At 37.8% G+C, this 72089-nt stretch overlaps 1 protein-coding gene and 1 long non-coding RNA gene across 2 annotated transcripts; one reads left to right on the top strand and one right to left on the bottom strand.

Moving 5' to 3' along the window:
- Positions 1–7918: 7918 nt before the first annotated feature.
- On the bottom strand, positions 7919–25720 carry LOC131329180 (uncharacterized). Its single transcript, XR_009200664.1, has 3 exons — positions 25620–25720; positions 25176–25289; positions 7919–8343 (listed from the first exon to the last, which is right to left on the bottom strand). It is a non-coding gene; the product is annotated as an uncharacterized LOC131329180 (long non-coding RNA).
- A 20420-nt stretch (positions 25721–46140) lies between these two features.
- LOC131329179 (uncharacterized) lies at positions 46141–47988 on the top strand. The gene has a single exon (XM_058362262.1). The coding sequence runs from the start codon at positions 46454–46456 to the stop codon at positions 47696–47698; it is 1245 nt and encodes a 414-aa protein (XP_058218245.1). The 5' UTR covers positions 46141–46453; the 3' UTR covers positions 47699–47988.
- The last annotated feature ends 24101 nt before the right edge of the window (positions 47989–72089 follow it).

Raw genomic sequence — 72089 nt, 5'->3', positions numbered from 1 at the left:
GAATTCTATCGTATTGTTCTTTTGACTGTTATAAACCCAAAAAAAGGACTTGACATAAGGATTATAAGTTTGTGGATGAATGATATGCTTTTCAGAAAAAGAATGCATGGGATATATGGATTGCTTTTCGTAGAGATAACTGATTATTAATTCATACAAAAAAATAATAATGAAAAGCTAAACAAAAGATAAAGTTGTAACGCCCCGAATTTTGGGTACGTTAAATGAGACAATTTCATTGAAAACCTCAAAATAGAGTCTGGCTCTTTATTACAACAAACTCCCACAAGAGTTCAATATTTACACAAATAAAGGGAGTTCTAGGGTTCCTAACTACAGCTCCTCCTGCTCCTCCATCCTAGCCAGCTCTTCAGCTCCAAAGGCATCCACAGTGAACTGTTCGTCTTGAGCATCTACAAGGTCTGACACATTATACCGGCGTCACCACCAATATAATATGTCAGGGTCACCGAAAAGGCAACACCGTGAGCTACAACGCTCAATAGGGAAATCCTTACCCACCAACCTTAACTTACAAACAAGACTATAATAAAACATCAATTTCCACATGATACGTATATACACAGTTAACAATGACACATCCACATTCATTAATCATCTATCGTTGGTGTCCAAGATTTCCGGGTTTCTCCTACGCGACTTATCGTAGACCGTGTCAACATTTTCATATTTCAAATCAACCTTTCAAAATCATTTGCATTGGCTTCGTACCGCGGATAACCAAGCTACACACCCAACCTTTCAAAATCATTTGCATTGGCTCTGTACCGCGGATAACCAAGCTACACACCCAACCTCGGTTCCGCCGCGCCGGGTTCCCGAGTATCCTCACAATGGTTCCGCCGCGCCGGGTTCCCATTGGCACACAAAAACATTTGTATTGACTCCGTACCGCGGATAACCAAGCTGCACACCCAACCTCGGTTCCGCCGCGCCGGGTTCCCATTGGCACACAATTGCATTGGCTCCGTACCGCGGATAACCAAGCCATACCTCACCATGGTTCCGCTGCTCCGGATTCCCATGGGAACGCACACATCCTCACAATGGTTCCGTTTTTCCCGGATCCCATTGGAACACACACCACACAATGGGCTATCACGTCCGGCCACATTGCGGTTTCCAAAACATTTCAAAAATCATTCGTTTAACTCACCCAACCTCGGTTCCGCCGCGCCGGTCTGCCGAGTATCCTCACAATCGTTCCGCCGCGCCGGGTTTCCATTGGCACACACAACCTCACAATGGTTCCGTTTTTCCCGAATTTTCATTGGAACACACAAAAAAAACACACACCACACAATGGGCTACTACGTCCGGCCACATTGCGGTTTCCAAAACATTTCACCCTTTTTCAAACCAAAACTTATTTTTAACACACCCAACCTCGGTTCCGCCGCGCCGGTCTCCCAAGTATCCTCACAATGGTTCCGCCGCGCCGGGTTCCCATTGGCATACACACACACAACTCCATAATGCCACCCGAAACCGGTCATTATGTACTTTCAAAATATTTTCTTCCTCGAAAAATATTTCCTTTCATTAACCACACCCTAGGTGTCATGTTTCTACTTTCTCGGTTCTCGTGTCTCGTTACATGTATAGACTCCGCGGTAAGCATGAAACATACTAACAAGATCATCCAATTCTATACTACTTATCATGCTAAATCATCACTTATAGCATAACGCCACATGTACGGATGCCCTTGGAGTGTATCACTTATGCTTTATTCAAAGCACAACGCCACATATGCGGACGCCTTTGGAGTGAAATCACTTATGCTTTATCACACCACAAGTAATACAAGCAATTCATATATGCATACTCATAATCATCTTAAAGATCAAAATACAAATACTTCTAAACAAACGATAAGTAAGTAAATAGGAATAACCTACTTTATACTTGGGGTGAACGATAAGGATAACTACATATACGTAGAGTTAGGAGACAAGGAATCCTACCTTACTTCTTGGCGGTAGTCGGCTACAGAAAGTTAGTCGGTGGTCGGACGAAGTAACTTCCTACGGTGGTCTCCGGTAGCTTCGAAAGAGAAAGGTTTCTCTCGAAACTTCTACTTGACTAACACTACTCTACTTTATGGATCAAAGGGTGGTCGGGTGGCGGTTTAGTGGCGGCTTAGGTTGAGTTTCTTGAAGAACTCAAGAACAACTCAAGAACATGAAGAACAAATGAAGAACAAATGAAGAACAAAGGAATTCTAGAGAGAAGGAAGAGCAAAGCTTGAAGGTGTGAGTTCAATGCTTGGAATGGGGTCCTATTTATAGAAAAACCTTGGCTCTCTCTCCTCTCTTGATGGCCGCCCCCCCCCCCCCCCCCCCCCCCTCATTCTTCAATTTTTGACACTTGTCAAGCACTCATGGAAGGTCAAAGGCTAACCCTAGGCTTGCATGGCTAAATGGTGTACCTTGGATGGATTATGGAAGATTTGGAGACAATGGTACAAGATTTTGTCTAAAACAAATATAGAAGTACAATGGAGGTTAATGGAGGGCTAGTTTCTTAGCTAGGAAGGAAGATTCACCCATGGATTTGAAAGGATGAGGAAGGTCAAGTCAAGGTACCACAAAATTTCCTCTCTCTTTCCTCCTCTCTCTCTCTCCTCTCTCCCTCCTCTCTCTCGGCACCTCTCTCTCTCTCTCTCTCTCTCTCTCTCTCTCTCTCCCTAGTACACTTATATATATATATATATATATATATATATATATACATATATATATAACAAGAAAGAATAATAAAGTACCAAGGTATAAGATTTTTCAAATCACAAAATCCTATTAAAGAAATCCAATAAGGCACATGTTGGACTAAACTAATAAACTAGTGTACTAATATACTCTAGGAAGATCAACTCCCCAATAAATTAATCCAATTGGGTACAAAACCCCATTATAAAATAATAAAGGAGTACTTAGGAAAATCTTAGGCTTTAAAGGCTATTAAGGCTAATAAGGACTTTCAAAATAAAATATTGGTACTTCATTACATGGGTAATTAGGAAAAATGACTAGTTTAATAAGTTCATGTACTTGGTTGAAAGACCAAACTATTACCCAATGGATAATAAATATCCTAACTTTTATTATCCAATAGACAATAATAACTAGGAAACTTTTTATAATAAAATAATCAAAAAGTACTTTAAAGCAATTATAAAAGTCTATTCAAGTACTTTGCTCAAATTTTTTATTAAACCCTTTTAATATAAAGAATTGGGTTTCTATCATCCAATGGATAATAGTTCCCCTAACTTTTATTGTCCAAAGGACAAAGAATAAAACCAAATTAATAAAATGAAATAAATAAGTAATTTCTAGGGTTGAAAAGGTTGACTAGTCAAATCAACTTTATTGGAAGGATCCCTAGTCACATCGGTACTTTATTTGGTCAAAAGACTCTATTACCCAAGGGTTACTAACTTCCCTAACGGTTATTACCCAATGGATAATAATTTCCCTTGCGGTTAATAACCAATGGATAAAAGAGTACAAGTACCTTTATCTTTAAAATAAGATTTTGAAAAGACTACATGTACTTTTAGTCAAAAGCTTATTGTCCAATGGACAAAAATTACCCTAACCATTATGGACCAATGGGTAAAGGCAAAAGTTCAAAATGTCCAAAAGGTTCATCTAGTAACTAGGTGAGTTGGTTGCTCGGTTCCTCCAACTAGTCAGTTGGAATCTAACTAAATTGGTCAAGTAGGGTTTCTAGTCGAGAGTTAACCAATGACCAAAATCTAACTACGACGGAATTTAACAAGAAATTATATAGCCACTCAAGAGAAAATAAGTAATTCAAATAAAATTCAAATATTTAACGAAATTTTTATTGACCAAAATTCAGGGGCGTTACAAAAGTACTTAATAATTGCGAAATGTATTTTCAAAATATCTCAAAGTTAGATCGTCACTAATCTATTTTCAAAATATGTAAGGTTAACCCCATTTAAAAAGAAACATAACAAATTATTACTATTTTAATATTGTAGTTGAGTTAAAATTGTTATGGATGCATATACACAGTAAGAACAGATTAACCCACCAAAAAAAATATCGTATTTGCAGAAATTTAAAGTGCTCAAACTAATTTATGCACTACAAAAGGTTACTAAACTTAAAGAGAATTAAAACGAAGTATAAAATAAGCAAATTTAGAAAGATATAAAGATTTATTAAAGATATATAACAAAACATTAAATTATAAAAAAATTCAATAAAACCGAATAATGTTAATGATTTAAAAAATAAGTTTAAGGAAACACTACGAAGGGACTAAAATTAAGAGAAAGGTTTAAAGAAACAAATTTAGAGAGGTGAAAGGATGTACAAAAGGTTTATATATAAAAAAGGCAAAGGTTTGAACTGGATAGGAAGTTGGTGTGATGAATGGAGTGAATGCCTCCATACAGGAGGCCACGGTTCGAATTTGCGCAAAAGCAAAGGAGCTGGAGAATTATCTGTTTTTAGTTTCAAGAGTTTTAGCGAGGAAAAATTTTCTCACCTAAACTATAATTGGCGAGGAAAAAATTAGTTTAGCGAGGAAAAATTTCCTCCCCTATTTTGTAAACATTGCATTAGTCTAGTGAGAAAAAACTATAGAGAGGAAAAAATTCCTCACTAATTGTGTCAAAATAGGTGAGGAAGTTTTTTTTTCCTGACAAATTCTTTTTGCGACAAGCTTTTGGCGAGGAAAGCGGGTGAGAAAAAATTTCCTCGCAAATAAATTTTGCGAGGAAATCAACTGTTTTGGCGAGGAAACTAAATCCTCGCTACAAGCCTTTAGTGTTCTAGTGTTTTATGGTCTTCGGATTCACATAAACGTAGATATTGTGCCTGCAAAAAAACCAAAACCAAAAAATATAAATCAGTTAGGAATGACCACAACCCCTATTGTAATGCCCCGTTATTTTCTAAAAATAAACTCCAAAATACATTTTATATTTCAAACACTTTTAGGCCCCTATTCTCTCCATAAATAAATTACATCACCAAAATAACTTAAGCCGCCTTCTTAATAATCTTCTAGATGCTCCAAAATTGTTAACTCTTCCAAGAGCTCTCCAAATTAATCCTTATATGCTCCAATTCAATTTCCACTAATCCGGCTTCACACCTGAAAAAAAAATTATCCAGAAAGTATACAATACAACAGAATAACAAAAAACGATAATCGACCATCAAGTCGAAGCAACAATCACAAGGAACCTCATACCATGTCCTTCTCAGTACATGACCAGTGACACTCCCCCAATACCTTTCTCACTGAGTCATTCTCGACCCATTCTGGCTATTGGATAGGCTATTGGTGCATGAGTTCACTCGATCCCTGTACTAAATAATTTTATAGTACTCAATCAACAACATCATATTCGATACCAATTATTCCACGTTCCAATGATATCTACAAGATTGAACAAATATCACAAGATAATCAAAAGGAGTACAAAAATGAGATTGAAGAAAGGATTCTGGAAGTAGGAAGCATATCGTATACTCCCCGGATTACCTCAAATATGACCGGCCGTTTCGTCCACGAATCAATGCCTTAAAAAAAATATTTTTCCATACATACACCCTTCAAAACATCACTAACTATTTATAAACTAAAACTCTCAAATTTTTTTTCTCTTTTATCTCTCTCTCTCTTTCTCTCTCTCTAAGCTAACAATTGGAATCAGAAGTGAGGTGTGGTGTGTGGAATGGAGGGGAAGAGTGAAGCCTATTTATACTAGAAGAAAGAAGATTCTAGATTATATCTAGATCAAATCAAATCTAATCATATCTTATATAATCATAACCATATCTTATAAAATCTAATAATATCTAAATCAAATCTAAGAAAATCCAACTATATCTAATAATATCTAATCAAATCTTATATAATCTAACAATATCTTATAAAATCTTATAACATCCAATAAAATCTATATAATATCTAACAAAATCTTTATAATATCTAATAAAATCCAATCAAATCTTAATATATCTTAGAATATCCAATCATATCTTATCCTAATCATATCATATCTAATAAAATCCAATGAAATCTTATCCTAGATTTTTAGGATTACGGACCGAAGGCTAGGGTTCTATAATAGTTGAGTATAAGGATATCATGGTTCAAGATATGAAAAAAAATCCTATAATATCAAAGGGTTTTTAATGGCTAGCTCCTAGAGTTAAATAATAATAATACAATCACTTTAATAAATGATAAAATGATTTTTAGTAAAAGAATTATAATAAAATGTTTAAAAAAAATTGACGTGAAAATTCGGGTTATTACACCTTTACTTGACCACCTCCCTCAAAGTATTATACTTATTGATCTTGTGCATTTAAAAAAATCCTATAATATCAAAGGGTTTTTAATGGCTCGGAGACGGCCGGAGACGGCTCGGCGCAGCCGGTCGGTACGTTTTCCCTACAAAACTATGGGTACTGATAGCAGTACTCTTTAGTTTAGCAGGGACAAAAATGAAAGAATTTTTTCTTTATATAAAATCAACATATATAACTATTATGGCTGACATTATATTAGGCTTAGTTTACTTTGTTTTATTGAGCTATATATTATGTAATAATTACTCACAAACTCAAAATGAAATTTCATTTGCTGGAGCTATGTAAGAATAACTTAGTGCCAACAATGCTAAAGGAAAATCTAATTTGATGTAAAAAAAAAATACAAAATTTTAGGACATTTATTGATCCTATAGGGTTTGCTTGAACCCCCGAGATAACATGTTTACCATTCTAGAATAAATCCTCATCTGATTGGTACATGTATGTCAAAGTACATGGTATCCAGACTGATACATGTTTCATGCTTGTAGACGTGTCGATCTAGGGCTTCGATTGTGTTTTTCCTCTTTTCCTTCTCAGGCATCGACAGAATGATTCATTCGTCTGGGTTGACCATGTACACCAACTTAGGGAAAATTTTAGCCAGAATACATAAACAAAATCATTTTAGCTATTCATTTTTCAGTAGGAACTACAGTAACACTAGGTATTTCCCACACTAGGTATTTCCCTTATTCGTCTTTAAACAATTAATTTGCCCATTGTTTCTTGGAGGAGAGAGAAGAGCATTTACTTGTTTTGGTTTGCCGGAGGAGAAAGAAGAGAGGGATGTATGAGAGAGAAAGTATTTCTTTATGTTTACCTTTGCTACAGTCATTAGGTGCTTTTAGAGAAGTATTGTAGATAAATGTAGAATACCTACCTTAATAGCTAGGCTACTAAACCTTGGTTTTTTGAGGTTTCACTAGGTAAAATACCTAAAAAATCCTGTATTGCTAAGCTGCTGCTGATGCTCTTATGTATTTTGTAGAAGTGGTTTGGTTGCATAAGCGTACAAACATAGGAATTAGTTTCGACTAGCGCACGACATGTTTCAGTATCAATTGTCTGCTGCAACTAATAGAGTTCAGCAATCCCCTTAGAAGTGTGTTTTGTTTCATAAGCGTACAAATTATAAGATTAGTTTCAACTAGCTCACGACATGTTTTAGAATAGTTGTCTACTACAGCTAATGGAGTTCCTTTATGAATCTTTTACGTTGCAGATCACTGGATCTTGCAGCAAGTAAGATCAGCAATCTCCTTATACTCCATGGATGTCAAATATTGGAAGGAGATTAGAAGATTGCATTGAACAAATATTGGAATGAAGACAGATTTGGAATTCCCTTTGGGTCCCATGTTAGAGATGAAGATGGATTCATAGTAAAAAAACAAGCAAGGATAGTATTTAAGAAAAAAATCATACTTGCATATTGGAATGAAGATAGGTTTGGAATTCCCTTTGGGTCCCATATTAGAGATGAAGATGGATTCATAGTAAATTTCAAGCAAGGATAGTATCTACGAAAAAAAATCATACTTGCATATTGGAATGAAGATAGGTTTGGAATTCCCTTTGCGTTCCATATTTAAATTCCAATCGCCTTTTGGTCCAGGAAGAACTACTCTGGTTTCAAAAGGCTCGCCAAAATTGGATCTTGTTCGGGGATCAAAACACTACATTTTTCCATACATCAACTTTGGTTCGCAGGAAAAGAAACAGAATTATTACTTTCAAATTGAAAGACGGCTCTTGGATTATTGACCCAGCTGTGCAGTACATAAAAAGTCACAGCTGTGAACTGAAAAGTCAATAAACAAATGCCATTAATCTTTGACAGTATTATCCAACTAGACAGTTAAGAAAGATTGTCAAACAAACCTTTTTCACTTCCTCAGCCGGAGCACCTTGGCTGGCTATTTTCGCTCCAACAGCTTTGCCAGGGAAGCTAAAAAAATTAACAAAAAGATGAAAATAAAATTGAAGGACAGGAACATCCCAATACTGTGGCGACAAAAATAAAAGCATACAAGTGCATGTCCAATAAAAAAAAAAAGTAAAGTGCAGGGGACATGGGAAACCATGATCCAATTTGAACAAGCATGCAAGAAAAACAAATTCAGGCAACCATGAAGACTACAGATTCAAGTCAGTGGAAATTCATCCAAAGCAGGTCTAGTACATCACCCGAACCAGGAGAACAAATGCGAAGCAAGACCATGCGAAGGGAAACAATGCATTTGTAAAGCAGGGAGGTAAATCAAAATAGAACAAAAAATAAACTGCAAAGATCTGCTAAAATTGGCACAGGAAGACCAAGACCCCAGTCCTTACAACCTTTTTGCTGCTATACGCTACTCCCTCCATCCCAAATTGCCCGTCCCCAACGAAAAGTCGTGCAATTTTCGGATTGAAAAATAAAATACTTCCAAGCGTACTACTATACTATAAACAGGCAAATCATTTAGGTTTCGTGCATTCACCTTAAATTGACATTCTTTGGCCTTCATTTAAAATAGTTTTTTTTTATGTAAACATCCCTCAAACTAGGCACCGATTGTCTATTTAGTCCTAAAACTATCAATTTCACCTATTTCATCCTTAAACTATCACATTGCACTCTATTTGGTCAAATTCCTAACACCATCCACCAATTTGGATGGCAAAGTGCCCAATGACATATTGCCCCACCAATGTAAGGGCAGAATAGGAATTTCACCCCTCACAACCCATCTGGCGCCAAAGCAGATGGGTTTCCCTCCAATTTGTGCTATATTACTCACACATAGGGTTAAAAACAGAATACTCCACTGCCTCTTCCTCCTCCCCCCAAATTGCATCTCCTACCCTTGGAGACTTGCAATTCCTAAGCTCAAAGAGCTGCATTTTCACAAGTTCAGAGAGCAAACCAGTCACAAAACAGAGTGCATCTTCACAAAACCAGTCACAAACAAAGTGCAAAAACCAGTCACAAACAAAGGGCAAAAACCAATCACAAACAGAGTGCAAAAAACCAGTCACAAATTGTTATATAAAATCTGAAGATTATGCATGAGAGTCAGGTTGTGAAGTGATGATGATGATGAACACCCTTATAAAAAAAAAATGCTAAAACTATGAAGATTCTTAAAAAATTAGTTGAGTAAGTAAAAACATTAGAATACAGATATCAAGGGAGTGGGGAAGTCGGCAAATAAAATCTGCTAATCCTCACGCAATAAAAAAATAATTTGTTTACTTACATTAGGGTATATGCCGTCCCTTGTCCTCAGGTGATCCATCCCAGAGAATAATAAAATAATCTCCTTGCAATTTCTACCCTAGATGCTGCCGAAACCCTACCCATCTGATTCCATTTGATCTTTGTTTGAGATTAAACCCTAATGAAGGAGAAGGGGGAGGGGGGAAGAAGTCGTGGGAAATTTCTGGTGGGGAGAGAGAGGTGCTGCTTTGCCCCTCAGGACTGGGAAATATTCGCACGTGGGATGTTTTCCATCCAAATTTGTTGGGTTTGTTAGACCAAATAGAGTGAAATGTGATAGTTTAAGGACGAAACAGGTGAAATTGATAGTTTTAGAACTAAGTAGACAATTGGTGCATAGTTTGAGGAATATTTACATAAAAACTCCATTTAAAATGATGCAGAAAAATAAAAATAAGACAACTTCTAGCAAACTCTATTGCAAAAATTCATGTTGAGACCATAAACCAGCAGAAATTCATGTTGATTGGATATCAATCAACATATTATGTCATTATCAGAATAGATCAGTGTGACAAAGTGTCTTTTTTTAGGATATTCATTACTATCATATTGCTGGGAAAAATATGCAAAATTTTCCACAAGTAAAGCACGAAGAAAATAAATATAATTGCAGCGAATAACCGTCCAAAATGTGCAAATCACAAACTAAACGAACACAAGAAATTTTTACGTGGTTCCCCAAAAATTTGAGGTACGTCCACGGAACCGAAATCCGATTCTACTATCAACAAATGGGTTTACAAAGAGATACAAAATCTCACAAACACCCTAAAACACCCTAAAGTGTATCCAACTATCACCAATACAAAAAAGGAAAGACCTCAGCCAAATGGATGAACCAAAACCCTCCAAAAACAGCCGGAATGGAGAGCCACAAACTGGAGCGAATTTGCCACAAAGATCCGAAGAAGCTGTTGTAGAATAGGAGAACAAAATCTGCACTTGGCCTTTTTCTTTTCCATCGAACACACGAACACACACAGAACCCTACCCTTTTTTTTTCTATTCTGCCATATATTCCCACACCAGACAAAGCTCTCCTTTTTGGCTTCCAAGCGAAGCTAATGAGTTACCCACACACATGTGCAAGTCATGTGCCAAAAAGGTGTGTAGAATATTCCATAAAAATTAGTCCACACAAATTAATACTTTTGGGCCAAGCAAAGTTGTTATTGGGCTAACAAAAAATATTGGGCTTTCCATTAAGGAATGAAACGAACATTCTCCCCCTTCCCGATTTTATGGAAGGATCGACAAAACCCAACAAAGTTCAAAATTTCTCATGCTTGTCCTTAGACAAAACCTTAGTCATCATATCCGAAGGATTATCATCCGTGTGAATCTTCTCAAGTTGCAACAATTTCATGTCAAGCGTATCTCACATCCAATGATATCCAACATCAATATGCTTTGATCTAGAATGGAAAATGAAATTTTTGCTTAAATGAATTGCACTTTGGCTATTACAAAAGAGAACATATCTCTCTTGATTCAAACCCAACTCTTGCAAGAATTTTTTCAACCATAACAACTCCTTGCAAGCTTCGGTAATTGCAATGAACTCTGCTTCCGTAGTTGATAGAGCAATTCATTTTTGCAACCTTGATTGCCAATTGACAGCTCCCCTGCAAAGGTCATCAAGTACCTCGAAGTGAACTTCCGATAATCAACATCCCACGCCATGTCGGCATTCGTGAATCCATCCAACATAGCTTTTCTATTTTCAAAACACAAACAAACTCTAGAAGTGCCTGTGAGATACCTAAGAATCCATTTCACAGCTGCCCAATGTTCTTTGCCCGATTTTGAAAGAAACCGACTAACAACTCTAACCGCGTGAGCTAAATCCGGCCTAGTACAAACCATGGCATACATCAAAGAACCAACCGCTGAAGCATATGGAAAATTTTTCATCTCTGCCTGGTCTTTTTCACTTGTAGGACATTGTTTCGAACTAAGCTCTAAATGGTTCGCAAGCGGACAACTAACGGACTTTGCTTTATCCATCTTGAACCTCTTAAGAATCTTTTCAATATAGCTTTCTTGAGACAACCAAATCAGCCCCTTCTTTCGATCATGAGTAATTTTCATACCCAAAATTTGCCTTGCCGGTCCCAAATTTTTCATAGCAAAGGATTTGCTCAATTCCAACTTCAACTCGTTGATCTTCGTAGAATCTTGTCCACGATCAACATATCATCAACATAGAGTAAGAGAATAATGGCTTTGTTCAGTTTGTATTTTTGGTTTTGGTTTTGGTTTTGGGTAATGATTATGAAGAGAAATAGGGATAATAATTGGGAGATAGAGATAATGATTTGAGAGATATAAAGAGAAAAAGTTAAAATAATAATTGAAAATATGAGTAATGATTGGGGAGAGATAGAAGTAATGATTGAAAACAAAAATAAAAATGAAAGTGAAAAAGGAAATCGAACAAAGGCAATAAAGTTCCCATCCGGAAACATTTTCACAAACACACAATGACCCGAAGTGGTTCTTGAATAACCATGATCCACCATAAAAGAATCAAATTTCTTGTACCATTGCCTTGGAACTTGTTTTAAGCCATACAAGCTCTTCTTCAATTTGTAAACCAAGTGCTCTTTTCCTTTTTCTTTGAAGCTTTCAGGTTGTTCCATATAAATCTCATCGTCTAAATCACCGTGAAGAAATGAGGTCTTCATATCAAGTTGTTCAATCTTAAAGTTCAAACTTGCGGCAATACCAAGAACAACACGAATGGAGGACATTTTCACAAAGGGCGAAAAATTTCATCAAAATCAATAGCCTTTTTCTGCCCACACCCTTTCACCATGAGGCGTGCCTTGCATGTAACACAAATTTTTTCCATCATGCTTCAATCTATAAACCCATTTGTTTTCAACGGTTTCTTACCCTTAGGTAATTTCACCAAATTATAAGTGCAGTTTTCAAGCAAGGACTTCATTTCCTCTTGCATAGTCTTAGCCCACTCACCTTTCTTATCATGCTCCACGGCTTCTTGGTAGCTCTTGGGCTACCCATATTCCGTTACCGTCACAAATTTATTAGGAGAGTATTTTCTTGATGGTTGCTTGTCTCTAACGGATCTCCTCAACTACGGTTGCGGTGGTGGCTCTTGAATTGCTTGCTCTCCCTCATTTTCCAACTCAACTTCATTCGGAACATCAACATTTTCACCAACTTCAAGAGGTGGCTGCACATCCTATTCATTTTTAACATGTGTCGAAAGTGAAGGAGTTGGCTCCAAGTCAATGAGATCACTAGCAATTTCCTCTGGTTGCTCATCCTTGTCAAAATGTTGGGTTCCCTCCTTAGTGGAAGCCCAATATTTTTTGTTAGCCTAATAACAATTTTGTTTGGCCCAAAAGTATTAATTTGTATGGGCTAATTTTTATGAAATATTCTACACACCTCTTTGGCACATGACTTGCACATGTGTGTGGGTAGGAAGCAAAAAAGAAGAGTTTTGTCTGGTGTAGGAATATATGGCAGAATTGAAAAAAGGGAAAAACGCGGTAGTGCTCTATGTGTGTTCGTGTGTTCGGTAGAAAAGAAAAAAGCCAAGTACAGATTTTGTTCTCCTATTCTATAGGAGCTTCTTCGGATCTTTGTGGCAGATTTGCTCCAATTTGTGGCTCTCCATTCCGGCTATTTTTGGGGGTTTTTGTTTATCCATTTGGTGAGGTCTTTCCTCTTTTATATTGGTGATTGTTGGATACACCTAGGGTGTTTATGAGATATTGTATCGCTTTGTAAACTCATTTGTAAGACATTTGTTGATAGTGGAATCAGACTCTCGTCTTGTAGACATACGTCACATTTTTGGGGGAACCACTTAAAAATTTCTTGTGTTCATTTGGATTGTGGTTTACGCATTTTGGACAGTTATTTGGTACAATTATATTTATTTCCCTTGTGATTTACTTGTGAAAAATTCCGCATATTTTTTCCAACAATTGGTATTAGAGCTAAAAGTTGGCTAAGGTTTATTATTTTGGTGTAAATCATGGAAAGAAATGGTGGTAGAATGATTAGTTTCAATGGAAGATGACTTGAAAAATTAAAATGGAAGACCTCTTGTATTTGTAAAGATTTACATGGGCCTGTAGAAGTGATACGGCTAAACCTATTGATATGAAATGTGAGGATTGGCCCACATTGAATTGAAAAGCCGCTGGGCTCATTCGTCAATGGATAAACGATAGTGTCTTTCATCATGTCTCATGTAGACATCCCAATCTGGATCTCAAAAGGTCTTTGAAACGTCCCGATGATGAAATAAAGAAAATTATACCTTCGAGAGCTTGGATAAAGGACCCCTTCAGCCCAAAACCCCAAAGCCTAAACCAAAAGCCCTGAACTGGACCTATAATACCGCACGGAACACTTTTACACCGCACGGCATAATAGAATTCATTATGCCGCACGCGGTCATGAGGTTAACTGCACGGTATTTCATGTAAAGTTCTAACTGGCTCAGCTAGTTGTCGGCCAGGCCCACTTGAGCCACAGTTACAAGTTGGCAAAGCTGAAAAGACACTTCTGACCCGCCCAGATAATACCTCCACCATTTGAATTCAAAATCATTGGCTCTTGCCTATAAATACACCCCTCCACTCAAGAGAAAGGACCTAGAACTCTCTTTCTCTCTCATCATGCTTTCACACCCACTCCTCACTTCCAATACGTGAGAAAGTTTACTCTAAAAAAACATTCTCTAGGCTTTTCTTTTTCTCAAAGTCCCCCATTTTTCTCCTCGTCATTAAAAGTGAGTCATTTTATTCACTTTAAGATCTCAACTACCTAATATACCCATCTATTACACATATCCGCACCTCTCTTTCCTCAACCGATCTCACCAACGATCGCTCATTGTCACCCATCCTTATCCAACCTCAAGATCGGAGGTAAAAACCAAGTTTCCTTGGGTTAAGCTCAGTCTTGACTCTGATGGAGCTCTTTTCTTTTCTATTGTCAGGCTTACTCTCCTTGGGTTAAGTTTTGACTTAAAAATCATTTTTGAAAAACAAAACAGCCACTGACCTGAAGGCACCATGCCGCGCGGCGTTTCAATAAGTCGCGCGGCATAGTGTGTTCAAACGCATGACGTTTCATCAGCTACTGTTTTTCCTTGTTCAAACTGTCTGCATCAAAGTTATCTTTCATAAGGCCTGTTTTTGTTGTTAAGAAACCAGTTATCAACGTTCTCAGAATGAGACCATATCTACAAGCCATGTTCTGTTCATAAACAAAGTTTTCTTGATCATCTCAAGCGATTAAACATACTAAAAGTTGTTTTATGTCCATGGCTTGATGAAATGGTACTGTCCTAGAGTGATCCAATGACTAAGCATCTCTGGATGCCTGTCAAAAGTGTTGAAAGTTATATTCTGAGAGCTGATAACAGTCTGATAACAGAATAGATACCCCGCACGGCACATTGTAAAGCCGTGCGTGACATTACAGTATGTCGTGAAGGAGATCACAGTGGTCCAGACAGTTTGTTCAGAAGCTTCTCTTTTCTTTTATGTACTGCATCACCTTTATCACCTCTGTACTGACAGCACCACATGCACGTCAACATGATATATTTTCCCATGTCCCTTCCCCTCTTACTTGCTTATTAAAGAGCTTTATTTTCCAAAAGATTTATAAAGATTTTTCCTTTTGAAAATGTTTAGTAGAGACGGGTTTCACCGGGCGAGTGGGGTGTTTTTTTAACAAAACCTTTCTCATTCATAACGTGGTTCCCGGACCCAAAGTCTCAACGTTTTTCACTAGACCAAAAGCCTTTTTCAAAACAAGGTCTCGATTTTTCGGATCATCCATCTCCAAAATCCTGGTGGCGATTCTCTCATGCGCGCGCCGGTCGGGGAGCCCACATCCTCACCAAAACTTCAGCTTGCAATTTGTGGAAGAAATTGGAAAGTCTCTATGATAGAAAATCGGCTACTAACAAAGCATTCTTGTTCAAGAAATTGGTGAATTTGAAATATAAAGAGGGCAAGTCTATTGCAGAACATTTGAATGTAATAAATAGTATTGTGATAAGTGCCAAAATATACATATTTTGGCCCTCTAATCTATATTTACTAGTCTTTTATATTTGTTAATTGGTATTTATTTTGCGTTTTTTATGTTTACAGGTTAATCGAGCTCGATTTTCATGATTTTTGGGTAAAGATGGAAGTTAACAAAAGCTTTGAATTGAAGTGCGAAGTGCATTAGGATTTTGGTGGTCAATTTAATAGTAGACAAAAGCTTAAGGGACTACCATGTAATTATTGCATGTAATTCCTATAAAATAAACCTAATGCCTACTGACGGCAGGAGCAGCTTTTGAGAGGATTTTTTCCCACGGACGATTCTTTTATTTCCCACGCACAGTAAAACGAAGAACAGTGGCGGAGATTAATAGGAACGAGGCTGCCGTTCTTTAATTAGGTTTGAATATTGTTTAGTTTTCTGTGTGCTCTCTTTCCTTTATGTTATTTAATATTTTGTTCAATTACGCACTTCGGTAACTCGGTTTAATTTCTGTTCTTCATAAAAGTTTTTCGTTGATTCTTGTTTAACTTAGATTTTCTGTTTATTTTCTATCTCGCGTAATAGAAGCATGTTTCAATCTAGGGTTTATTTTGTTTCTTGCTTAATAATGAGTGAGTAGTTTGTATAGGTAGGGTCGCAGGGTGATTAGTACACCGTGACCGGTTCGGATACGTTCTGCTCATATCTTGAAATAAAAAATGTAAAAATTAACTTTAGATTGGTAAAATACTTCCCGCAGACAAACCCGGGCATTGTCGGAGCCCATGTGAACGGGAGAATGGGGGTCCAAAACTCATTCTCCGCTGCGCATGGGTAAACGGCGACCCTAAGGTTTCGCATCTTGCGGGGTATCTTTTTCAATGTAAAATTGAACGTTTTTAAGAACACTGAATGGAGCAGGTAAATCCAGACTGGTTGCGAGTGCTATGAATCCTACGACCATACCTCCTTTAATTATTTGAAAAGTACAATCAATTTCTAGGTTTTAATCAAATCTCAATCAAACGACAAGGGGTGGCTACCTAAGAGCCCATTTAAATTATAACAACCCGAGTTTTTAGTCAGCACACATCACCGTCTTTGTGGATTCGACTCCGGTCTTACCGGATATTGTGCTACGTCGGTCCCCGCCCTACGCTTGGGGCAACCCATTATTTTAGGTCTAGGAATCGGTCAAGCATTTTTGGCGCCGTTGCCGGGGACGGTAACGTGTGTTAAGAATTCGGGTAGTTATTTTTTTTTATTATTTCATTTTTTTTTATTTTTTTTATCGTTGAAAAGCAAAAAAAAAAAAAATGGCCCATTTTGCGGGGAGGTATGGAGGTTATGCAAAACAATTTGATTGTTCAGTGTCGCTTCCTATATTTTACGGTTTTGCATCAGAAAATCATTTTTCGCATGTTCATAAACTTGAGGAAGCTTTTGCTAGTGATGAAGTGGCTCTTTTACATGTATTCCCAGCATCTTTGCGTGATAGTGCTCTAGATTGGTTTAATTGTTTGAGTCCAAGATTGACATGGGGTGAGATTGTAATACAATTTTTCAATCATTTCAATCCCTCATATGAGACTCACATGCTTTTACAAGAACTATCAGATTTCTCTCAACATGACGATGAGTCTTTGTCACAGTGTTGGGAGCGATTTAAATTTGTTGTATTCTCTTGGTCGTATAATTGTGAGCTTGGCAGTCTTCTGGTTATCTTTTGCCGTGGTTTAAACCTTAAGTCATGCGAGGTGGATTTTAGGTCCACTGACGAATTTCTGGATAAAACCCCTGAAGACGCTTGGGATTTCTTAGATGAATTAACCCAAAAGCTCCAATTTTGTGAGTTGACTGAAAGTTATGAGGATACCAGTTTTGATGGGAGGGAAAAAGAGGAAATAGAGCCACCTTATTTTGATCAATTAGCTGATTCTCTTTCTTGCAATCAAGTTGAAATTTTTCAAGTGATTAATTCTTGTGTATTGGAAGATGAAACAACAGAGTCACTTGGAACTAACGAAATAGTTAGTTCACCTGAAGTGCAACAGCATTCTAGTATACTTGAGATGGATTTTCATGACACGACTCCTGAGGAGTCATTGCCAATAATTGTGCAAAATCCACTTGTTCTTGATGATCAAATACCCCCAGCCATAGATATTGATGTCATCACTCCTATTGAGCATCCACTATTGCAAGAGATTGTCACGTTAGAACAAATTGACTTTCTTGGTGTTGATAATTTTAATATGGTTTACCATTCATTTTTTCTGACACTCATCAACAACTTGAAAGTTAATTTAGTTCGAAATATGCAATTGGTGGAATTTAAATTTCAAATGCGGCTAAGGCCATTAAGATATTCTAAGTATTTGGTTTTGTGGCATGGTCGCATACAATTTTTAACGGAGTGCTTGAAGTGGGTTGAGATGTTGATTTTGATTGCTCTTCGTAGTGTGATGAATGGTTGGATTTCACGTGATGGGAGTACTGAATGTCATTAACTTTTTTGTATAGTTTTTTCTTTTCTTTTCTCTTTCTTAGATTAGTTACTTTTATTTATTATTATTATTTTTTTTGTGAGGACTAACATTGCAGGATGCTTTGTTCAAGTTGGGGGGTCTTCTTCCCACTATGTTATTTCTTGCGTAGTTCTCCGTTCCGAGGTGATGCATTTTCTTTCTTTTTCTTTCATGTCCTATATTTTTATTCTTTTGTATTCAATGAGGACATCGAATGGTTTAAGTTGGGGGGATGGATTACTTTGGTAAGTTTTTCATTCTTTTAATTCTTAAAAATTCAAAAAAAAAAAATTGAAAAAATTGAAAATTTTCCTTTTCGCATGTGATTTGGCACTTGTTGTGATTACTTGTTGAATAATTGAGTTGAGGTGTGTTGCCTACCATAGTTTTTTTTTTTTTTTTTTGGCTTGGTAGTTTTACTTGCTAGCTTGTCTTAAGAAGTTGATCATGGCACTTTTGTATAGCACTATTGCATGTCACGTTTATTTGGGCCTTGACCACTTGTGAGTTGTGACTTAACCAATCTTGATGGCTAGATTAGTGGAGACTTATGCCCTAGTGAGCTTTTGGGCCCTATCTTTTATTGGAGTGGTGTCATTTTAACTCTTAGTTTGTCATGGAAATAATCTATTTGCTGTGGTCTCATTATTCTTGATTGTCGAGTATTGGAACTTGAATGCATAACAATATCTCTTGGGTTTTGGTTCGTCACATGAATGTTACACCCCTTGGAGAGGATTATAGGCATTTTCTTGATGTTTGGGCCAGTTCGTTCCTTTTCACATTTATCCCTTGCAAGCCACTTTGAACCTTATATATTTAGCTTTTTCTTGGTTAGCTCCACCTTCCATATTGTTTTGGAGAAAGACAAAAATACAAAGGTGTAATTTTTGGATGGATTGTGAACTTTTGTGCTTGAATTGGTAGTGCCCCTTAAAAAAAAGAAAACAAAATAGAAAAAACAAAAACAAAAGAAAGAGAAAAATAAAAGGGGCGCCGATATAGATGAAAAGGAGGAATCGTGCTTTTATTGCTGAAAAATGTTAAAAGGTTAGAAGGAGAGATAAGGTGGAGTTGAAAAGAATGGAAAAAATGGGCACGCATTGCTAAATTAGCCCCAAGTTGTTTGCCTATTCTCGGACATATGATATTTTACCCTAGCCTTTACACACTTTCAATTACCCAACGTTACAACCAAAATTAAAGTCCTATTTGATCCTAGGGGTGATGGAAAGTGGATTGATGGATGTGAGAGAGAGTTCCAATACTTCTATTCATGGGACCGTGTGTTCACCATACAAAGCGTTCTTTTCGTGTCATAGTGTGCGAGTGTTTTGATTTCATTTATATAACTTCTAACCGCACACTTGAGAGTTCATACTATGCACCTTGTTTCGAGTGATTTTAGTTGTGAGTGCAAGACACAGTGAGAATTGAAGTCAAGACTCGGTCCGGAGAGCACGGTTAGTCATTGCACACTTTTGGTTAAGGCCCATGTCACACACACATGCTAAGCCTAGGTGCCATGGTTTATTTCTTGACTTGATAGCGTTTGGAACTATTTGCGTCGTCTTATATCTTTGTGGTAGCTGCGCATTCTTTACTTAATGGACCAATGAGTTGTATGACAATTTTTGGATTCCATGTGAAAAGGTTCAATGTGTTTTGTGGGTGATCACTGCTGAAAACCCTCACGAGACTTCACTCGTCCTACTAGGGCCGCCTGGGGGTTTAAAAGAACTATCGGTTTTAATTTGTTTTCTTTAGTTGCATTTTGTTTTCTTTGCTCGGGACTAGCAAATTGTAAGTTGGGGGGTGTGATAAGTGCCAATATATACATATTTTGGCCCTCTAATCTATATTTACTAGTCTTTTATATTTGTTAATTGGTATTTATTTTGCGTTTTTTATGTTTACAGGTTACTCGAGCTCGATTTTCATGATTTTTGGGTAAAGATGGAAGTTAACAAAAGCTTTGAATTGAAGTGCGAAGTGCATTAGGATTTTGGTGGTCAATTTAATAGTAGACAAAAGCTTAAGGGACTACCATGTAATTATTGCATGTAATTCCTATAAAATAAACCTAATGCCTACTGACGGCAGGAGCAGCTTTTGAGAGGATTTTTTCCCACGGACGATTCTTTTATTTCCCACGCACAGTAAAACGAAGAACAGTGGCGGAGATTAATAGGAACGAGGCTGCCGTTCTTTAATTAGGTTTGAATATTGTTTAGTTTTCTGTGTGCTCTCTTTCCTTTATGTTATTTAATATTTTGTTCAATTACGCACTTCGGTAACTCGGTTTAATTTCTGTTCTTCATAAAAGTTTTTTGTTGATTCTTGTTTAACTTAGATTTTCTGTTTATTTTCTATCTCGCGTAATAGAAGCATGTTTCAATCTAGGGTTTATTTTGTTTCTTGCTTAATAATGAGTGAGTAGTTTGTATAGGTAGGGTCGCAGGGTGATTAGTACACCGTGACCGGTTCGGATACGTTCTGCTCATATCTTGAAATAAAAAATGTAAAAATTAACTTTAGATTGGTAAAATACTTCCCGCAGACAAACCCGGGCATTGTCGGAGCCCATGTGAACGGGAGAATGGGGGTCCAAAACTCATTCTCCGCTGCGCATGGGTAAACGGCGACCCTAAGGTTTCGCATCTTGCGGGGTATCTTTTTCAATGTAAAATTGAACGTTTTTAAGAACACTGAATGGAGCAGGTAAATCCAGACTGGTTGCGAGTGCTATGAACCCTACGACCATACCTCCTTTAATTATTTGAAAAGTACAATCAATTTCTAGGTTTTAATCAAATCTCAATCAAACGACAAGGGGTGGCTACCTAAGAGCCCATTTAAATTATAACAACCCGAGTTTTTAGTCAGCACACATCACCGTCTTTGTGGATTCGACTCCGGTCTTACCGGATATTGTGCTACGTCGGTCCCCGCCCTACGCTTGGGGCAACCCATTATTTTAGGTCTAGGAATCGGTCAAGCATATTGTTAATCAACTTGTTTCTATGAAGATTGTGTTTGATAATAAGTTGCAGGATAATAAGTTGCAGGCTTTGATGCTTCTTAGTTCTCTACCTGAGAGTTGGAAAACTTTGGTTGGGATGGTTAGTAACTCGGCACTGGATGAAGTTGTTTCTATAAACCAAGTTACTAGTAGTTTGTTGAATGAAGAGACGAGAAGGAAATCCACCGGTTCTTTTCATTCGGAGGCACTTGTTGTTAAACCTAGATGGAGATTTGGAGGTAGAAGTACGTAGCACCCCTCACAATCGTGATCAAAGCCGTGGGAGTTCGAGGGGAAGATCACCTTTAAGTCAAGAGATATAAAGTGCCACTATTGTAAAAAGAAAGAACACATGAAGCGGGACTACATAAAACTCAAATTCAAAGAGGAAAATCGTGCGAAACAAGGTGAAATGAAGCAAGAAAACACAACAGCGGTCTCTTCCGATATAGTGAACTTATGGTTGTATGTGATGAAAGTTGTGTCAATTTGGTTAGTCAAGATACCAATTGGGTGATTGATTCCGGTGCTTCATTCCATGTCACTTTAAGAGACAATTTCTTCACTTGATGAAGGAGATTTAGGGTGTGTTCGTATGGAAAATGAAGGTTTGTCAAAAATTGTTGGCATGAGAAATATTTTCTTGGAAACAAGTCTTGGGTGCAAGTTGATGCTTAAAGATGTGAGACATGTGCCCTAAAAAGTTTGGTCGGGCAAGGATGTCACTTATGATCATTTGAGGATTTTCGGTTGCCGGGCATTTGTTCGCATTCTGAAAAATAAAAGGTCCAAACTTGATGACAAGGCAAAACAATGCATTTTTCTTGGCTAGGGGCATGAGAAATTTGGCTATAGATTGTGGGATCCGGTTGACAAGAAAATCATTCAGAGTAGAGATGTTGTCTTTCTTGAAGATCAAACAATTAAATATTTTCTACCATAGTGTGGTTCATCCTCTTGATGACACATATTAATCAATATCCTATCAACATAATTTGCGACATGAATGGTTGGTAATCTCAATGAGGACTACAATATGAATGGTCCGCTCATTGAGGTAGACCCAGAAAGGGCCCACAGGCAAACTGGACAGTCCAGTGTAGGGACTAGAGAGAAACTCAGTTTAATATAATTTTGACCCTCTTTTTCGACATAGAAAACCAGGAACACAAAGCAGAAGAAACATTACATGTAGAGACCCGTAAACTTCTTTTATATAATTTTAATGTTTATAAAGGGATAAATGATGATTTAATGTGGAAATTATGGTTGGGGGTTAATGTGCAAGGATTTGGGAGATGTGGGTGTTGGTGTAATATGGTGTATATATGTGTGTGGTGTGTGGCAGGGGATTTATTTTCCCCTCTCCATCACTCGGTCTCTCACTCTCTCTCCCAACTCTTTCTCACTCCTTCACCCAAAAACTCACCTCCAAACTCAAAACCCACAACAATCAATCTCAACTCCATCTTCTACTTGTGTATTGGGGCTCTTATCGCATTGGATAGAGCTCAGTTCGGTGTATTTAGCTCGGTTTGGATTCCGGAAGCTAAGGTTTGCTAAATCTCTTCGATTTTGGTTTGGATACTCGAGGTAGAAAATTCTACCTTTCTTTATATGTTATTTGAGTGTTCCATGTCTCTTTCGAGCTTGTAGTGGTTGTTATTGAGATTGTATCAAAATCTGAATATTCTGTCAAAATCGCCAGAAAGACATTCTCCCTACCGGTAGAAACTTTTCACCTACTGGTTGGACAAGCGAGAAATTGTTTCATAACCAGCTCAAACATACTCTAGCTGCTCAAAGATACTCATTTCCTACCGGTAGGCATTTTTCTTCGACCGGTATGCCAAGTACAAGATTGTTTCATGCAAAATGTTGGCCTTTCTGTTTCCAATTTCTATCGGTATGTTAAGTGCAGAATTTTCCTCTTCTACCGGTAGAACTTGTTCACCTACCGGTAGGCACAGTATCGAGGAGCTAATTTTCCTTCATCTTCAAAATCACTTTTTGGAGCTTCTCATCGACTGTAATGGATTTGTTTATGCATTGTTTCAAGTGTTTGGGGAACGTTACCTATATTCATAGTTAGAGTGGTATTGGGTGGACTTGAATGAATTCGTTGAGTTAAAAAATGAGAATTGTAAATCATTGCACATTGAAATACGAACAATACATTTGAGCATGAGAACGACGCGTGAACACTCGGGGTCCATCGACGGGTGGGGTGCCTAGCAGGGGATATCGGGGTCCCATAATTGGCCCGGCAGGAGCTAATGCTCATATTGAACACTCAAGACCTAACCTACAAGGTGGGCGCTTGGCAGGGGATATCGGGGTCCCATAATTGGCCCGACAGGAGTTTCGGCTCAGACACACAAAGGATAAGAGTTATTGAGACACGAATGAAATGAACAAGACATAATAGTATGTCAAGAAGAAGGATTAATGATAGTTGGACACTTTAACCATGATAAGTTGTGCTTACATCCATTGTCGTTTGATTTTCATCATTTGTTCTTTCGTATATCTCATTTGCATATAGAGTTTGCGTAGATTTTTTTACTGGGTTAGTGTAACTCAAATCTTATATCATTTTCAGGTGCTAACCCGGATCCATAGCTTGCATGCTTGGAGTGTGGACATTATTTTGAAAGCTAACCAAAGGAGTTACTCATTTATCTTTGTAAATTTCTCTTTGAAAGATGTATTTGTAACTTAGGCTTCGTTCAGTTGCCAGGAATGTTGTACAAGAAAGTTATTCTTAGGAAAAGTCAAGTAAATTGAAGTAAAGGAAAAAGAAATTTATTTTCCTATGAGTGTTCATTTGACAAATTTTTTTTGCAGGAAAACTAAAGTTTAGTGGTTCATTTGTCAGAAAAAAGACACTTATGAGAAACTTCTTTATTTCCCATGGCAAAAAGTAACTTTGAGAGCTAACACATATCGGAAAATGTATTTTATCTAATGCAAAGCCTTAACATGAATCTTTAAAAATGAAGCTTAAAAAATAAGTAGATGATAACTAAATAAACAAATGTTAAATAACTATGCTTGATTAGTTGCCGATACAAAAACTCATTGATAAACTGATGATTAGTAAGTACAAAACAAAACTGAAGACTAATGACAAGATAAATAAATACTTTCAAAAAAAATCAATTACTAATTTTTTCTACAATAATTATCTTAGAAAGCATCACAGTAGTCGAAATTATTGTTGCTCACGTAAATTTTAAAGCGTTTTTCTAAGAACCTAATTCGTATTTTTTTGGTATTGGCGTCATTCGTTTTTTTTCTTACCTTCCAATTATTTTGGCCCCACAATGGAGAAAACTTTTCCGCAAAATCCTATGCTTTTGGCCGGATCACTTTTGCAAGAAAGTAAATCTTGCAGGAAAATTTAAGAACATTTTTCCCACTACTTTCCTGACAACTAAACACTACAAAAGTTATGAGAAAGTTGATTTTCCCATCCTTTCCTGGCAACTGAACGGAGCCTTAAGTTATAATTCTTTTGATTAAGGAATATTTGTAAACCCTTAACTCTCTTGGGACTTAAAACTTATGTTAATTTGGGACCGTTGAGCCAATGATGTAATATTTAGAAATTTAATGGACTTGGAAGCATAATTATGGGAATGGAAGTACAGTAATCTTTTGGGTTTCGTATGGAGTATTGTGAGGGTTTATTGGTGGAAATTCTCTTATATTTATGTTTAAAAATCGAGGGCGTGACATTACATGCCCCACTCCTAGGCCTCCGATAATTATCTAGTGTTGTGGTAAATACAAGTGCCAAGTAAAGGGCGAGCATAATCCAAGGATAAATTATTCATAAAAATAAAACCATTAAAAGGCATAGCGCGCAGTGGAAACCAACGTGAACACAAAAATTACTGAAACGAAAAAAGAGGGAAAAATAGACAAACCTAGCAGTGAGTTGCGAGGAGACGCAGTGGTACCACTTGCTAACATTAGGGAAGGCATCGACCTTATGTGTCACTGCAACGTATATCTTAATGTCATCTTTAGTAAGTTGGTCCCTGCTCATATACACATAAAATTACCACAATTTCGCTATGAAAGATATGCAAAATTCTAAACTTTCCGAGGTCGAGTTACATAAGACAGCAACTAAGGGCATGCGCCCATGACTATGAGGAGCATATCGAATCTCACGGAGGCTAAACATTTCAAATCTTGTAGATTGTTAATCTTTGGGCAATTGATTAGTTGAGATACACCCAAATTAGCCCGGACACTTGCCTATCCAAAAATATCTAAACTTTTTTACTTTTATTGTGCAATTCTTGATTAGGATCAAACCGAGCAAATCAAACATACAGATAATAGTAAGTAGAATTAGAACTGACCCAGAAATTAGGTTTTTCCGGAGAGGAACTTGTCGAATGACTTGAGACTAGATTCTGTGTCCAGATCTGAAATGGTAACAGCCATTTGTATGCTTTTCTAAGAGCATCTCCAACCCATCTCCATTTGGGCACCAAAACTCCATTTTGGAGAATCCATGTCTTCCAACCCATCTCCATTTAGGGTCTTCATTTTAGAGACTCAATTCTCATTCTCTATATTTGGAGGATCACCTCCCAAATGGAGATCTATCTCCATTTTTTTCATTCACTAATATTCTATTTACTTTTTTGCTAGAATTTCGTCAATTACATATAACTTTTACATTACGCATATTTTTTCTACAAAATTGGTATTATTGGAAAGACAATTATACCTTCAAAATGAGTCTAATATTAAGTATATGTAAATGCATTTTGAAATAACATCAAATGTAAATTCAAACCATTTGAACTTATAATATTATTTTTTTCTCATTTACACTATCCTATCATTATATTGGTTTGAATAATGAGTTGAATGAGAAAAAAAAAACATGCATCTAATGAAAGGAGGAAAAAAAAAAACAATATCGAACAATAAATGGAGGAAGAATCAGGAGGAGTTTTGGAGTTGAAAAATAGATAATTGGGTTGGAGTTATTAATTCTCCGAAATTACCTTTTGAATATAAAATTTTTTTGAGTCTCCGAAATGGAGATAGAGTGAGAGATGGGTTGGAGATGCTCTAATAGGACGACGAGGAGAGGCTGGGAAATAGTTGACCAGGGGAGTACAGCACTGACGAGAGGACTAGGGGAGTGGAGAAAAATGTATTTATATGAGATACTATCAGAAATGATACTCACACGACAAAAATGCACATATTCTATGCACAGATTCTTGTGTGGGACCCACTATGGGTTCACACAAATAATTCAAGCCGTTCATTAAATGTAAAACATTTTTTCAAGAGCCCCGATATAAATCAGCTCAATCCGATAGCTATACTTGTTTGATCCAATCATATTTCTTTTCATTTTACTGAAATCTGAAAGGAAAATTAGATCGGACCCTTATAGGTATTAGATTGAGCTGATTTTTAGCAGAAACCCTTAAAAAAATGTTTTATAGTTACTGGATGGTTTGGATCATTTGTGTGAACTTGTAATGGGCCCCACAACACAATTTATGCACAGTATCTATGTATTTCTATTGTGTGAGAAACAGCGTTGAGATACTATTTTATATTTTATCTAGAAACCCTAGATAGATGGTATATTCACTTTCTCATGGAAAAAAAAAAAAGAGAAAAGGAAAGGAAAAAAATTAAAACCCTCTTTGTCTAAAAAAAAGAGAAGAAACTAAACAAACAAAGGCTTATGAATAGTAAATTTTTCTCAAACTTTCCTTCTTTTTTTCTTTCTTTTTCATAGGTACCAAACAGGCGGAAACCTCTAATTAGAGGCAAACGTTTTGTCCAATTTAGATCTTTTTTCAAAGTGAATTGGACATGTTGATATTTGCGCATTTTCCATACCAAATATTACTTAGCAAACCGGTTGGTTCAATTTGACCGGTATGATCCGATTTACCGAATTAATTCGAATGTGTAAATTTGTCGTGAGAGCATCTCTAACCCACTCATCAAACATTATATTTTATATTTTTTGAGGAGCAATGTTAAAAAAAAAATTCTCCATCCCACATATCAAAAGAGAGCATCAAAATTGGTGATATATATTTTCTCTCTTTTCTAATGTATTGACTCCTCAAATGATCAATTTAAGAGTACAATAGCAAAAAGATTTAAAAAAATGAATGAATCATCAAAATGCTACATAGGTCCAACAAAAAAGGCATATATGGTAAACAAAAAAAACTAGATGAGTGAGTTGGAAATGCTCTAAAAGCTAAGCAACATTATTTGTTTTTATTTTTTTGATAGGCAAAAAGTTTATTTAAAAAACTTGACAAATGATACATCAAGTTGAGGGTAGGAGAAGAGAATCTAATCAAATATCGAATAAAAAAACACCAAGTGAGCTGAGACCCAAACACTTTTGGGGTAAAGCCTGAAAACACTCTAAGGGCCTCAACACGCCTAGATAAAACATATACAGCACAAAACACCCAAGTGGCCTAAAGAACCCATATATGCAAATTCAGCTCAAACCCATAAAAGGTGAGGCCCATAAAAACCATAGGCCAAGCCCAGCCCTATAAGCCCAAATCCAGCTCGAAACCTAACAGGCCACCATCGTTGCCCTACCATGACGCTGGCCACCGCTCCAGCAGGCACCACCCCTGCCACAAGTCGTCGAACAACAAACCCAATCAGCCATGAAATCTAACCTCCAAACTTCGCCGACGAGCCTTGTACGCATCCGAACCCCAGTAAAATCCGCTGAGAAATCGCCAATCCGGTCCTCACCAACGACATGAGAACCTGAAGGCGAGGTACCAAGTCGCTGCCATCCGACGCTGCATCGCAACCCAAAACACAGCAGCTCTCCAAGCAAATACAGAAACCTCCTATGCCGCCACTAGCCGCCATCAAATCTGCATCAGCCAGCGTCGCCGACGAGTCCCGCCCTCCAAACACTTGCTGTGTGGTCCACCACGCTGTTTGGCAGAACGAAAACCCCTAGGGATGGTAATCGTCGGGCACCACACTAGCCTCACAACCTCAAGACGCCAAGAACACGCATCACCATTAAGCCAAACTAGCTACACCCAGCAGAGATAGCCGGCAGTGAATTGGCAATCCAGAGGGATGAGGACCAAGAGAAGAGGAACGACGTCACCAGAGAACAGTGGAAAGAAAACTTGCAAGAAGGTTAGGGGAGGAAGAGACGGGGATAGGGAGGAGGAGACGAGAATAGAGAGGAGAAGCCGGGGGAGGAGGGAAGGAGGTGGCCCCCCCCCCCCCCCCCAGCAGCGGCAAAACCCTAGACTGTGTGTTTAGGAGAAGGTTGAAGTGGCGTCATTCTCTAGGGTTTATCATCCCAAAACAACGTGGTAGTGTTCGGTTGCTAATTTAGTTTTGTTTTTGTTTTGTTTTTTAATTTTTATTCTACTTTTTTTTCTAATCATTATCTTATTTTTTCAATTATTACTTTTTCATCTTTATATCTCTCTCAAATCATTACATACTCTCTAATTATTACCATATTTCTCTCTCCACCTACTATCAAAACTAAACTAAACTAAACTGCCAACCAAACAAAGACATTTGTTAAAATCCGAAACATCAATTTGCACAGAGCAACAACATTTTTATCGAGGCTAACTAGCTTTAAGCCACTTAATATGAAGCAAATAACAAAAAATTTCACCAACAATGCATGCGAAAAGTTATTCAGTCACAAAATATTAGAGAAAAATTTTGAAAAGTTAGAAGATGAAAAATCAAGTACTGAAAAGTTGGGAGTTTTGATTGACGAATTTTATCGACGGCGAGTTCATTGATGAGTTCCTCGGACAGCTACCATTTGGATAGAAGATTGGGTTTTGGGTATAGACATGTGGGTGTACTGATAGTTATACAAATATATGTATATATACAAAAGATTTGGGTGTCATTTAAAAAAAATAATAATATTTTAATAAAAAATAGGTAAAATAAATAGTATTGTTAGAGTGTTGAAAGAAATGTAGTTAGGTAAACAAGGTCGAGGAAATACAATTTTTTTTTTTTTTTTTTTGTGTACATGGGAAATATATTGCTTTCCGTGACTATTGCTAGAGCCTAGAGGTAACCTTAATAATTAGCCCATGCGAGGATCTAGAAGATAACGGCTATTAGGTCCAGTGGGCTACAGATTATAGAGGCCTTGATGGAGAACAGTCCTGTGTGAAAACGGGCTTAAGGGGTTTTTTTTTTTTTTTTTTTTTTTAAAATTGGCTTAAGTTGGGGAGGAATTATTTAGGGAAAATGCCTTACAGAAAAAACGGCCTTATTTCCCCTCCTCGGCCCAAATTTTGCATATTATCCTGGGAAAATGACGGCTCAGGACGTGTTTTGATATTTAATACTCTCCAAGGGCATGCTAAGAACAATTGTTAATGCCGAAAATGCCCTTGACGGATATTAATTATCAAAACATGTCATTGGCCGTCATTTTCCCTATCCTTTATCCACATGGAGTGCAAACTTCATTTTATGAAACTATCTTGGGGAGGATAAAAAAAAAACTATCTTGGGAATGATTTTCACATTTCTTTTTTTACAATTCATACTCTCTTTTTTTTCTTTATCCACATGAATTTTCAATGTTGTCCTTGAATGTGTGAAAATGTGTATTAAAAAAAGGTGAGATAGTAAATTCAAATAGAGAAAGACATGCAAACAAATAAGTGTGAATGATAAAAAGGGGAGTATGAAGATCACTTTCCAACTATCTTTAGTCTTTACTAAGAAATTTCAAGTTCAAAAATATTGAGGAATTGCAGGGTGAAATTTGTCATTATATATGGTTAATTTCTATCATTGCCATTTCTAAATCCACAAAAATCTTAATTTCAAGGACAGAAATATAATTTTTGTAACTTACACCACATAAATATTTTTTGAAGATATAAATACATAAGTGGTGGAAGTTGCAAAATTTTTATTGTTTATAGGAATTATATAAAAATATTTTTACAACTTAATGAGAATTAATTCCCCAAACATCTATGCACTTCAAGTATTTTCCCACTTCTCATAAAAAATAAAAAATAAAAGAGTTTACACCCAAAGTTTTTGGGGATGTTGTGAGGCCGAGATAGGGAATATTTGGGGTTGTTTTTTGGGGCAGATTTAGGGGATTTAGTTAGGCTGATTCGGGGTTTGTTATTTGGGGTTATTGTGAGGCTGACTTTTGGGTATCTGGGGCTGATATTTTGGGGTTATTTTTGAGGTATTTGTTAGGCTGATTTTGGGGATTATTGTGAGGCTGATTTATGGGTTATGTGGGCTGATTTAGGGGTTATTTGGGCTGATTGAGTGGTTTTCTTGAGGCTTATTTGCGGTTTGATTAGGGGGTTATTAGGGACGGTACTTTGGGCGGATTCAGGGGCAATTTGGGGCTGATTTGAGTGCCGCTGTGGGGACCGATTAGGTGATGTTTTGGGATGCTTAGAGTATCCACAGTGGAATAATCAAAAGTTATCACATTATATTTTGGTTATTCATTTAAGGGGTTGTTAAGATTAGTAATGTAGAAGTCCACAATAATACAATCAAAATTGAATAACCAAAACTTGTCACATCACATTTTCAACGTATAAAAATCTAGAAATTGAAATGGAAAATAATTTTTTTTAATAGTTTCCAAACTAATAAAAATAGGTTATTAGAAAAAGAGAAAATAGTTTTTTGAAAATTTTGATTTAAAAAAAAAGTTTTTCTGGAAAGAGTAAAAAAAAAAAAAAAAACAGTTTTTGAATTTTTTTTTTTTTTTCAAAAGAACTGTTTTTGCAAAATAATGAAAACTGTTTTTAAAAGTATTTTTCTTATAATCATGTTAAAAATGGAAGAGAGAAGATTTTTGAGTAATGATAGTGTACTTGATTTAGAAAATGTGGAGACAACTAAATTTGATTATTGATAAAAGGTTGCTAGTTTTGGTTATCCAATGGTCAAAATTCGACGAGTTGCTAAAAGATTGTTAAGTTTGGTTATTCCAATGTGAGTTCTTTTTTGAACAAATGTTTTTAACTTTAGTAACTTTTTAATTTTGATTATACCACTGTAGATGCTTTTAGTGCTCAAGAGTGTTTGGTTGAGGCATCAGCAATGGACAGTAAGAGCATCCACAGTGGAATAAGCAAAATAAAAAATTCTTAAAGATAGCAATGTTGGATTAAAAAAGTGCTCACATTGAAATAACCAAATCCAACAACCTCTTAACAACTGATCAAATTTTGGCTCTTCAATAATCAAAGTTAGCAATATTGTGTCAATAACCAAATTTTATCTCTCAATCAAGTATCCCAACATTATACAATAACCTTCTCTCTCTCTCTCTCTCTCTCTCTCTCTCTCTCTCTCTCTCTCTCTCTCTCTCTCTCTCTCAACAATGTTTTCAAAAAATAATTTTTAAAAACTGTAACTTTCATTAGAAACTTTTTTTTTACAAAAAAACAATTTTTTTCAAAAATTTTGAAAACTGTAAGTAAATAAAGTGTGTTTTTCAAAAAATTATTTTTGAAATTTCAAAACTCTTTTATAGAAGTCTGTTTTTTACACAAAATTTATTTTTAAAAAATTGTATTTATTATTTTTAAAATTTCAAAACTATTTGTGTAAATACAATTCTTTCAAAATTGTATTTACAGTTTTTAAGTGAACAAAGTGTGTATTTTTTGAAAAACTATTTTTTGTTTCGAAAAACTTTTTTTTTGAACTGTTTCTAACATAAACTGTTTTTTTTCCTTCAAAAACTGCTTTTTCAAAAAATATGCGTGAAATAATGAGAAAAAGTTTGGGGCGGCCATTGGTTTTCATTATGGGCAAAAAATAACCAATGTGGAATTTGGCATTGTTAACTTTAGCAACCTCTAAATGGATAATCAAAATCTGATGTGGCATGTTTTGATTATTCACATTTGCTTATTCCACTGCGGATGCTCTAAGGTCGGCATTTACTTGTGGAGTTAGCTCTTTGGTAACTGTATTCTTTTCTTCTTCTTGTTTTTTGCTTTAGGCTCCGTTTGTTTGGGCGTAAAATATTTTCCGGTAAAACGTTTTACTTATTTTTTGGTGTTTCGTTGTGTAAAAAATGCGAAAAATATTTTACATGTAAAACATTTTTCATTACTTGGATGAAAATGATTTATCCTCAAATCTTTAGTAAGTTATTTTCCAAAATGAACCCACTACTTTCTACTGCAATTCTCACTGCTCAATTTCCTCGATCGTCAATCTTGACCCATGTTCAATTCCAATATTCTCAAATCTCTCCACCGTTTTAAGCCTCCTTGTCTCTCTATGCTATTTTGTCCTTTTTCTTAAAGTATTTTTCAAGTGTCAACCAAATACCAAAAAATAAAAGTTTGAAATTTATTTTCTGAAAAAATATTTTACACGGAAAATATTTTACATTGTAAAACATTTTACATCGAAACAAACGGAACCTTAAAGATATTGAAATCCTTTGAGAGACCGTGAGGATCACTAGTAGAAGGGTGTTGCGTACTCTCCGAGACTCTATACGTGATTTTCTTTTTCAATTTTTCTGCCGATTTTATTTTTTTCATTCTTGTGATGGAAGAAAATTTTCTTTGCCCAAAAAAAGAGAGGGTCCAAATGCTATACAAAACTTCAAGTTATGGTTGAATCAGAGACTTTAAATCAAATCCAAACTTCCGAAAATGATGATTCTCACTAGTAAAACTAGGTGAATCGCGACGTTCAAAGCACGTTCGTCATGTCCGTTGTGGAGAATGGTTTTCGAAATCCTAAACGAAGGTGAGTGGAACGGAAGTTGAATGCACAAGTTTGATATGGCTAAATTGTCTACGTATATACTATCCAGAATACTATCATGCAATTTGCATAAACTAAACTACCGACTTTATCACAATTAAGTACCTATATAACAAATAAAATAGAAAACAATATGCAAAATGCATCTACACTAATCAAACAGATTCTGGAAAATAAACATGGAGTACTATAGTGCATGAACGAATTGTGGACAAGAGCATCCGGACATTTCACTAAATCACTGTGCAGAGTCCACCTCAAATTATCACCCAAACCTAATACGTCTCTGTATTATTACTGTATACCATATGCTTTGTAATCAAAGTAACCAGTACCTCGATGCCTTGCAACAACTGCAATCACCTTTTGGCCTTGAATAGGAATAAGATAATAAAAACTTCCATGTGGAGCTTGAGGATTTCGATGCTCCACATATATATCCCATCAGAGAAATGGAACATAAATGTAATCTCCCATTCTAGGAATTAATGCTCCAATGACTCCATCTCGATCGGCAGATCATACAAGTTCCAATGAAAGCTGAAACAAGCATGAACCATGATCGAGTCTTTTTCACAAATAGAAATCCATCTTCCTCGTAATCTGGTAGCTCCTCTTTAGCTTGTCCAAGGTACTAATTTGGGCATGCTGCCATAGCAATGAGGAGCAAAAGATTTAACTTAACTATTATCATGAGCTCTAAGAGCATAGAAACATATTTAACAATTGGGAAGAGTTAATTTCCAAAAAATAGACCAAGCAAGGTAAAAAAAGTAAGGACAATTTTAGTTTTGAAACTCAACAACATAAAAAAGAAATATGACACTCAGTAAGAGTACATGTGTGGTGGTGCAACCAAAGATTCCATTAGCAAATCCGAGAGCAGACAATGACAATCTTCCAGTTCAATTCAAAAAGGCCTTATTTCATCCAACTCCATCCTTAACTATATAATTTCGCGGCACCCCATAGTTGTTCAGCTCAATTTTCATACTTCAAAAACATAAAACCCCACAAAGGCAAGATATACCTCCAATTAATCATCTTATATCATTGTCAATTCACGAAGTGTCTTAGTTTTTTTTACCTAAAACAACTTAGACATCTCGACGCCTGTTGGTTTACAAACAATTGCTAGGTATCCAAAGTAAGCGGGCAGGAATTGTATAATGTAACGCATTCCTCATATAAACTTATGCTTGACAATTCTTTAAGAAGATGTAACGCCCCGATTTTTAGAAATAAAATCGAAGGTTTTAAATATTGATTTCTAAAAATTTATTGAATTAAAATTCAAAATCCAAACAGATAATTCACCCTAAAGTTTCGTCTATTACAAATTATTATAGAAATACTGGAAATAGTCTTTGTGATAATAAACTAAACAAATAACAGAGCCATCTTCTAAGTTTGATACGGATCCCAAGCATACTCTGGCTCAGCCTCTGCCTCTGGATCCTTCTCAACATAATACGGCTCACGTTCGAGATTCTGCGCCTCTTCTGGATTTTCTGCAAAATCTGGTACGGAAGCCAGGCAATCTGTACCTGAGTGAAATAGTTCACCCCGTAGTATAATCCAACCCAACTACCTCTCTTACTTTAAAGTTAGCAAGTAACAGGATAATAAAGAGACGAAAGTAGAACAAAAATTCACAAACATCAGTTTATTACTATTCATTATTCTAATGTGAAATCTAAGATCTCCTCTGCGGGATCTTTCCTTCCCAACCGCTAGCCATGCTCGGTCCCATGAGATCACCTCCATTTGTTGTCGCAGATGCACCTAAGTTATGTACCAAGTATGCATCCCAATAACTACAACAAGGGGAAAGCTTACCATGTCTGAATCACGACTAGGGTTCGCTTATCTTATGTACCACTTCACAAACCACATCACAATCACCACTGGACACCCGCCAGTATTAATTCATCACTGGACACCCGCCAGTTTCAATCTCATCACAAATCTCATCACAATCACAAAATCCGCCTGCAGGTAATCTAAAAATAAAAACTTTCCAGTTTATCCATAATCTAGCATCGTCTAGATGAATTCTATTTTGCAATACCACCCCATGTCTCTAGGGTCCAATCCAGCATTTAAATCAAGTATCGGCACAATATGCAATTAATCAATAATAATTAAAACAATTAATAAATAATGAAATCACGCAACTTTTTATCGAAGGGCCGTTGCCCTTAATCTTGTATAGTCACAATGTCAATAATAAAGTAAGCGTTTTAAAATAATTTAAAAGGAAAATTTTCTGGGCTCTTATTAATTAATTCTAAGATAATAGATTAATTAAAAACTAATTAAATACATTAATTAGATTAAAATATTAAAATATTTATCATGACCTTAATAAGAATCCTAAAGGTCCTATGCAACTAGTAGAGTGTCAAAAGTTGGGTTCGGAGGGTCAAGGGATTAATTTAAATAAAGACGTTAAATAAAGTGGCCGAAAGTGAAGTAAAGAGATAATAATTAATTTATAAATTTAAAATATGTTATGGTTAACAAAATTTCATCTTCAGAATGTAGAGAGTCTAAATAAAATTATTCGGGCATTTATAATAAGATTTATAAGGTCGTAAAGAATTTTTGATTGGAAACGCTATAGAAATAACAATAAATAGTAATTTAAATAAAAAAAATATTAATTTAACAAGATATCATCTTTGAGATGCAAGAAGTCTAGGAAAATTAGTTTGGGTGTTAAAACGTTGTTTGGAAGGTCGCAAAGATTTTTCGTTTGTAAACTTTGATGGATGACTAACAAATAATTTAATAAATAGATAATTAAATAAAAAAAATATGATCTTAACAAGTTATGATCTCTGAGGTGTGAAAAGTTTATGAAAAATAGTTCGAGGGTCAAAAATAGTGTTCGGGATGTCGAAAAGTCGATTCGAACCAAAACACTGAAAACCGCAAGGTCTGACTGGTTTGACCTTGCGGTGGGGAGCCCAACCGCAAACCCGCGACTCGTTCTTGCGGCCCGCAGGTTGCGGCCGCAAGGTTCGGTCCAGATTTCGTTTTTTTGGTTTTTTGCTACGGTTTCAATGCATGGGACCATTTGGGCTATTGGGTTAAGCATAAAAATACTTCATATATTTAAAGAAGTGTTTGGATGGGATTATAACACCTTGGTTTGGATCGAATTGATTTTAAAACTAATCTTGAGTTTTTGGAGAAGACAACTTCGGTTTTGGCGATCGGGGGACCTTGTGCTCGAATTGAATGATGCTTGGGGATGCTTGGGCTTGAGGGAAGTGATTGGAATGATCAATTCGGGTCTCGGTTGATCGTGGCTATGAAACCCACTTTTCTCTCTCTTTCCTTCTCTCTCAAAAACTCCATGGATTGGAGCTTCATTTTCTCCGAATTCTCTCTCTCTTCTGGACTGGTGGGGCGTAGAAAATTTTGTGGTATGACCTAGGGTCGGATTAATGAGGTATATATATAGGAGAATTTTTAAAGAAGTTGATAAAATTGAGTTTAATAAGGATTCTAACTCTAGGGCTTGAGATGGACGAAAATAAGGGTAGAGATACGATCAGGGAGAGGAAGTTGAAACTGAGTAGGAAAGGGAGAGATGGAAGGAATTTGTATGCATGCATGCATGTAATTGAAAGTAATTATAATAGGATAATTCTTGTTTGTATTTATCTTATCAAGGAAAATAATTAATTTTATTATTAATAACACTAATTAAATGATATTATTAATAATAAAATTTTCGGGTTGTTACAGAAGATTAGGTAACAATTAAAGGCAGAGCTAAATAAGAAAAATAAGAGGCGACCATGTACAAAATTATATTCATCATTAATCAATATATATATATATATATATATATCAGTCTGTCTCCCGTAAGGACCACCTCATTTTAATAAAATGTGGACCTCCTTTTCCCGATTGAATTTCGATGATCCGAGCCGCTCAATGTGTTCAGAACGTGATTTTAAGGATACCCGCGAGAAATCAGCAAAAAAAATGATCAGGATGGGCTTCATCCGAGCAGTTTTTGTTTGTTTTTTTATCGAATGGTTTAAACAAAAACTGCTCGGATGAAGCCCTTCCTGGTCATTTATTTTGTCGATTTCTCGCGAGTACCTTTAAAATCACATTTTGTATATATTAAGCGGCTCGGATCATCGAAATTCGATCGGAAAATGGGACAAATGAGGAGATCCGCATTTTAACTAAAATAAGGACTCCATTTTAGTTCAAATGTGGACCTCCTCATTTCTCCCATTTTTTCGATCGCATTTTGATGATCCGAGCCGCTCAATGTGTTCAGAACGTGATTTTAAAGATACCCGCGAGAAATCGGCCGAGCAATTTTTGTTTGAACCGTTCGATAAAAAATAAAGAAAAATTGCTTAGATGAAGCCCTTCCCGATCAATTTTTTTGCTGATTTCTCGCGGGTACCCTTAAAATCACATTCTAAACACATTGAGCGGCTCGGATCATCGAAATTCAATCGGGAAATGGAGGTCCGCATTTTATTAAAATGAGGTGGTCCTTACGGGAGACGGACTGTATATATATATAGAGTTAGATTCCGGTGAAGGATCCCTCATTTTATTAAAAAAAGTGAGACTCCCCTTCCCGATTGAATTTTGATGATCCGAGCCGCTCAAAGTGATCAGAACGTGATTTTAAGTGTCCCCGTGAGAAATCAGCAAAAAAAATGACCGAGAAGGGCTTCATCTAAGCAGTTTTCATTGAACGGTTCAAAAAAAACTGCTCGGATGACGCCATTTCCGGTCATTTTTTTTTGCTGATTTCTCGCGGGGACTCTTAAAATTACGTTCTGCACACATTGAATGGTTTGGATTTTCAAAATTTGATCAGAAAATAAAAGTCCCTCATTTTGTTAAAATGAGGGATCCCTCACTTGAAAATTCCTATATATATATATATATATATATATATATATATATAGTACCTCACGAGCCAACAACACTTTAACCCATTCCTCATCCTTCAACTGAACTATCAACTTTTCCTATTCCTTTCAATACTATCTTTGTGCGAGAGGGGCTAAATTCACATGGGATGCTACAAAAATCAATATACTGCATAGTAATTCGAAAGGGTTGACCTATCCAAAACCATAAAATATAGATTGAACGAAATATTTATTCCACATCACACTACTTGATTACAATCAGTTAGAAATGGTTATAGTATATATATATATATATATATATATATATATATATATATATATAGTACCTCACGAGCCAACAACACTTTAACCCATTCCTCATCCTTCAACTAAACTATCAACTTTTCCTATTCCTTTCAATACTATCTTTGTGCGAGAGAGGCTAAATTCACATGGAATGTTACAAAAATCAATATACTGCATAGTAATTCAAAAGGGTTGACCTGTCCAAAACCATGAAATATAGATTGAACGAAATATTTATTCCACGTCACATTACTGGATTACAATCAGTTAGAAATGGTTATAGTAATTTCCAACCAAATCACTCATTTGGATTAAGCATTTTGGTTAGAAATAGACAGAAAAGTACAAAAATAAAATTTTTTGATTGACTCTTTCCCTTCCTCACCCAATCTCACAAAAAATGGTGACATTTTGCGAGAAAAGACTCCTCTTTCTTATCTCATCCTTTCCCATCATCCAAAAAGGCCAGTTAAACTCCATAATTTGGAAGGTTTGAAAACCTCTCATCACATAGTCATTCGAAACCCATTACAGTAAAGCTGCCAAATTGAGTATTGAAATTCGAAAAAGATATCTGCACCGACGGTTTCCGTAGGGAAACCGTACCGACGGCCACCCGCGGCCGTCTCCGACCACCGGACGGCCGATCCGAGCCGTTCAAAAATTTTATAAAAAAAAAATGAGAGGGCTCACGCGAGATTCAACGGCATCCGAGGTGTGTAAAGTGCTTGATCCGAGCACCCTTTTTTCGTGAATATACATATAAAAAAGGGTGCTCTGATCAAGCACTTTACACACCTCGGATGCCGTTGATTCCTGCGCAGGCCCTCTCGTTTTTTTTTAAAAAAAATTTTGGACGGTTCGGATCGGCCGTCTGGTGGCCGGAGACGGCCGCACGTGGCCGTTGGTACGGTTTCCCTACGGAAACCGTCGGTGCAGATAATAGTACTCATTGAAATCCATATCTACGAAATCATATCTTCATTTCGGTATCCTCCTTAAGTAACTACAAGTCTACCACCAAATCATTTCATTCCAGATCAACAAACCAAAACATAACCTTAAAACTATAGTAGGACATTGAAAAACGCACATATGAGGAGCAAAAATTGAAAGTAAGAAATTGCAAGATCTCTCTTTACCTTGAATACGCAGTCATCGTATCGACCGAAAAACTGAAGGGCATTGCAGCGACCATCATTGAAGGCCCAGGTTCTGCATACAGTGAGACCTATTTTTCGCCCTGGCTTGAAGCATTGCAATGACTTTAGGTCTAGTATATTCATCGACAGCAGGGTCCATTAAGCAGTATGAGTTCCACCCGTTAACGTAGAAAATTCTACCATCCAAAATGAAGTGAGTCTCATTCCTTTGAACAAAACTCGACTCTGGTTCTTTACTGTAATTGACCCACAAATCCCCAAATGACTTGTAAATAAATGCCATGCATGTTGTAAATCCAACAATGGGGTAAAAGACCCCATTTCCTATTGCCATTGTTGGTGATTTAACCATATATAAAGCACAAATTACACTGCTCAAGATTTTAAATCAACAAATGTAAGATTCAGAGGCACCCAGATTAGGTTAACGAAAATTGAGATCTCACCAGGCCCGGTTGTGAACAAGATGTCCAAGGAAAAAACCCATATCCCTTTCTTGAAAGAGTACCCAAACCAGACCCCAAAATCATCAATGGCACAATTAAGTCAGAAACTGGAGAATGTAACTAAATCAAGTACCTGCATTTTTTTTTGTGATACCAACAAACATAAGTGCTAGTGGTGGTGGCCAAACCAAAAATCAAACCCTTATCCAATCGAAACATCGGGAGGAGGGGGGAACTCACCGATGACCATGGGAGAAGATGTAGTTGTCAGGAGAACGAGAAATCCGTAAGGGAACTCAACAACGAAGGTTGGAGAAGATGTAATAGTCAGAGTTCACAGAACCGAAGCATGCAACACTTTAGTAAGCATAGGAACAAAACCGTTGAAATAAACATCACCCCATCAGGCCATCAAGCCACGTGCCCTTCACTCCACCCCATCAAGCCACGTAAATTGCAAAGTGGAGAACTTGAATTGACCATGCTGCCCAACAACCCATGAACGATATCCCAGCAATTGAGGGGTAAAATTGACCAAATCAACCAAAAATTGGCAAGCGACTAATTTGGCAAAGTGTTTCTTCTTATAGAGGGTTAGGATTATCATCACCACATCGTTTATGGAATTTTCATGTACTAGTTGTTTTGGAAGAATTTCTTCTAATTTTTTCCCAAAGTTTAGGATAGTTTCATTGATAGAAAAAGAAAACAGTTCATTAGAAAGGGGATACAAGCTAAGTACGCATCCTATTGTATTCTGGGCTACAACACTATGCGCTATGGAATTGCCACCACTCCGAAAACTCACTGCCATCACATCAAAATATTCCACATAGGTCCCCCAAGGGGTGAGAAAATCTAGCAAAGAGAAAGAAAAGCCCATAGAGGAATAGGACAAACCAAAGAACAATGACATCTCAACGGAGGCCTAACAAAACAAGAAGAACAATCCTCCAAACGAAGGCAGAAAGCTACAATCTGAAAAAGAAAAAAGAAACAACCAGTCAATAAATGGTAACAAGTTACCTAGCCCACTGAGTCACACCGAGTTAAGGACAAGTGGCACGTTCACAGACCATCCCGAGGCCAAGGCTTTGTCTCCATTAAAACTCCAGGGACCTCGATCATAAAATCCACTCCGGCGACCACTAGCAAACAACTTCCATCAACCACAACAGCGAAAACCAGTGACAAACCGTCAAACAATGTGGTGGAATTATTGGAGAGGGAGCGGTGGAGAGAGGTGGACGGTGCTGGTGTTATGGGGAGAAGGAGGATGGGGGGTGATAGAGGAAAATAGAGAAAACTCTCAGATCTGGGATTGGGAGATCACCTGCGAGGGAGAGAAACCCCTCTCCTCCCGCCGTTGCATACTCGTTCAAAACCCTTGGGGGGGGGGGGGGTGTGGGGGTGGAGAGACCCAGGGATGCTGTCAAGCGGGGGTGCCTAGCAGCGGTGCCAAGCGGTCGATCTAGCCGTTCATCTCGACAATTGATCGTTTGGATCTTAATCCAAGTAACGGACGGTTCAGATTTTTATGCGCTCGAATTACATCCAAGCCGTCCATGTCGAGATGAACAAACAAATCAGCCGCTCAACACCGCTGCCAAACACTCCTGCTTGGCAGCATCTCCCAATTCAGAGAAAGTGGGAGGATGGGGTGGGGACGGTGGCTAGGGTTTGGTTGATGAGAGATACTTGGTATAATTCCGTTTACACATGAAACACGCTAGAGCATTCGAATCTTTTGAGGGTTGGGATTTGGTTTACAGGGTTGGCCAATAAGCATAAAAGGGGAATACAATAACACGTCGCCATGACAAAGACGTTAATGCACTCAAAAAAATTTCTCGTGTTCGTATATCCATATACATTAGTTAATTTACATAAGATCTTGTCTTGTAGTCAAGGTCTTAGACTTAGGCCTGTTCTATAAAGGTTCGTATTTTTTAAGTATTTTTTTTGTTTAACGAGATAGGTCATTCTCTCACAATACATTACATTTAATTCCAAAAATAAGTACGTACATATTTCCTTCAGCGGAACGGTGCCTTAGAATTTAGGATCTCAAGTGCAGATCTTTTCAATTGTTATCAACTCATATGAGTCAATACTGTTAAAAAAACTCCTATTGTCCGACTATAAATAGGCCCAGCTCTATTCGATCGTAGGATTGGTTGGCCTAAAATTTAGTCAAGTTGCAAACACCCTGAAATGTAAAAAAACAAAATTTAATTTACATAACAAAAATCTCTTATTTAGGAACTGGACTTATATTAAAATTATTCTTCATCCTTTTAATGGTTGCAGCGGACTGGAATGTGGTTGAACTAATCTATCTATCCAAACAGTATTTTAAAAAGGTTCAATTGTAAAATTATTAGTACTCCGATAAGACAAATAGTATTAATTAATCTAAGATATCCAAAGATCATACGAAGATTGTGCATTAATAAAATAACATTGTGCACATGTACCTACCATGAATACTTCCGTCAGACATACGTAAAACCTCTGTAAAAACAAATATATCCACTATTAACAACATTTTATTTTCATCGTAATTTCAGCAGAAGTGGACGGTCGAAGATTCTCTGATGTTCGCTCAATAATTGTGTCATGCTTTTAATATTATCTATTTTCTCTCTTATAACTATAGAGATATATATAAAATAAGGTCAATAATTGACTCGGTCAAAGGTTGTTGTACATAAATTATACTATAACATTTTGTTGTCATTAATTTACTTATCGATTGAATTGTTGATTACTTGATATACCATTTTGGCATAACTTATTGAGCTAACTAATATGACAAACCTGTTTAAAATGGCTTCATAATACTAGGGTTAATTGTGCTTGGCACCCGTGAACTTCAACTAAAATCTTACATTGGCCTCGCCTTTTTTAGTTGTTACGATCAGGCCCTTATACGTTAGGTCAATTAAGTTGCTATGGAAGTCTTCCCGTCCAAAGTTATTAATCTTGTACCGGAAGATGTACCATGTTTGTTACTAGTAGGGTACGTACTGGTACTGAGAAATTTTTCGGTACCGTTCTGAATTTAATGTTACCTAATTTTACATGAATATATATTTATTTTTTAATCATTAGTTTTTCTCAAGTTAATACATCAATTTCTAAAGGGGAAAGTGTACTTTGCCTCCTTAAACTATCACCCGGCCACACTTTGCCCCCTCCAACTACTCAATCGAACACTTAACCCCCTTTAACTATGATTTCGCTGTCACCCCTTTAACTCTGTTAACGTTTTGAGCTAAGTTACGTAAATACCCTTACACAATACAGGTAGATATACATACACGATACTCCTACAGATTTCTCCAACGCACAATACGATTTTCCCAACCTTAAAAGCTACAATTCCAGTCCATACCAATTTTTTTATTTATAAAATTTAGTTTTTGTTAAAAAATTAAGTGTTCCGAATTTCAATCCGTTTGAACCGGTGAAAAGATTTTCATTTTCTAATCATTTTATCCTAAATGGTCATAATTAAATTTTGACTCTAGGGCTCTCGTTGATTAATCCTAAGAGATATTTAATTCTACGACTTTCTTAGGGTTAATTAATGAGAGCCTTAGAGTCAAAATTTAATTATGACCATTTAGGATAAAAATGATCAAAAAACTAAAATCTTTTCACCGGTTCAAACTGATTGAAATTTGAAACACTTAATTTTAACAATATATTTTACTCCAATATATAAACTGTCTAAAAAGGAAAAAAAATTAAGTGTTTTAAATTTCAATCTGTTTGAACCGGTAGAAAGATTTTAGTTTTCTGATCATTTTATCCTAAATGATCATAGTTAAATTTTGACTCTAGGGCTCTCGTTGATTAGCCCTAAGAGATATTTGATTCTACGATTTTCTTAGGGTTAATCAACGAGAGCCCAAGAATCAAAATTTAATTATGACCATTTAGGATAAAATGATCGAAAAACTAAAATATTTCCACCGGTTCAAACGGATTGAAATTTAGAACACTTAATTTTTTAACCATATTTTCTAATATATAAACTGTCTAAAGAGGTTAAAAAATTAAGTGTTCCAAATTTCAATCCGTTTGAATCGGTGGAAAGATTTTAGTTTTCTAATCATTTTATCCTAAATGGTCACAATTAAATTTTAACTATAGGGCTCTCGTTGATTAATCCTAAGAAAGTCGTAGAATCAAATATCTCTTAGGGCTAATCAATGAGAGCCATATAGTCAAAATTTAATCATGACCATTTAGGATAAAATGATCAGAAAACTAAAATTTTTCCATCTATTCAAACGGATTGAAATTTGGAATACTTAATTTTTTAACCAAAAATCGAATTTTATAAAAAAAAAAATTGGTATGGATTGGAATTGTATTCCGCTAGGGGAAGAAGAAAATGAACTGGTCAATGGAAAGAGAGAGAGAGAGAGAGAGAGATGGGTTTGTGTAAAGTCCGGAAAATTTCATCTTTGAGATGGTTGTGTATGCTAGAAAGAGAAGGGGAGGGTAATTTTGTCCTTGGGTTTCAAAAATAATGGCCTGGAAAATTTTTCCATCCAAAACCCTAACAGACAACAAACGGAAGGGTTAGGGTGGCAGCGAAATAATAGTTAAAGGGGGTTAAGTGTTCGATTGAGTAGTTGGAGGGGGCAAAGTGTGGCCGGGTGATAGTTTAAAGGGGCAAAGTATAATTTCCCCTAACTCAAAACTTTCAAATTTTTTGGAATTCTTTATTTTAACTTTGTATTTAGAATTTATTCTTACTTTTTTTTACTTTTTGAATTCATGTCGTAGAAACGAAACAATATCCTAAATATTGACATACACCTTTAAAAGTTAACTGATCATGAAATAAGTAGAGAAAAAGTTATGTATACATCTAAAACACACTTTGACTGTCACAATTCAAAGTAGAAGGGCAAAAGAGAGATTTTTCTGAAAGTACGTAAGTGCCAAATGTGATTCACAGAAAGTATTCATCACCCACTTCAAACCCATGAATACAGAGTATACAAGTAATTAATTAATTAATTATTATACCCATTCCAAAGACTAGTAAAAATACGCGCGAACATTGTTTTTGTCCTTAGTATTCGAATTGTTTGTGTAAGAGGAAAGTAGGAAACGGATCCACACCACCGTACCCTTTGCTTTGGAAAACAAAACTTATTAGACTAGAAGTCCAGCTTCAGCCTTTTGAGTCCCCATTTCGTGCGTCTACTCTGTTTATCGAAACCGTTTGTTTGTTTCGCAAAGGTGCATGGTCGAATACTTCAAATGCGTGGGAAATGATATTGGTAAACCATTGATACTATGATTTTGGTATACATATATGTTGAAAAAATATACTCCAGTATATACTCCACAAATATATTGAATTAGAACCCAATTAATTATTAAAGATAAATACATATCAATCCATCATTACCGTTTTTATTTTTCAATTAACATAATTTATTAGTACAAAATTAATATCCTCTACGTATGAATTTTACAAAATAAGCAATTTCAATCATCGTACTTGGTTCAAAGACTGAGGGAGTGTTTCCGGTAGTAAAAAATTTGTAGATTTTTATTTGTGGTCAATAAGTTAGGTATTTTCAGTATTGAATAAATTATTGAAAAATATCAAGTTGTTTCTGATAGTGAATAAATCGCTGAAACTTTTTTATTAATAAAAATAATATGGTAAAATGAGTTATGTTTTTAGTATTTTTTGTTAGTAAAAACAGGGCTCGAAGCTCAAAAGAAAAAAACTGGAGCGATGGATCCAGTTTATCCTCATCCTCAAAACTGGAGAGTAGCCTGTTTGTTGGTGTCAATAGTAGGATGCCGGTAGAGGTTGGTGGTTGCAGTGGCGGTGGTTGAGGTGGCGGTGGAGCAGCTGACATGATCTTTCCCTTTTGTCTCTTTCACAGCCCTCTCATTAATAGTCGCCGACTCACCTTTGCACTTCATATTCCTTTTTCCACTTCCTTTATTGGTTACTAGTACTAGTAATTTTTTTTTTTTTTTTTGCCTTTATTTTCGGAACCTTTTTTCCCCATATCCCTTTCTCCCGTTCACATTCTATCTGTATCTATCAGGCTCGCCAACCACTCTCTGTCTCTCTCTCTCGCTATTTGAGTTGACCCGTTGCCACCTACCAGCAGTTCTTTCCTCTTCTCTCCAATGGCGACCCCACCCCCTATCCCCACTCTCATCTGAAATCTCCAACTTGAGACTTTTCCTCTCTTTCAGAGCTCCCACACACAACCCCCCCCCCAAAAAAAAAAAAAAGAAAAAAAGAAAGAAAGAAAGAAAAAAAAAAGGGTTAAATAACCTCTCATCTCCTTTCTCTTCTTTCTTTTGCTTCTCCTAAACCCTAATTCTGATCATTTTGGGACTCAGGAGAAGAAACCTCTCAAAACTGCCCCCCAGGCCTCAACTATCACCATCTTTTTACGAAGGAAAAGCGAAATCTTATTTGTTGATTGCAACTCTCTCTTAATTTCTTTTAAAAAATCTCCGCAAAAAGCTCCATCACCTTTAATATTCTACTCGATCATCAAAAAGCATGGATCATTCCGCGAACAACAGCGGAAGTATGCAATCTTCCAGCTGTGGCGAGGATCAAGATTATGACTCACGAAACGAGTCGATCTCTCCTTTGTTCAACTCTAGCTTCGCAATCTCAAACAACCCTTACCCACCACCACAACCACAACCACAACCACAACCACAACCACAACCACAGCCCACTTTATTTGACCCTCAGCTACAATCCCACAATCTCCATCCCTTTTCACATTCCCCTGCAGCAAACCAGCTCGATCTGGTTTGGTCCAGATCCGAGCCCAATTACTCTACCCTCGGAAACCTCACGCCCCTATCACCATCATCATCGTCGTTTCCACCACCAAACCAATCTCACCTAGCTCTTAGTCAAGGCCCCAACCAAGCCCCATTACAGTCTCTTGACGGAAATAGCCCCAGAGTTGCACTGACTTCTGTTTCTGATCACCAAAACCAGACAACCAACGCGGGAAAGAGTTCTAGGAAGCGGACCCGAGCCTCGAGGCGGGCCCCCACCACCGTTCTCACCACGGACGCGTCAAACTTCCGGCAGATGGTTCAGGAGTTCACCGGGATCCCCGCGCCGCCTTTCTCTGCCTCGCCCTACGCTCGCCGCCTCGATCTGTTTGGCGTCGGCGGTGGCGGCTCGACCCTGAGATCCGGTCATTTAGATGCACTTGGACCACTTTACCCTTTTCGACCGTCGGCCCAAAAGGTTCAACAAAACCCGTTGGTATCGTCAACTTCCTCTTCTTCGTCTCCCTCAATGATGTTGAACAATACTATGGCTTCTACTACCAATAATAACGATGCTAATACTTTTTCAAGTAACTACCAAATGAATATGCAGAACCCAATTCTTACTTCTGCATTTCAGTCCTTGTTACAATCCAATGGGTCCCATTTGGGAACAAAGTCTCAAGGGAGTTTAGGGATTGCTTCTATGGATCATGAATTGGGTATGGGTCAACAACATGTGAATGCAACAAGTCTCTGTGAGTTTTCAATGCAAGTGGGGGGGAGCACTAACAACAATTTGACAAGATCAATATGGAGAGGGGAAGAGGGTGCTAATGATGATCAAGATCAACATTTGGGTTCTTTTAATGGGACTAACGGCAGCCCGCAAAACGGCACAGGTATCTATAAGGTGAGTTGTTCAGATTTCCGTTCCGAGAAGAGAATGGAAAATATTTCCTCAAGGAACGAAGGTACGGTGGATTCCTGGATTTGCCCTTCGGATTAATTAGGATTTTTCATTAATTTTGAGGAAATATGGGGAATGGATCAAGAGGATTTTTGTGAGAAGTGGTGATTGATTTAGGCTGTCTTTGATGATTATTATTAGTAGTAATAATAATAATAAACCCGAATCCACCACTTTTTCAGTTAAGTTAAGATTCGGCATCATGTTATCGCCATATATGTCACGTGTAAATATATACTAGTAGCATCTTTCCTTCTTTTGTGATCTTTCTTATATCCATTAATTATTACTTCATTATCAAGAATAATGCTTGCAGAATTTTGATTCTACACTTGGTTTTTTTAATGATGTAAGTTCTTTTTTTTTCTTCTGGTTATTTAGTGGTAAAGTTATCATGTATGTAGCTATTTTTATTGTCAAAAATTAGATCTGGCTTCAGTCCTATCTGCTCATCTCCCCATCAATTGGAGATTACATGGGTACTGTCATTGCGGTTGTAGTACTTTTCTTTTGATTTTTTTCCTGTCTATCTTCCTTAATAATTCAAACATTTTTTTTTTTTTTGTCTTTTTAAGTATCATAATAAGTGCAATATTATCTATCCACCTCTGATGGTAAAAAAATATAATAATAATTGTCTATCCACCTATAAGATGAACATTACTTACACTGTATGGGATCACATCGATCGAGTTCCACTTTGATAATCAGATTCAGTCATTACCGAGACATGATGATTTGCAACAACCATTTATAGGTTTGTTTTTTTGGGTAAAGTTTATGTTCGTTGTGGATTTATCAGCGCTAGCTTGCTAGGGTGATAATAACATGAATAGTAGTAATACTTTACGTACGTTCGTTGAATTACCTGTGTTCATTTATTGATCAATCTTAGCTTATATGATGTATAAATAGAGAGATGGATATATACCAGGAAATTCAAATCAATATAAAGATTTTTTTTTTTTGAAAGGCCAATATAAAGATTAAACAAGCTAGTTTTTGAACTTGAGCCTTTCCCAGTTTTCTTTTTTTTGGTCAAGCGGAAAATCATGTATTAACTTAGACGATCAAAGTCAACAAGCCAGATAAACAGTATACATAAAGGTTCCAAAGGAATGGAGTTGTAAACTAGATCTTAAGATGACCAACATCCATGGCATCGATCATGGCGAATTCCCTAGCTGCAAAAGGAATGCAGCTAGAGACTACTAAATCTTGATCTGCTGCGACCCAAGTCTGGCCACGCAGTCGGCAGTTTGGTTGGCTTGACAATAGATGTGGACGACGGATGAATTTGTCTGAGCAACAATTCTTCAAGCTTCTTCGACTATGTGGCAGTGGGGGTGATCAACAGGTAATCCTTCATTGCAGAAACCAACTGCCACGCTCGAATAAGACTCTATGGTAACATTTGACATGCCCTTTTCCAAAATGATCGTGAGGCCTCTGTAGATAGCCCATATCTCCACTTCCAAGCTGTTGTTGCATATTGCTTTGCCATAATAACCTAGGATCCAGTTCCTCGAACTATCTCTAATCACTCCTCCAAAGCCAGCCGTATTGGTGAACTCAAAGAAGTAGCCATCCGTATTCAACTTTAGATTTCCTGGTGAGAGTATTAAATATCAAAGTCCCATGATATTTATCATAGGCATACGTAGCCTTAAAAGCATTAAAAATTTCCTTAGCGTAGATATTAACTTGCCCTAAGCCTTTCCCAATTTTCGTACTCAAAACAACTCTACTGTTAAACTAACTTGGTACTCCACGAAAACAACTTTAATACCTTTGAATTATCATGGAATGAACATAATATTTCCGAGTTCGATCTATTCTCTGAAATATTCAACAGAGAGACCCAAACAAATATAATCATGTGCTGCAGCCACATACATTAGACGGAGAAGTTAGTGAAATACATTTCAAATAAGTACTTAATTTTTGAATTAAAAGTGATGCATTATGGGAGAATGACCTGTCTCGATCGACAAACGAGAAATAAGTACTTAAAAAGTAAAAAAGTTAGCGAAATGGAGCCTTAGTATAATTACAAGGAAATGCACTTCAAAAACTAATTATATGAATATGATATTTACACTATTAATTCTATCACCTTTAGTAGTTTTCTTGTTTTATTTCCCGTAAAATAGCATAATTGTTCCTCATAAGTGAAAGTTAATTAGAATATAGGAATTTTGTTATTTCACATGAATAATGACAAAAAAAATAAAAAAAATTCTAGAGTAAAGAGGGATGCGCAAAAATTGTTTTCCCAATATATTATATTGACTTAATTGATAAGTTTAATTGTAACTACACATACACTACTTTTCCTATCAAACGTATTTTGCACTCTCATACACAAATGTTTTGCGAACTATGTGAAATGCTAATTAATCAATTACTAATCGAAAAATGAAGCATGGGTGCCCACTGAAAACTTTTGATTAGATTGACAAAAAAGAAGAAGATAACTTTTGATTTGGTGTAGGTATTAAACCCGTAAGCGGTTCTCAACCTCAAAGTCGTCAATCATACATTTATGGTTTTAGTGTTGCTAGCTAGTCGCATTTTAGCCCTTCTATAGGCTGAACTCTAATGGCATGTTTTATTTTTCTTCTCTTCTTTTCTTATGGCATGTTTGTTGGCGGCTTGTTTCTCACCGGGCAATCATGTTTTGAACGGATAAAGAAGAATGGTGGATAAGATATGAATATATTTTAACGGATCCGGGATAATTTAAGAAGGAGAGTTACTTTGAGTAGCAGTTGATTTTGGTTGGCTAGATAAGAGTGAATAGTGTAAGAAATTAGTTGGTTGCTCTCATATATTAAATCATTGCATTGAGATTACAAAAAAGGTTTGAGGGGTAATTCGGTATTTTTATCCACTTGAATTAGCTTATCCTAGAGTAGGGGATGATGTTAGCTAGCTAAGATCCCCTCCAAGGCAATAAGACTCTCCGCCCTCCATTCTCCACATTCCTTCTTTCATTCCCTCCCAAATACCCTTTCCTTATCTCATTCCCTCCCTTCTCCCACTCCGTTCCTTCTCCTTATTCCTTCTATCCTAACAAACAGGTCCTAACTGTCAATGGGAGGTGATAAGAAATCCGATCGGATAAGCAATTTCCCCTCCCATTGGCAGTTAGGACTCGTTTGTTAGGGTAGAAGGAATAAGAAGAAGGAATGGAATGGGAGAAGGGAGGGAATGAGAGAAGGAAAAGGGTATTTGGGGGGGGGGTGGGTGGTGAGAATGAAAGAAGGAATGTGGAGAATAGAGGGCGGAGAGTCTTATCGCCTTGGAGGGGGTCTTAGCTAGCTAACATCATCCCCTACCCTAGGATAAGCTAATTCAAGTGGATTAAAAGGATTATAAAAGTTGAAATGGAGGCATCACAATTGACACCTTTTTTTTAATGGAAGGCCTTTTTTTTTTTTTATTAATCACTTAAATTGTTATAGAGATTAACAGGAACAAGGAATGATAGCATCATATTCCTAACCTGAGACCCATCTGAGTTACAAAGCTAAAAATAATCTTATATCCATTTGAGACCTAAACCTGATATTAGTAAGAAGCTAAAGAAGAGAACACCTATTGGGACACGCTCACACCTAATGAACCAAGCCCAGAAACATCTATTGAGACAAAGCCAATACACGTAAAGGGCTAAGCCCAAATACAAAAACACCTAAAAAAAACAAAGACAAAGAACCCTAGCCGCCGAAACACCTCAGACCGCTGGAACAAACCGCCAAACACCACTGATAACGACGAAGCAGCAACCAAAACCATCAAAGCGCCACCCTGTAGCGAACCAGCCCGGGCCCAAACTATGAGGGCATGATGCCAACCCGCTGGTGACCCGTGACGAAGACGAAATCTATCACTACACCCTAAATATCAAAATTTTCATGCAAATACTCCCATATTTTCTCTATGCTCTAAAAATATCCAAACGATTTGAGAACCAAAATCGTCCCTTTAGTGCCTTTCTAGCCCTTAACCTTTTTAGTTGCATTGCTTTCGAAACCTTCTCCAAATCCTTGTCTGGCTCCACCCCTCTGATTGATCCTTTCTTGCCATGAAGCACGGCCACCTCTCCTTTTAGAGCTCCCTCATCTACCTCACACCCATCCAAGGAAGATGAAGGGATCACCTCTCTCATCCTCATCCTCGATATCACAACTGATACCTTACATTCCAACTATGTTTGCACCTATAGAACCGACAATCATATGCCTCCCGTAAATGTTGAGTTAGCACTTAGCAGGCATTCTTAATAACATAAGTTGATTGAATATATAAACAATTTATTTTTCTATTTTTTTAATTAACTTGAGATACAAGATTGATGCAAAACATATATTTATAATTAGCAGGAGTACCATCAGAAGGAACAAACTATCTGTTAAAGATCTTGCTTAATTCACGGTTAGTTTTGGATGAATTGTTGAAAAAAGGATTATCGGACTAGTGAAATCAGTGGCAACTCTAGGAATTTGAAGTAGAGTGTTTAGGATTTACCTTAACTCTACTAGCTGATCTATTTACCAATGATATATGTACAAAATCTCATATAGTTGTATAAATAATGCAATCAAAAAATATAACCTCTTTTCTAAAAAATTAACTACCAAGCGAAATGGAAACTTAAAAATATATACTATTTTTTAACAAATTTTTTTTGAAAGTTGTGTTGCATAGTAGACAATGTTTCGAGAATGGAGAGGGTAAAATTTTACAGTTATCCTAGATATGTTCTCATATTTTGTGTCAACATTTAACCGGTGTATTAATCTACTACAAATCTTTTGAACGAAATTGTAGCGAGTATGTTGGGGCTAACCTTCTCGAAAATATGTCGTTCTTTAAGATGATATGATGAGATTTTCTATCGCAGTCTTAAATTTGAAGAATATTATTCAAGTTAACGAGGTTTGCAATGTAGTTGAATTTTTTGAAGCTTTGTCCGTAATTGTATAAGCTACTAGACAAAAAAATAATAATAAAGTAGTTATTGTAATGAATCCGAAATTAATACATTTAGACCACTGACAATAAAAATGGAGAGAAAAGGCAACGCATAATACTTACCCCTTCAGATTCTTCATTTTCTCTTTCTTTTTTCAATATTTTAATTATGATTAGGAGCTTTATTTGAGGTATATAATGTGTTAGGTGTTCAAATTATCTGGATTGATGTGTTATAATTGTATTGTGATTGAGTGTTCAACTAGTTTTGGGTTGGATGTTCAATTTTTTGGGTTAGGTGTTTAAAAATATTAGAATTGGGTATTCAATGATATTTGAGTTGGGTGTTCAAAAAAAAAAGATAACACATAATTTTTACATGTATTCTAAGCCAAAAATAAATAAAAAATTATTTGGATGTTTAGCTAACCATGCAACGGTCTACATAGAGCCGCTTCTGAGTGAAATCTAACAAAGGATTATGATGATATAACATAGAGAAAAAACAAAAAGAGAAAAAAAGGGTGGGATATGGGTGAGATGATCTCTGGGTTTGAGGGTGATTGAGGACCTTTGGGAGAGGACGTATTGGACATGTGACACTCTCTTTTGGAATCATGGGGTGGCCGGTGGCCCCTTATACAGAGAGAATAAGCTGGTTTTTAGCAATGATGCGCGCTCTATCTCTCTGTCTCTCTCCTCCAACATATCTACATCTCTAAACTCAGTTGATCAGCTCACCTCTCAGTGTCATGTGAGAGAGACTTATCTCGAGGCTTTGCACTGAAAAAAGTATTGGCAAGGTATCTCTAGCTGTCTCACACACACACACACGACAATCGACAACTATTACTTCCTCAAGAAAGCAAATACAGTCATTTCAAAAAAAAAAAGAAAGCAAATACAGTATCTAACACCAATTCTACTTAATTAGGCAGATTAAAATCTTGGGATTTGGAGAATATGGAGACCCACATGTTTTCCTTTTATTTACAGTTCGGTGTTTAATGTGCACGAGATTAAAGGAGAGATTGGATACCAACGGACCTCAAACGTGTCCCATATGTGTGTGTGTGTATATATATATATATATATATATATATATATATATATATATACACGCACACACACAAAACTTCAAGTAAGGGTTAAGAACGTTCATTTCCCAACCAATTTGCGATGATCTGAGCCACTCAATATGTTCAGAACGTAATTTTAAAAGTATCCTCAAAGAAATTAGCAAAAAAAAATACCGAAAATGGCTTGATCCAAGCAATTTTTGTTTGTATTGTATTTAACGGTTCAAATAAAAACTGCTCAAATCAAGCCCTTTCCGGTCATTTTTTTCTAATTTCAAGCGAGTACCGATACGATTAAGTTCTGAACACATTGAGCGACTCGGATTATCGAAATTTGATCGGAAAATGGGAAAAAAGAGGACGTCCGCATTTTATTTAAAATGAGGATGCCCTTACCTGATGGGGACTTATATATTACAAATGACTTGAAAAAAAAATTAATTATTTCCAGAAGTTGAAAATATGTTTGTTAAAAATCATAAAGATCCTACAAATTAACAACCGGCCTTTTGGAGAAACCTGCAAACTAGGCCTAAAACGTATTTTGACAAAGATTTTATGAAACACATGCTGATGCCGAATATTCAAATTAATGAAACTAAAGTACTGCATGCATATATACTTGGATAAGGAGAGACCTAAATAAATACTAACAATATCTAAGTACGTGATCTTATATTCTAAACTTCTTAACTGCTATTTCCGAGCAAAAAAAATACTAAAATAAAATTAGTTACTTTTTTTATAGGAAAAAATTGTACGAAACTTTATCACGACTTTAATGGAACCTCTGCTCATAGATTAAACGATGAGATTGATTTTTCAAAAATTAGTCAGATATAATTAACCCAAACACCTGATTATATCAGGCATTAGCATTAATCTGGTTGTGTTACATGTGCATTGTTATCATGCGTAAGCAATGATGGAAATAATGCACAAGCTGACGCAGGTGGGTCTTTATCAAAGACTCGCACCACTACCTCGTGGAGTAGACTTACGGCGCAATGTTAGGGACAGTTGTTTGGTTTGGATCTTGAGGTTGATTTTTCGGACGAGGAATACTAGACAGAAATAGATAGAGAAATTAGAGTAATAATTGGAAAGAAAATTTATTCGGGACTGTACGCAGAGACAGAGGTTGGGTCTAGAGACACAAACCAAACAAAGACATATCTAACTTTGGGTCCAATCCTGTCCAATTTTGGCTATATGGCTCCAGAAAAAAATGATGAGAATCGTTTATTTTTAGAGTTCATCGAAAACGTTATTTTCATATATAAAATTAGCTTGGTCGAACGTCGATAGATATATGAACAAAACAAATTTGTACACTTCTTAGTTAATTGCTAGAATATAATAAAGCAGCTTAGATTAATAATCATCGTAAAACATGTTTCTCTCAAGTTAGCACAATTTTTGCCAGTAGGATAATGTTTTTGGATGAAAATTTATCTTACAAATTGAAATGAACTATTCCGTGAAAATTTCATAGAGTGAGATTGGAAATATATATATATGGGGACCAGGTAAAAAAGAACTAGGGAAAAATTGTGCCACTTTTAAATTTGGTGAGATCCAAACATGAGATGAGACAGGACATATTATTGCTATGAAAATCATTACCCCGGCATAATCATAAAGCAAAAATAATTCACCGTCTTACAAAATATCACAAAGAATAAAAGTAGATCTTCATTCTCATATCCGGTAACTAAACCTCAATGACACACTCCAGTGGTTCGGGCGGGTGCCCAGGTTTTGAAAATATTCCTCGTGAAATAAGTGGGGGGCCGTGACTGGTGTGGTCCCGCTGGCTTCCCCCGGAGGTTTGGGTTGCATGGTTGGATCCATATAGTGGTTTGGCTGTAGAGTTGTTCCTCCATTACCAAAAATAAAATAAAAAAACCCAATGGTAGGCCCGGTGATCATTCTGTGTGACTTAAATTTGTTTACTCCTACCAATCAAATTCAAAAGCTTCTAGTTGATAATGAACTCTTGTGGGGGCTAATGTACAAAAAAATAATAGTAATAATAATAATTCTGACTTAAATTGGGACTTCCGCTTGTAGATAATGAAATTGGCTTTTAAGGAAACTAATCGAGGTATGCGTAAGTAGATCATTACTCGAACGTGGTTGCCATTAATTCCTTGGAGATTTGTTAGGCGTGTAGACTGCGTAGAAGTGTTGAAAATCGATCATGTGTGGTACTGGAGTTGGATCCCCATACCTCAACTATTTCCAAAACGATGTAAATTTTTTTCAGCTAGAGTATGGACACCAAAATCCTATCTGTAGGCTGCACGTACTATTTACCGAATGTTTCAAGTATGGCCCAAATTAAAAGGCCAAATTTTGTACGAATACCTAATAAGTCGTAGTAAATAACAACTAGAAGATGGGTTATGACCAACCAAGAAAAGTAAAAGATTACTTGGCTCCTAGATGAGTCTCTATCCTATATGTCCACGTACACAGTTAGGTAGCCCACAAGAGAAAAGTCAATTCCTTGGAATGAACGATCGATCGGTTCCATAAAACTTGGGATTTCCCCAATTTCATTAATTAGTATCAACTATGCAAATATCTCTAGCTAGCTAGTTCCAATCTCACCAGTAGTAAAGAGTAAATTTTTTCTCGGACTACAATTAATTTTAAGCTCACCCAAGAGACCTTGCATGTGGAATAAATTTCAATTTCGGTTCGACTACTTGACTGAAGCTTACTATTTGTGGGATCGATCGGCTCTAGATTTGGCTAAAAATTATTAGTTTACCCTAATTAATCCATACATGCAAACTACTCAATCTTAACTACAATATATGCACCATCATATCGCGTTAAGTAATTTTCTTTACTGGTTAGTATTCAGGGTGCGCGCCAAACATTACATTTAACTTATAGGATCTAGTTGAGTACATATATAGTCGCTCTAGACTACTTCTTAATTATTTTCTAGAAGGTTGATTTATGATTTACCCAATTGATTAGCCCAAGCTTTGTTTTTAGATATGATGATGATGATGACTATACCCTTGGAATTCAACTATATTTGTCCGATTAATAGAGCACGCAGCCATGCAACTCCATAAATGGTCCTCTATTTTTTTTTGAGTCAGCTTGCGAGTAACTCAACTAATTCTGGAGTCTTGAACGTAACAATCGGGCATAATTCTAGTGACCCCAATGTTTGAAATATTTGATCTCTGTGTGAATGAAACCTATGAGCTCATGGAAGAGCACTTATTACTTTCACACAACAACTTGGTCAAACCCCTTCTGGTTAAATGGTCCTCAATTTGCATGCGTTAGTCAAATGGTCCTCATTTCGCGTTAATCATAGTACTTGTTCATGTACGGAACATTTGATTATATGCATTTGATCGATAGTGTTTTCATACCACACACCAAAGGGAGGAGATCGTTGACTCCTCTTTTAAAGGGTTATAGGAGAGGAAAATTTCGATTAAAACGTTCAATGATATTAGGTGAACTAGACAAATCAACTATACTTGTTCTTGTTTTCTTCTAATTGGATTTTTCAAATGTGAAAATATAATTATCCACTAGTTATTTTTTATCAATCTAATGCATCTTATATTGTGATGATGATTATTGTTTATAAAGTTGATATATTTTGCTTCCTTTATCTTGTCCTCCTTTTCTATATGTATTTTTTCAAGCTAAATGCATTTACATATTCTTTACTCATCGTATCACGTAAAAGAAAATTATTATCTTGGTATTTACTTATTTCTATGACAGAAATCAATGTAACTTATCATTCTAATTTACTTATTTCAATGCTTTTCTCTCGTTTATTTTTGAGACACTCGCGGTATCCTTTGGTCTAAATCTCTAGGAAGTTGCTATCTTCCCGAGCGATCTTTGTGTGGCTCGGTGTGAACTCGGAGTGTCCCCGACTCTGTCGAATGAAGTGGGTGAAAGAGGCTAAGAACTCCCGAGCATGTGGATGGTAGATCATCTCCTTGGTCCCTTCTTGGAGTTGCGCTCGAGTGACAGGGGAGAGCTTTGCATTTTGGTCTATCCTCTTGATGCATGCGAGTTATCTCCTCGAGAGGGCAAGGCAGTCTTTCACCAATGTTCTTGGCTGATATTGCACCTTCAGGCAAATCCTCCAGTTGTCATGTGATGGGCTATCATGGACCCTCCGTCCACCGCTCTCATTGGACCAGGAGGTGGTAGACATGTGGAGGAGCCGCTCGATCTCAACCAGTTAGTACATCTCGGACATGCCTGTCCCTTTCCATGACCATCGTGAGATTATCGATCTTTTGCTCCAAGTGTCGTATGTAAGTGTGGACTTCTTGAGATGGCTCTGCATCCGGAGACAAGAAACCAGTTTCGTTGGGGGTTGTCGTCACGGAAACGTGTTGCTTGCCGGGGCAAATAAAGGCCCCAACAGCCAAAGTGAGAGCTCCGAGTGGACCGCGGCCACCCATCACGCAGGCCTTCTGGTTCCTCAACCACCACCATTTGGTTCCAGAGCCACCAAGGGTGTTTGAGCTATTGAAAGGAAGGGGAAAACGCCGAGAAAACAATTAGATCACCAGCAGAGTCATCAATTGTAAGGGTTCAATTTCAGGGATCTATGTTGTTGGTAGGCTCTGGTTCCTTCCTTGGTAGCTCTGCTTTCTTCCGCCGCTCCTGCAACAAGTTACCATGGATGGAATAACCGAGTAACCCTCCGACGGTCAAGTCAGTACTCAGGTGAATGAGGGTAGGTTAGGATAGAGAAGGATGGCGTACCTCTTTAGGTTGGTATCTCTTCCCTTTTATAAATCTCGCTTGGCTTGGTCCTTAAGTAAGCACATGGAGGATACACTCGGGTAACATCACATATGGGTGATATGACACATCGAATATGGCATTTGCTAAGCGGGCAGCAATAATGGTTCTTGCTTCGCCACAACCTAACCGTTGAAAAAGGTTGAATTACCCCAAACGTAGGGCTAGGTCGTTGTCAGCATAATAACTGAAAAATCTGGGATTGTACCCTCAGGGAGCTTCGAATAGCTTGATTAGGATTTGTAGGTGTAAGGGTTTGTGGTGTTTAAGCGGCCAACTTTTGATTTTGCTTTGAAAGGTGAGAATACCCTTATGAAAAAGACTAGAAAATGAGTTTGAGCTAAGAATTAAAGGCGGCAAGGCGTTGGAGTTACTAACGTCCGTAACTTAAGTCATCTAACCCTTCTCAACGAAAACTCGGTTGAATCGCATGACATAGGCTCGGTTGAATCGCATGACATAGGCTATCAACCGAAAGATTTAGCTATGAAACCAATAGAAGACTAGAAGTGTAGTTTGGAAAACAAGTGAATTCTTAAGTTCTCTTGGCAAACACAAACCGAGATATCGCTCCGAAACCATGTGTGCGAGCACATGATCACCGGAGATTAACATCGACAAGTTTTGTTACATAAAAGGCGAACCCTTCTCATTTTCCAAACCGAACCTCAAGTCTCGAGTTGAGAAAAGCAAGATTAACCTAAGTCACAAGGCGTTATTCATCCCAATGCCAAGCCTAATCGACTACTCACACATACTCAAAGAACTAAGTATGGTAAGAAATTTAGGCATAAGATTTAATCGATAAACTTGAAAATAAACTAGATATTGTAAAAGATCCAAAGAATACAAACAACTTTAATACTCGAGAATTTAACGTAACACAAATACCTTGAGTAGTTCTTGAGAAATTACAACTAAAAGCTTCCAAACTTGAAAATGGAGTTCTAGGATTAAAAAGACTTTGAAATTGAAAAGATTACCTAATGGCTAAATATGGCATAAAAGGCTATTTATAATCCTTACAAATCAGCTCTACAAAGGACCAAAAGGTCCCTAAAATATCCCAAAATCAATCCAAAAGTGGAAACTTTTCATAAATGGAAAGTGAAAACATTTAGCAAAAAGTGCTGGTCGAAGGGCATTGGTACCGATACCTATGTTTTGAGGTATCAGTACCAATCAACCTATCTTCCACTGGATCAAAAAGGTACCAGTACCTAAGTTTTGAGGTACCGATACCTTGCCTGCAAAACTGCAGAATAGGCACAGCTTGGGTCTTGAGCCCTTTTGATGCCCCGACGGCCTTCTGACTTTTCGATCCTTGATCAACGGGACTTGATGAAAGAGTGATGAGTGGCATTGGTCTTTCGAACGAGGGCTATCCTCGATGCTTTCACCTCACTTCCTTAGCTTTGGAATGCCCATTTGACACTTGACTCTCTAGGCATCCATCGAGACTCTTCTCGTGCCTTCAAGTCTTGGTAACGATGAGGCATAAGCCATCAGGCACTTGGACACGAGGTTGCACTCAGTGTATTCCTTGGTGCTTAAACACGCCTTATTAGCACGTTCTTCATGAAACACTTATAAAAATACCTTACGTGCAATTATCGAATAAAAATGACAACTTAAATATACAAAAGCCATAAACTAGAGGATTTGAGCACCAAGATTATACAATCTTGGGTGCTTATCACACCCCCCAACTTGATCTTTGCTAGTCCCTAGCAAACAAAACATAAAATAAAATAAACTTAAAAACTCAGTAATTTAGAAACTTAACAATCCTTCCGATAACACAACTAAGGAACATGCTCATTCCGTATCCAAACTAGCAACAGTTCAAAACCACAGTTAATCTATACCACATATCGCATCTAGATACAAAATGAAAGACCAAGTACAAAGCACGTTCTAAGCAAGTAACAAAAGGCTTTTATTTACATCCAAAGAGAGGGTATGCCATTATCACAAACATATGCACCCGATAGCAGCCATATCCCATAAACAATGCTAAAAAATTAGGCGATAGTGAACAAAAATGCTACACCTCATATGTGGAGAGCACTAATAAACAGAAATGATAACTAAACAACTAAAAACTTCATTGTCAAAAGGAAAGCATGCCACAAACTAACTATGCTAAACATCAAAAATTGAATCAACATGGAATCAAGGCATACTAAAGATCAACTAAGGGCTTCATAGCTTATAATGATCTTGGTTTACAAAGAACGGTTAGCAAAATGGGTGGCGGCCATATACTTGCTTGGTTAACTACCCTTGACCGCCACCGACACAAAAGTTACCAAGTCAAAGGCCATATGCTGGCCTACAAAAACTTGCATAATTTACTAGATAAAGTTCAACTAAAACAAAGACAATAAAAAGATAAGATAATAGGTGGGATGTCAACCACCATACACCCTGACCAAGTAGAGGGATTTTCTAAAACTAAAACCACCGACTCTACTCCTCATCCTTATCACCTTCATCATCATCCTCCTCACTACTTTTATCTTCTTCTTCTTCCTCCTCTTCCTCTTCTTCACTATTGTCAACCACCTCCTCTTCCGGAGGTGTAGGGAGGTATTCCCGAACTGGCACAATTACTGCCCGAACAAGCAACCTAAGGGGTCACTTGGTTAACAAAATAGGTCATACTGTCGATGAGGATGTGTAGACACCTCCCAAACGGGGCATTGCCATACAGATTGATCATTGTTTATTTGTTTGGTTGTTTGCTTCATAAACCAAGATCGTGGATATTCCCATAGCTAGGAACATTGCCAAACGATAGCGGTTATCATTAAAACAGAGTCGCCACCCAGTTTATAAAACTAGGAAAAACAAGTAGAGATTTTGGGTACGAAAACCAAGAGTACAATAAGGGGAAGGTGTTAAGCACCCCTCTTTGCCTAGTCGTAAGACTGACCCATAATTGTTCAACATACGATTAACACATGTTTTATTTAATTCTAACACGTAGTCTATTTTTTAGCCTTTAACAGTGAATAAGGTAAGCCAGTACAGTAATTGAAAGCATGCATCAAAATAAGCAGAAAAGATGAACTATTCCAGGAAAATAGATCCCTCGGTCGATGAATAGATGTCACGGTCGAGGAATCTCACTGGATCGATGTATCGGCCGAAGGATCGAAGTCCCAGCCGATGTTCTTTCTCACACCAGACTAAATGATTAACAGAAAGCTAAAAATGCTATGATTAATAAGCAAAAGCTATAAGTAAATCAAACCATGGGCCTCTGGGCCTCACCACCTTGATCCCTTAGTTGCTTGATTGCTTCGGATTGAAGGTGATTGACTGATTTCACTTCTTGAAAACCCTAGGGTTAGGGTTTGTACTTCGGGGGTTGATCGTTGGATTGCGGCTACCTTTGGGTGTTTAGGGCTTTTGAAAAGGGAATATGAGAGAGTATATTTGCAAAATTTCGTGGCTAAAGAGGGTGTATGAACATATGAATTTCGGAACCCTAAGGGCCCTTTATATAGGCAATTGGTGACTCACTCCGGCCAATCAAATGGCGTGAATCAATAAGGAATTCTAGGGCAACATGATCTCTAAATGAATCTGCTTTCGTAGCCCGAACGCATCGGAGAAAAGGCTGCTAGGGTTTTGGGGATCAGATCAAACGTATGTCAAAACATCCCAGAATCTGGAAAATAGACGATCGGGTGGCCGGTTAAATGATCTAGCGGCCAAAGGATAGTTCTGGCGGCCGAAGAATCAATTTGGCTGCTGAGGAATCAATCTCTCAGGGAGATTTTCAAGCAACATGTTTCACGGGTGAAAGAATGATGTTGAGGCCATGAGATCAATGTTATGGCCAAAAGATAGATTTTCCTAGAATACTGTATTTCTGTCTGAAAGGCTATTTGGCTCTGGATTGGGTCCTCTAAGTGGCTAAGAGTACTCACCATAAGTCCATGGGTTCATGAGAAGTCAATCAGCAATCACTGTATCCAATCATCATCGGAATGATCCCCAAGGTGGGACTTGAAATAATCGTTAGGCCAAATTGGGGTGTCTACAGATGCCCCTCTTTGACTGAACTTAGATGGATCGCGAGACATGTTTAAGTAAGAGTCAAAGCCGTAAAAGAACTTCAATTTGGTCGAACCACTATTCTATGAGTTTTTGAAAAAAGTTTTAGTTATGGTCAGGCTGAGAGGCTGCATACATATTCCACGAGGGAAATTCAGACCAATCGTAGTTCGGGGTTGATGCTGATGTGCACAGGCCCATGCGTGTGTGTTTGTTTTTAAGCATAGAGCTTCTTTCAAGTTCTGGACTTGAGCATTCAGAGCATAGAGCTCGAGCATTCGGAGGATAGAATCCGAGCATTCAAAGTGTAGCCTTTAAGCATCTAGTACGCAGTGGTTAGGCATTTAAACATAGAGCTTGAGCATTCAAGTGTAGAACTTGAGCATCCAGTACACAGTGGTTGGGCATTCGAAGAGCTTCGAGCATTTAAAATGTCGGATTTTGAGCATTCAAGCATAGAGCTTGAGAACAGATGATATCTTGTTGGTTGATACGGCATAGAGCTGGTTGAGATAGCAGCCGTAGAGCTACTGAGTTTGTGGGCGTAGAGCAGCTAAATAATGGGCATGGAGCTGCTAAGCATAGAGCTGCTGAGCGATAGTGAGTACGAGTATAAGCCTGAGGCAGTTATGGGAGTAGAGCCTCCTAAGTATGTGATGCTGCTGAGATAGCTTAAGCATGGGCGTAGAGCCGCTAAGCTGGTGAACACGGGCATAGAGCCACTGAGTAGCTTGATAGCAATGAGCTTAGAACTACTGAGATAGTGAGCATAGAGCTACTGAGTAGCTTGAGCTTATGGGCATGGAACTACTGAGTGATAGTAAGTATGGGCATAGAGACGCTGAAGTGATGTGCATAGTGCTGATGAGTACGTGGTGCTGCTGAGGTGATTATGGGCGAAGAGCCGCTGAGTGACTTGCATTTACTTGATAGTGATTCACGGGCATAGAGCCACTGAGTGAGTAAGCATTGAGCTGCTGTGTATGATGGCGAGCGAGGGCGTAGAGCCACGGAGCTATTTGAATATGGCGGAGATGATGGGCGTAGAGCCGTTGAGGTAACTGTAGAGCTACTGAGATAGTTAGTTTGAAGCTGCTGAGTGAGCTTAGAGCTGCTTAAGTGACTTGAGTACGGAGTTGCTTGATATAGTGAGCGTAGAGCTATGGGTGTAGAGTTGTCGAACGAGATAGAGTGCGAGGCCGCTAAACGGTTATGGGCGTGGAGCCGTTAAGTGAGTAAGCATAGAGCTGCGGAGCTGCTAAGCTACTGAGATAGCGAGCGTAGAGCTGCTGTGATGGATAGTGAGTGTAGAATTGCTGAATGACTTTGATAATAAGCGTCGGGCTGCTGAAGTAGTGAGCATAGAGCTGCTAAATAGCTTGATGGTAGCGAGTACAGAGTTATTGAGGTGGAGCTGTCAAGATGGTGAACTAGTAGCGAGCGTAGAGCTGCTGAAGTAGTTGATCGTAAAGCTACTGAGTAAGCGTAAAGCTACTGATGGTGCAAGGAGTACGGTGTTGTAAAGTAACTTGGGCACTGGGCTGCTGAGCTGTTGGGAGTATAGAGCTGTTGGACCGGTGAACATGGAGTTATCGAGTGACTTGATAGTAGTGGGCATGAGCGTGGAGCTGTTAAATAATGGCGAGCTTAGAGCCGTTGAATGATAGAGTCTTTGGAACTGTTGAAATGATGAGCTCCAGGCTTGCTGGGTGGCGGTGATGAGGAGCACAGGGCCTCTGAGAGTGAGCTTGATGAAGTTATCAAGATGGCTTGAATATGAAACTTCGTTGGTAAATGAATGCAAGGTTGCTGAATGACTGAGGTAGTAGGCACGGAGCTACTGAGTGACTTGAGCACAGAACTGCGGAGATAGTGAGATATTGAGCATGGAGCCGTTGAGTAACTTAAAGCAGTGAACTTTCCTGATGAAGTTGCTGGATGAAGGGAGTTTGATTACGAGTGCGACGGCTATCATACTTCCAGAGTACAGCGATCAGAGATCCTTTGATCAGGTGAGAAAGCTTGTGGAGAATTTCAAAGTAGGCTTGATACTAGTGTTTGAGATTCCATATGTTCGAGGATGCCCCCAAGGCTAGTTCTGACCTCGTTATATTAGCTTGGGAATGCCTCCAAGGCTAATTCAATCAATGTTTATCATTAGTTTTGTTGGTCGTGGACCCAAAACTTGAATTAGTGCACTGAGCAAAATCTGATGCTGCTGTGGGAAATGGATTAGGGGGCCAGGAGATCGATCTCGCGGCCGAAGATTAGATGTCTCGGCCAAAGAATCAATGCCTCGGCCGTGAGAACTCCAAAAGTCAGAAAATCGATTTAAGTATGGTTTAATCGATCTTACGGTTCATTTAATCTTTTTCTCCTCCTTCTCTCTTTTCTCGTTTGAGACTTCTCCGTCCTCGTTCCTCTAACCACCATTCGTCGCCGTTCCTCTCCCTAACCTCCGTCGGTCTCGACCACCGGCGTCGTCGGCTGATGTCGTCGTTGCTTGCTCCCTTACTCTCTTGCTTTGAATGCGATGGCCACACCACCTTCCGATATTGCCAACTTGCCGCCATCTTCCTCTACGGACATTGCGGGTTCTTCTTCGCTTCCTCCATGCAGGTGTGAGTATCCTTCTTCCGACGAGGAAGCGATTGAGGAGCTTGTCCTGTTCGATGCTTCTTCGTACGTGTTTCCTTTGCGTAGATTAGGTTCCGGTGGATTCTTGCAATACCGTCCTCCCGTTGGTGTCCCAGAGGCCGAGGTTGTTTCGCAGAGAGCCTGAGCAGCACTTAAGCATTCTCAATGTTCTGGTAAGTTTTCTGAATTTCCTGGAAAATAAAAAGTTTGCTTTTGTTAATTCGTAGTTAAACTTGCATGATTAAAATGAATTTTTTTTGCGGGATGAAATCCCTTTTAGCTAGGAGCATGAATGAGAAGAACCCACAGTAAGGTCAAATTTGTTTTGAAAAAGATTAGAAAATCTCTGCCCCCTGTTTAGACAATGCATGTTTTTTAGATGTCAACTTGATGCTCCTAGTTTTTTATTTGTTTATGCAATCATGAGATTAACTCTCTTTTTGTTTCTGGTGGAACTTTGCAGCGAAATAGGAGATTGGAAGCCCATGGTGGAGGCAAAGAGGTGCGTAAGTGGTCCCTGATGCAGCCAAAGCAGGCTCGAGAGCTGGTACATGTTGCTGGCTTTAAGACGTTTACTTTGGGCCTCAATCTTCTGAAGATTCATTGGTCCTTGATGGCTTCACTGGTTGAGAGGTGGTGGGATACCACCAACACGTTCGACTTTCCTTCTGCCAGTGAGATGACAATCACACCAAGAAATTTCTTTCTTTTGACTGGTCTGCGGGTAGGTGGAGTACCTCTTCGGATTGATCCGAAGCTTTGGTAGCAGGAAGAAGCATTGGAGTGGTTCATGGGCAAGGTGCCCCCTCTTCACTCACGCGATCATCTTGATGGCTCTTAGCTCAGTAAGACTTTTATGAAGGCTGATATTCTGACTCAGGTGAGCGTCGAGCAGCTGATGCGGGCTTTCCTTCTCTATCTCCTTGGGCAAACATTGTTTGCCAACAAGGACAGCTCGGTGCACACACAATTTTTAGCCCCTTTTGCAGCATTTGGATGCTGTTCGGGAATTTGATTGGGGGCGTCTACTTTGGCCACCCTATATGGCAATCTTGGAGTTTGTTCACGAGACAAGAGTTTCATCCTTGGTGGTTACTACCGAGTGCTTGAGGTATATCCTTTCTTCTTCATTTCCTTTCTCACTTTGATTTCTCCCGATATTGAACCTGTTTGCTAATTCATTTTTCAGCTTTGGGCTTTCGAGCATCTTCTTTAGTTTCCAACTGATACGAAGCATGAGGATGCAAACTGTGTTCCTTACTACAAGTGATGGCTGGTTGGCCAACGGAAGCCATGGTCACCAGTTTTGAGCCTTCCCGATTGGCGACGGATTTGGGATCGATTGACGGTCGACCAGGTACTTCTCTTCTCTTATGTCCCTTACCTTCAGGTCTCCTTATACCGTAGCTAATTTGACCTTATTTATAGGTGCGTTTTGACCCTTGGAGCAGCGTTCCAGGGTTTTAGATCGTACCCGCAACTTGCTCGAAGGCCCTTTATGCCGAGCTTGGTACCTGGGCAATCAGGTGGCTAGCCAGTGGTGCCCACGTGCTGAGGCTCTTCAGTTCGTTCCTCCTTCACCTCCGTCGTCAATGAGATCCACTTCCTCAATGTCTAAGGAAAACTTGAGGAACGCTCAAATTAGAGATTATGCGGGTTTGCTTCTCCAGGTGAGAGACTATACGGAGTATTGCTGCCTCTTCTTGACTCCACCTGTTGCTCCTGTTTGTCCACGGGCCCCTTCCTTTGTCTCTTTTCACTCTGATGATGGAGAAGAGTAGCACTTGACACGTACTCCATGTTCGACCTAGCTTTACACACTGTTAACCGGGGTTTCAAAGGTATCTCTTCATTTCTGATTTCGTTTCCCTGTTTTATCATTGTATCTAGAGTTCCTAATGCTTGGCTATTTGCATAGGTGCCCGCTGAGATAGTACAAGAATGGCTTCATGCTTATCAGAGTGCAGAGGCTTTAGTTCGAAGGCAGCGCCGTCGAATCCTCGAGGTATGGTCATTCCCATGTACCCCTTTGACTTTGTACCATTTCTTGATTCTAAGTGTTTGTGTTACTGCAACTTGAGGCAGAGCGAGCACCAGCTGCTAGTGGGGAGGGCATGGGGACTAGTGAGCGATCCCGGTCTTTGTCTTAGAGGTCGTCTCGGAGGCGGCGTCATGATTAGCTTTAGGATTTTCTCCTGTTCATAGTCAGTAAAAAGACAAGCAGAAATTGTACTTGTATAGTAAAAGCAACCACAACGATGATTTTGTAAATAAGCTTTTGTTCATGAAATGAGAAATGCTTTTTATGCCCCTAAATGTCGTGAGTTTGCATGCGGCAAACATGGCTTTTGAAATTGTTTTGAACAAGTATTTACTAATAGACAGTAATTCGTGCGAAATGAAATATCGGCCGATGAATTGATCACATGACTTAAGAATTGATTTTGTAGCCGAGATATCAATCCTTCGACCTTTACTTCTGCTTAGGCTCCGAACCTCGCCTTCCAATAAGGTTGAAACACCCCAAGCGTAGGGCTAGGTCGTTGATAGCATAATATCTGGAAGTCCGGGATCGTACCCACAGAGAATCGAAATATAGCTAGTTTGGATTGTAGGTTTATATGGTAGAGTGCGGCATTCAAGACGGCCAACTTGATTTTGCTTTAAAAGTGAAAACTAAGGAAAAGACTAGAAATGAGCTTAATTAACTTAAAAGAGGCAAGTCTAGGGATGGTCCATCCCTTGACAAAGGCCGCTACCGGTTCTCGATTATAACTCAAGCGAGAGTCATGACCGCGTGCTCACGCCCGGAAGATTTAACTTTAATGACTACGTTTATCAAAAGATGTGATTAAACGGAACTAAACAAACCTTTTTTGTTAATGTATCTAACACGTAAAAGGCCACGAGCCCTCGGTACGTCGCTTGCCAAGACTGCTTGACTAAACTTCATACTAAGGAGTTAACACCCCTAGCTTAGACCAAAATGGCTAGGTTAATCCAATTCCGAAAACCATGATTTTAAGCCTGAAGTTTCAAGAACCAAATAACCGCCTAGATCTTTAGGATAGATTAGCGCAAGACTTAGCCAAAAGACTACTCACACATAGCTAAAAGACTAGACATGGTAAGAAAATGGAGTGAAAGATTTAACAGAAGAAAATGAAAATAAACTTGATTTATGCAAAGATCCGAAGCGTAGCTACAACATTAATAAACAAGAAATTAACATAAGACAAATACTTACTTGAGTTCTTGAAGAAATTAACACAGAAGCTTGAAGAACAACAATGAGTTCTCTAGGAAAAAAGAAAGACTTAGGCCTAAATCTAACTAAAATGGCCATCCCTTCCATATATGGCATATAAGCCTATTTATAGGGCCCTAAAGTTAAGTTGCAAAGGACTAAAAAGTCCCCAAAATATCCCAAAAACATTCCATAAGTGGAAACTTTCCATAAATGGAAAGTTGAAAAAGTAGCAAAAACATGGATATTTTCTACAGGATGAACCCGTACTGGCCAAATCCCAGTACCGGTACAAGGCCTTCAATAATGTTGAAAAACACCAACTCTGGACAGCATGAACCGGTACTGGGCAATCCCCAGTACCGGTACAAGATTGACAGATTTTTTTGGGCAACTTCGCAGGCTCGCTCCGAACACTCCCGAACTCAGATTTAGGCGTTCTTTGAACCGTTGGAAAGCTCGTCGAGCCTACTTTCTAACCAAGTGGTTTGGATCAAAAGTAATTTGTACATCAAAAGTTATGACAATTCTACCCTCAGCACGTCGGAAGATAAGTAGCTTTAGTAAAATCCTCATTTCTTCTTCAATTCCCTTGACTCTTGGACGACCCGAGCAACCTCCAAACCATCTTTCGAGCACCACAATGGGGTGGCACATAGCCTTGAGTACTTGGGTGCGCCTGGAGCATTCTTTGACGATCAAACGCACCTTATTTATACAAATTGCCTGAAATACACAAAAACACACCTTACATGCAATATCGTATAAAAACGACAACATATATGTACAAACACAACGTACTAGAGGACTTAAGCACTAAGAATATGCATTATTGGGTGCTTATCAACTTCCTTTTTCCAAATGAAGCTAGGTTTTGTTTTGACCAAGTGGTATCCTGTTTTCCCTTTCCTTCTTATGCTTGATCTTGATTTTACGCCTTTTGCTTTTGCCATGTTTCATGGTCTGATTGCCAAATTTGAGAGTTTTCAAGATATCCTGTCCATTATGTCCATGACCTTTAAGTTAGAGGGGATGAACAATAATTCTTGTGTCTTTTGCTGTTTGTCAATTCTTTTGAAAAAGGACTAACTCATCTTTTGAGAGCTCAATACGCAGGGTTAGCTATGCCTATTATTGAGTACAAACCATTTTGATATCTGCTCTCCACATGTTTGGGCCGTATCTCAATGTGAGATTGCCTACGTATCCCAATCAGGGAATCAGGCCTTTTACATAGTTCCAAAATCACAACCTTTGAGGTTAGGTTTCTGCTATTGATTTTCTTTTCACATGCTCTTAATTTTGCCTAGGTTACCTAATAGAGGTTGAGTCCTTAGCGAGCTTTTCTTTGGATGCCTTAACTTTTGCCTAGGCTGTGGTTTTACAATTTCTTGTCCTAGCAGGCTATGCTCTTACTTTTGCTTGGGTTCTTTTTGCTACCCAACGAGCATTTCTTACAAGAGATTGTATTTTGGAGAGGAATTTGACGGAGATATTTTCGAGTCTCCTTTGTGTTTGTACTTTCACAATGGGTAAGCTAACTCAAGTGTTCTTGCGGAGATAGCGTCTTCTTTCTAAGTTTTGACAAAAACTTAGTTTCTTAAGCAACTAAAGTTCATCCTTTCTTTCCGTTTTGTCATTGACACAAAGAACTTGATTCCTTGAAGTTTCCCTTGTTTGACAAAGAGACTATAGTACATGGCAATTGCACTTTAGGAATTAAGTCATTTAATAAGCATAGTTTAGAAGATAAAACAGGAATTCATTTAGCAGAAATAAAATGCCCAAACAGGGGCCCAAAACATGTCCTAACTTGATTTAGAAAACGAAAGCAATGTTTTAATGTTCTTTGCCATGTTATGACTTCTCAGCTACTACAGCATTCCGGGGTCATCTTCTCTTTCTTTGTCTTTCACAACTTTATACTCCTTCCCACCCTCTTCTTTGCCAAACAGAGCCTTTGAGTTGGATCCATCTTCAAAGCTTGCATGGTGGTTACCTTTTTGAGACATGAGTAGTCCCCAAATGGAAATGTCACCTGGGTTTTCATAACCTCTTCTTCCTTTTCGTTGATTGTGTAGTCATAAGAGAGATCAGTTCCTTCCACTTGGTTAAATAGTGATGCTAAGGAGATTTCATCAAGCAGATCATCATATTCTCCTTCCATTTCGTCAAAGTCATTTTCCTCTATTTTGTATGGATCTGTGTATATGAAGTTTAGATCTTCCTCTTCTATCCGTTAACTATAGTCACATTCCTCGTAGGGATTGCCCCATGGCTGCATCTGGAACTCCTCCACTTCTTCTATAAGGTTGATTGTTTTCCAGACAACGGGAGGCGTTGGGATTTTTGGATGATTGATGGGTACCACTATTTGGGCGGGCTTGAAGCGGGCAGGCCTTCTCATCATGATGACCCTTTCCTTTTCCTTCTTTCTATTCTCGAACCAGATACGTAGCCATTCATCATCCTCTACAAACGGAAGGTCTAGATCCTCCAAGTTGTGTTTCGCCCAGGAATGTTCTTCCCATTTTCTTAACTTTTCCTCATTTACTTATTCCTCTTCGTCACTCTTGTCAGATATGTCAGGATTGATCACTTCTGATTGATCGGACTCATTGTTTTCTTCCTCCTCCATCATAAAACATCAATCCTCCTCTGGGAAGATTAAGGTTGGCTTGGCTTGGGTGCTTTGGACAATGTATTGGCTAGGGTTGTATATGAGGTTATGAGATAGAGTTATGAGATTGATATTTCGGGGTTGTTCGGTATTGTGAGTAGGAAGTGGGTTTGCTTGCTCATCAGGTTTTGGAGGCTTTATGGTTCGATTATCGATGAGGTCTTGGATGTCATGGCGAAGACGCATGCAACTGTCTATCTCATGGCCTGGGTGTTGATGGTAGGCACACTGTTTGTTAGGATCATGGTTTGGACCATAAGGTGGCTGAGGAGGTGACTTGTTTAAGGGTTTGAGATGCCCTTGATGGCTTAGAATGGTTAAGGCTTGGGAGAGGGTCATGTAGAGAGGGTTAAAGTTTCGGCGGGGCCGATTTGGATTTCGGGGTGAGCTAGTTTGGAAAGGGTCTTGCGGTAAGGCTGGGTCAAGGGTGTTTAAGGAGTCATGAGATGCGCGAGTTGGAAAGGTTTTCTTGGATGGAGGAGCTTCTTCTTTCCCAATGAGTCCCAATTTGATCCCTTCTTCAATTTGTAACCGAGTAGCATGCAGGCATTTGAAATTGGTTATAGCCTGAGTGTATATATGCTTGAGATACTTAGGCTGCAGGTTCTTGACAACTATCCTCACTTGATCTTCCTCGGAAGGGCATTTCTTCATCTTAGCAACCTTCTCTCTCCATCTAGCCACAAAGGTAACAAAGTCTTCATTTGACTTTTGCTTGTTCATCTCTAAATCTTAGGTGGCTAACTCAATTTGGACATTGTATGCATATTGTTTGACAAAAGCATTGGCAATTTCTGGCCAAGTTTGATAGTGCACAAATTCCAGAGTGAGAAACTAATCGCGAGCGCTTCCAGTGAGAGTCCTTTGAAATAACTGAGCAATGAGCTCATCGTTCAGGCCCATTGGCTTCAGGGTGTTGATAACATG

Source organism: Rhododendron vialii, chromosome 6a, assembly GCF_030253575.1.
Source record: "Rhododendron vialii isolate Sample 1 chromosome 6a, ASM3025357v1".
NCBI classification, from domain to species: domain Eukaryota; kingdom Viridiplantae; phylum Streptophyta; class Magnoliopsida; order Ericales; family Ericaceae; genus Rhododendron; species Rhododendron vialii.
Note: the sequence above shows the minus strand (reverse complement) of the source record. Positions and strands in the feature narration are given on the sequence as shown.

Coding starts and splice junctions, on each gene's coding strand:
- LOC131329179 (XM_058362262.1), top strand. CDS start 46,454: ATGGATCATTCCGCGAACAACAGCGGAAGTATGCAATCTTCCAGCTGT.